The sequence below is a fragment of the Ptychodera flava genome, unplaced genomic scaffold (genome assembly GCF_041260155.1).
Source record: "Ptychodera flava strain L36383 unplaced genomic scaffold, AS_Pfla_20210202 Scaffold_64__1_contigs__length_706160_pilon, whole genome shotgun sequence".
NCBI lineage: Eukaryota > Metazoa > Hemichordata > Enteropneusta > Ptychoderidae > Ptychodera > Ptychodera flava.
Window position 1 is genome coordinate 257,796 of NW_027248386.1, and position 72,089 is coordinate 329,884.

At 37.3% G+C, this 72,089-nt stretch overlaps 3 protein-coding genes across 4 annotated transcripts; 2 read left to right on the forward strand and 1 right to left on the reverse strand.

Annotated features, from left to right (window-relative positions):
* Positions 1–11,126: 11,126 nt before the first annotated feature.
* Positions 11,127–54,494, forward strand: LOC139128685 (uncharacterized). The gene is made up of 3 exons (XM_070694421.1): positions 11,127–11,278; positions 12,681–12,779; positions 54,255–54,494. The coding sequence occupies exons 1-3, from the start codon at positions 11,249–11,251 to the stop codon at positions 54,405–54,407; spliced, it is 282 nt and encodes a 93-aa protein (XP_070550522.1). The 5' UTR covers positions 11,127–11,248; the 3' UTR covers positions 54,408–54,494.
* On the forward strand, positions 14,868–31,405 carry LOC139128669 (uncharacterized). The gene is made up of 6 exons (XM_070694406.1): positions 14,868–15,152; positions 20,852–20,909; positions 22,634–22,773; positions 23,167–23,279; positions 29,524–29,675; positions 29,990–31,405. Exons 1-6 carry the CDS (start codon positions 14,868–14,870, stop codon positions 30,193–30,195), a joined length of 954 nt encoding a protein of 317 aa, XP_070550507.1. The 3' UTR covers positions 30,196–31,405.
* LOC139128671 (G2/M phase-specific E3 ubiquitin-protein ligase-like) lies at positions 31,259–36,275 on the reverse strand. Of its 2 annotated transcripts, XM_070694407.1 has the most exons (4): positions 36,004–36,275; positions 35,364–35,518; positions 33,594–33,832; positions 31,259–32,883 (listed from the first exon to the last, which is right to left on the reverse strand). In XM_070694407.1, the coding sequence occupies exons 2-4, from the start codon at positions 35,489–35,491 to the stop codon at positions 32,636–32,638; spliced, it is 615 nt and encodes a 204-aa protein (XP_070550508.1). In that variant the 5' UTR covers positions 35,492–35,518; positions 36,004–36,275; the 3' UTR covers positions 31,259–32,635. The 2 variants fall into 2 exon arrangements, with proteins under 2 accessions (XP_070550508.1, XP_070550509.1); XM_070694408.1 differs by lacking the exon at positions 36,004–36,275 and having other exon boundaries at positions 35,364–35,519.
* Positions 54,495–72,089: the final 17,595 nt, after the last annotated feature.

Genomic DNA, 72,089 nt, shown 5'->3' on the forward strand with positions numbered 1-72,089 from the left:
ACGCAACACTATAAGTGTCATCAATTACATGTATGCCTTAGCGTATTGATACACCTTCAGGCCAACACAGTAGGACAAAGGCAGCAAAATAACGTAATTGTTTACTGTAATCTCAATCCGACACCCCATGTCCGACACATGTCGCTCAAAACAAGATGTATATCAGGTCATGCTGTGAGGACGATTTCGTGAAATTCTTACCGGAAATAAACAAACCTGCTTGAAACTAGTACTGAAATTCAGGAGAGACAAACAAGTTGACTAATGCCCTCCCGGGTCGACTTTAATTCGAAAAACTGTCTTCCAGCCCACGAATATTCCTTTGTCCAGACTACCGACCACGTATTCCTCGTTGGAACTCCCATTATCGCCCAGTCTTCCTTTTCGAAACAAGATATAAATTATCTTCTGCCAAAGTCAAACAAACAAACATACATACAACGGGATTACCCGTCCTAGCTACCCTATATTCCAAATTGTAAGCAAAACACAGAATTGTGTACGCAGTGAACAAATCAAATGACCAAAAACATTAAAATTAATAATTTAATTTCTTTAATTCATTCTAAATACCTAGTCTCACAACAAGTTTGAATAAGGACAGCGATATCACAACAATTCACAAAAGCACAATTGCATTGATGGTATCGGGAATCAGAATAAGCACAAGGAACTAACACAGTGACTAACGATATTGTTTTATACGTAGCTCTAGACGTCAGTCAGAAAATAATATATTGGTGAATTAAAATGTGACAACATGCCAATTCCTGTTACTATGTCGACCACCAAGAGAATAACAGTGCAATTACAAGGTTACAAAAACGGTAAACGATACATCATTGCGCTCATGTCTTCATCAAATGAGCTAAATTTATCAATTTTTAGCACTCTTTTCTAAGCTGACTTTCAAGTGAATGCGTTAACCCCCAGGGTACAGGCTCGAGAATTTAAACCAGTTGCTCAAATAATTTAATTTTTGATTTCATGGGAAAAGTTAAGCTCGGCTGAGGCTAGTAGAGCAAGTTTTCTACCACTGTTATTAGCTTGGTTGGCCTAGTTAGCCTGTTTAAGCTTTGAAGACCGTTGAGGGCGCATCATAGTGTGGAATCAGATTTGTTTGCCGAACAATGGATGGTGAGAGTTTAATATCCTGATTCTTTGCTGTTTTATGATTTTCTTGTCCTCTCTCTGTACGCCCGAATACCACATAGCGTTTGCTTTTCGAGATCATATCAGATTTTAAAGATTTCCCGTAAATCCAAAATGCAGAGGGCAAGAAATCATATCAATGTCGAATAAATTACTGAAGTCAATGAACCAAAAAGTTTAAATTTCCAAGTAACCCGGTGAGAAGACTTTAGAATCCTAAACAACCTGATGTTTTATGGTGTTGTTGGTAAAACCGTGATCAGAAATTTCCTCACTTTAGCTGGTAATCAAAGCGAACACGTAAGTTAGTGTGATCTTCAGTTACCTACATCATAATAACCAACGGCAGAATATCCTTTGACGCAAAATAATTATAAGCTATGAGGTCAATCATGTATTATCTATGTGCAATTCTTATTGTTTTTCCCGATGTTATGATGACTATTGTGTGCAGAATGACATTCAATCTTTCACAATAGTTTGTATTATTCAGACAACATGGCAAGAATAGGACAGGCATCTGCAATGAAATCAAAGCAGTGTGACATTTCATCTGCCAAAGATAAAAAGACACTTAAATTATCCTAGCTGCAATAATTGTAGCCCTGGTTGGTGGGGATTGGGCTTCTGTCGTGCGGCTCGCGCCTTGCCCCAACCAGGGCTACAATTTCTCCCTATACCTGCTAGTGTAAAAGCTGCAGTGCGGATCTACACTGCATGGTCAAGGCACACACGGGGCCGCATTATTAGAGAATCTCGCCTTACCGTGTGCAAATTTCACTATAATCCTGCTCCCGGATAATGTTAGAGCCCTTGTAACTCCTATCGATGGTCAACTTTACTCCTTGCAGCTGAAAAATGACAGTTTAATGACTCAGGCGCGAAGTCAATTCGAACTGGACCGCCGTCGTTGAACTCTGTACCCAGCCGACTTGTACCATTACATTTTAGGGGTGGCCGACAGGTGTGAGGGAGCTGAATGAGCATGCTTACGGGTAGCCCTTCACTGCCTCCGGAGCCAAAGCCGGACACTCTTGCCATACTCGTAGACTAGTTTATGGGATTGAAAGGGGTGGGTAATTTTCATGACAATATATAACTCTTGGTGAATAAAGAGAGATACTTTTGCCGAAGTTCAACTACGCATTTTAATTAGTTCAATAAATCCTGTGCTCTATCTTCCCAACTTTCTCAAATAAGTTACGTACTAGTTCAATAAATCCTACACGGGAACGGGTCATTTGAAGCAGTTAGAACTTTGTGTCCATGTACATTGTTCAGAGGCGTGTGCCTAAGTTAAACTCCATATAACTAGTTCAACTTTCACAACTATTAAAGTTCAACCATCCACCTCCATGTACAACTACATTTACAAGATGCCGCTGTTGTTCAATGTGGAAAGAGTGGTTCCAAGCAAAATCTGTTCGACTAAAAAAGTCACAATGTGTGAAGTGGGGTGCCAAAACGGCATTCTTGTCCATGACGGCGTGACTTTGAACATTTTTTTTTGAAATCGGATATTTTCCATCTAGTATCAAAGTTTGACATATCGACGATTTCGGGATTACTGTGAATCGCCGATCGACACTGGACTCAGCACTCTGCGTCTGTGAAATCGCCTATACTTACAGAATATTTATCGGCAATTTCCGGACTCTAGACGATACTACAATGACTAGCCTTGTGCCACGGCACGCCGGGTCTGTGAAATCGCCGATATTTATTTATAGTTACTTATAGTGCAGCTTTGCCAAATACTTTGCTATTTGTATACAACACGTAGGTATTTTACTGTTTTTGTAGGGTCGTAGCATTTCTTAACTCATTACACAAACGCGGATTACATTCCAGGTTAATTTTCTCACAGGACATTTATGTAGTCTCGCTTCGAACCATAGTGAACTTTACAGTAGTGTGCATGATGAACTCAGTATGGAAATAGCCTAATATAGGAACGACTTCCTCCAATCTGATTAAAATCAGAAGTAGAGTACGGCGACGTCTTCTTATGCGTACGCGGTATTCTCTCGCTGTCGCGTAGTGAGAGGCGACAGCGACTCGGAGAGAATACCGCGTACGCATGAGAAGACGTCGCCGTACTCTACACCTGATTTTAATCAGATGGACTTCCTCCATCCGTTTGCTCATGACTACTTCAATAATGCAGTGTTTATCAATTTAAAATTTCGGCATTTTCTTGTCTGTCAACATACATCTTAATGATGAAGTAGGCCGGGTTGTATGAGGATTTCTTTACATCATTTTCACATCTGTGCTTTTTCATGGATACATCTTTCTTTTGTAACAAATTCCTTGTAATCAGCATGTTTTACATACATGCTTTGATATTGACCTCAGCAGTTTTTGAATAAATCTGATAAAATTTGAAGCACCGAAGTAGTAGTAGTCACAGTAGTAGTAGTATCTATTTAAAGCTTCCCATTTTTACACAAAGTTGAGAATGTTCCAGACTAATTAAACTCATGTCATGATGAGTGTGGGGGGAAAATGACATACATACATAACATGATCCGAAGTGGACAAAAATGGACTCCTGAGATACACCGCACCAATCGACAAAACATGAGCGTGTACACCTAAATAGCTAACATTGACTTCTTCCTGTAAGGCCAAAAAAAAAAATATTTTGTTTCTCATCCTAGGCATCTTGCAAAAATGGTGCGGTGACGCGTTTTTTTTTTTTTGCTGCTACTTTTTTTTTATTCAACATCAACAACAACGCGCTTTCAACATGAGAACATAGGAATGCATGCAGAGATAAATGCACAGCAATTTTTAACATATCAACAGTGCTGCTTTTTGACTATTAGTGCAGAATGCAGTTTTGATAGCTTTCAATGACATAGTGTACAGTTCTGAATGGAGTGTTACAGCACTGTGTGATGTTCAATGTTCTGTCTAGTTCAGTTTTGTATATCATAAAATATTTGTGTTGCTTTGGTATGATCTGAACGGTTTAATTTGTTCTTTTTTTTTTATATTTTTTTTTTCTTCCCTCTGAGAGTAACAAAAAAAAAGGTTGGCGCGGCGGGCCTACTTGACGCGCGCGGGGATGAGAAACAAACTATTTATTTTTTTTGGCCTAAGGTCTGATCGAACCACTTCAGTGACAAATCAGAAAACATGTACACAGAAAGTTCGCTCAGCAAAATGTTATGATCAACGATGAAAAAATCTTTAAGTATATCTAAAAACAATTATCTTCATCTATATTCTGTAAAAGTATAGACCCTGGTCAGTTAACTTGACTAAAGCAATGTGACAAGAGTGATGTTGTCTGATGATTGTGAGTTGTGACAAAAAGATTAAATGCATAAAACTGTAAAACTAATATAAACATGTTTTTCTAGTATTTTAGATAGAACTGGTAGAAGGGAGATAGGCCTATAGTTGTTAACATCACTTTTAGAGCCTCCCTTATGAATCGGAACTATTTCAGCACATTTGAAACAGTCGGAAATGTACCACTATAAGCTTCAAGATTAAAAAGAGTTCGCGAATATTTGTCAGACATTTCACCACTTTACAGCTCTGGCCAAGCGCTAGTCTGGCTCGAACTTCGCTACTAGATGATACTAGAGTTTGTTAATTAGGCGGGTAAATATCCGATATATATCGAAGATTTTATAGCCTTAGAGATCTATATCGTATAGTATATTAGCCGTAAATATCGATTGGATATTTATAATTATATCGCGGTGTCCTCTTGTTGTCAGAGCATCTGTATAAAATGGCAAAGACGAGACGACAGACTTTGCATTGCGTGAATATCTCTTTCACTTCTTCAGAAATAAAGATGGCAAGTTCTTCAATGGTCACTGGTCTCTCTTTGCTTTCAGCGATAGTGGTATTCTAGCAGTAATTGAAAAGGAGCAAACAGTCCTATGACCTTTTTCAATCCTCCGAAAAGATAGCGTTAAAATAACAACAACTATACTGCCACTAGCGCGCTACTGTACTGCTAGTGCCACCGTTTTCATTAGTCCCTCACACCTGTCGGCCACCCCTAAAATGTAATGGTACAAGTCGGCTGGGTACAGAGTTCAACGACGGCGGTCCAGTTCGAATTGACTTCGCGCCTGAGTCATTAAACTGTCATTTTTCAGCCGCAAGGAGTAAAGTTGACCATCGATAGGAGTTACAAGGGCTCTAACATTATCCGGGAGCAGGATTATAGTGAAATTTGCACACGGTAAGGCGAGATTCTCTAATAATGCGGCCCCGTGTGTGCCTTGACCATGCAGTGTAGATCCGCACTGCAGCTTTTACACTAGCAGGTATAGGGAGAAATTGTAGCCCTGGTTGGGGCAAGGCGCGAGCCGCACGACAGAAGCCCAATCCCCACCAACCAAGGGCTACAATTATTGCAGCTAAAATTATCCTCACAAATGGATTTGCGTTACAAAGTCTAATGCCTACATTCTCGGACAACAGTTTTACAGCTATGTGTGAAATACAAATATGAATATCTCATTTATCATGTCTCTGACTTCAGAAAATGAAATACAAAGAAAATACAAGTATTTCAATTAGAGACTAAACCTATTTAATGAAATGAGGCACTAATTTTTGACTATAAGGCCACTGTAGGTTTTACAAATGATTCTCATAGTAGTCATAAGTGACTGATTTAATAATATCACCATCGTTAACCCTGAGTCAAATAAGTGTGTACAGTATATTACTCTGCTTACACTAAATAGTGACGGAAGCGCCTGGCAACGCGCAACGTCGTGCACAGGCAAACTTGGAATGAATAGTCTAAAATATTGTTATTTTCATAATTATTAAAAATAATAAATCGTAATTACAAAACATCTATATCACTAAAATAGAGTCAGTACATCATCCGGGTTGAGCTTCCTTCCTGCGGAGCAATAGTCGATAATATCGCTGTAGGTGTATGAGTTGTGTATGACATGGGCAGCCGGCCGGGGCGTCCAGTATACTATGCGTATATAAAAGAAGATTCATAGTTCCATTTTTCAATTTTGAAAATTATGAAAATAATATCATATTTTAAACTATTCATTTCCAGTTAGCCTGTGCGTCGTGTTGTAATTTGGCTGACGCGCGTACAACACGACGCACACCCAACTTGAAATGAATTGTCTCAAATATATGTATATTATGTTATTGGGCTGACGCGCGTCTACTCTCTTTAATATAGTGGTAAAATACCGTGTTTTTGTTTCTCATTTATAAACAGAACACACAACCAGCATGTGTCAGCCTTATCTGAAGGAGCGGGGCGTTTTCATTCAAACATTTTTAAGCATCAATGTGTCGCCATATAAATCTTCAACTTGTGACAAGTACTGATAATTTTTGTTTGACACCCTTTGTGCTGTCTGATTAATCAACGTTTAGCTCATTTGTTTACCCCGACCTGTTAGTGTTACAGACTGGATGAAGGGCAATACTTGTCAGGGTAGAACATGCACTCAACAGCTGTTCGGTCGCTCTGCCCAGCTATTTTCCAATATGTCTTACTTCTTGCAACCCCGCAGTCACGTCGATATGCACCATCACAGTGCCTGTGTAGTCTCTTTGCGAATCACCTATATGCGAATCGACTAGCCAAGCCTCTGTATGCGCTATGAAGATCTGACAATCGCTAGTTGCACCAACACGTATTCGTTAGACAAAGCATAAATAAAAACGAATGGTAATGAACTGTTTCAAATGTGTCCGTGTATCACCAAGCAACATCTGAACCTTCTGGCGCTGGTTTAGTGTTGATTTGTTTTCTTGTGACAGGAATCTGGCGCCACATTCCGGTGGCATTACATAATATTTGACAGTAGTAAAGTACATGAAGTCATATAGTCTCCATGGTGATTTCTAAGATGATCGTTTGCTGTTTGTTTACATGAAGTATACAGAAGTACAGAGAGAGGTAGATTATAAGTTCGTACGCCAGTGCTGCATAGTATTGAGGTCGAGGGGCAGCTTGTCTCTGCGACCGCGATATGGAAGGGTGAATGATTTAACACAAGGCAGTCACATAAATTTGTTTTTATAGCGGTCAATATAAAAATGCCCTGCGGACCAGTATTGAGTGACTCTCTATCATGTGGCGAGAGGCTTACAGATGGAGAATGTGTCAGTATTTTCTGATTGGGAGAGGTTTTGCGGTGAGTTGGGGAATTGTAAGTATGGGAACGGATCATTTTTTTCCAAATCGTGTCAGGAGAGTAGCCGCCAAACGCGTTTGCACACCGGCCATATATATATATATATATATATATATATATATATATATATATATAATATATATATATATATATATATATATATATATATATATATATATATATATATATATATATATATATATATATTATATGGTGATATTCTTCATCTGCAGATATTCTTCATCTGCAGATATTCTGGTATATATATATATATATATATATATATATATATATATATATATATATATATATATATATATATATATATATATATATATATATATATTGGGTGATATTTAACATCTGCAGATATTCTGGTCCTGCGTACAAGTACGTTCGATTACAAAGCAGCGGCTTGTCAGGCTTTTTTCACTGAAAGGGAGTATAATTAGTATTTCCGTAATCAACCGTGATCAAATGTGGCAGCGATTTTTATACTTTTTGCTATTTTTTATTGTTCTTTTCTTTTCATATTTTAGACCATAGAGACATATTGCATTTTGTGAAGGCACAGGGCCGCTAAATCTTCAACAGCTACTGGATATACGAGAAACGTCACCAGAAACACATTCAAGCCAAACACCTAGGAATCCCATTGCATCTTTACTCCAGAAGCACCCATTCACGATTTTCAACACGTAAAAGCTGCGATCAATCTACGATTAAAGCATATGATAGCTTTCAGTCTTATGCACTTGGTCGCCTCGCTGTGTTTGTAAATGTTTACCTCATGCCTTGGAGCATGAACATTATAAAACTGTAAATCATCGGTTGTTCCTGACCTAGTCTATTCAAATAATGTCATAAACAGTTCTGTGTATCGGCTTAACGTGTCATCATCGATTTTGACTTAAGGTCACATTTGGACTGATTCCTGCTTAGCAGCAAGGTATTTTGTGGCTTGCATTGAGGTTATCAAAGCGCGTACTATCGCCACATGTATGACTAAGTAAATACCGGCTCTGCTATTTTTAGACTGTGTCAATGTTTTGTTGAATACCTTGCTGGGGTAAGCCTTCTGCAGATTGACCTTTCTATGAAAGCAGAATATAGTGTGCTCTTCTCAGTTACATTAATTGTCAAGGTCAGAAACTGACATTGACTTGGTTCAAGTGGTTCATCGTTTAAAATATTTTAAAAGTAATTTCAGAAAGGTTTGAACGCATTGATCAGTGGGTAATGGATTGGCGTATGCTTGGAGTGAACGCGATTCATGGTATGCTTCTGCAGGATCACCACCACATCGCAGCCAGTGAAAAAGTCGAGATTACTCTATTACATCGCATACTCTAGATTAGTAATTATTCAGGAGGTCATAGTCGTATTCCGTGAAACTTTCGGACACAATATATATATATATATATATATATATATATATATATATATATATATATATATATATATATATATATATATATATATATATATATATATATATATATATATATATATATAATCACGCTCCAATGAGCGAGCTGAAATAATCTACCCCCCCCCTGCTGAAGAAATTTACCAGTCCCTTGTCTGAATGAGTTCGGCGTTTCTACTGCGTCAGTTTTAATTAAGCATCATTATGTCGCTTCGACAATTTTCAACAGGTGACAAGTACTTATCAGCTTAAGTTTAATTTGTATCACTCTCCAATTAATCATCCAGGAGCTAGTTTTTGTACTCAGCCCTGTTTGTCTTTACACAGTAAATCATCATGTTTTCTGTCATAGTCAATTTAAATAAAGTCATAAGCAGTCATGTTTATCAGCTTCACGTCTTGTTGTTATCTATTTGGGACAATGCCGACTTTTTAGCCGCAAAGGTATTTTATAGCTTGCATTAAATCTTATCAAAGGGCGAACACGGATGGTTAAATAAACAAGCTCAGGGTTCTGTTAATCGTAAATGTTCTCATTTAGTACCTGGCTTAGGGTAAGACCACTGCAGATTGACTTTTCTATGACATATCGGAATTTTCTATGCTCTATGTTCTGACTCATCCATGGCATCAATTGTCAAGGTCAAAGAGATTATTAGCTTGCTTCAAATTGAAGGTTGTGTAAAATTAAGTCATCTCAACACGTATAAATGTTACTTGTAGTTAAAAATGTTTTGACTGAGATTCCTCAACGTGGTCGTGTCCACGCGTTTATCGAGGTGAACACTCCGTGTGTAGTGGATTTGCGCGTGCGTAGAGTAAACGCGACTTCGAGTGTCTGCCGTATCACCATCACTTCGGGGTCAGGAAAGTAGGTCGAGATAACCCTTCAACATCGCTTGCTCTAAATCAGTAATTATTCAGGAGGTCGTGGTCGTATTCCATGTAATTTACGGATACAAAATGTAAGACACAAAAAGTCAATCTTTGGTCATGTAGGTAGTTTACACAAGTATAGTTTTATCAAGGTGAGCTATAAACGATAATATAGAAACAGTATACATACCTGTGAGTCAGACATGTTTTATTCGTATTTAGAAAATGTACAATAAATACGTTACGACGCTGCACTTACTTCGGGTTTTTCTAATGTTCTCACAAATTATTAATTCTTATTTGATATTTCAAATTCAGCATGTGCGATATGCACAGTTCTTGGAGATGAACCGGATATACATACGGCTAATATGTCCACGTTACATTCATATATGCCGTAGAGCTACTCGATTTGTGCGATGGGCAGCCCTTTGGTGGAGAGCGTTTTTATGATGGCGAGATTTTTACTTTAGCCGATTTTGTTGATGTAACTCATAACTTTCGTAAGGAATGATGAGTTTATTTTTCACAATATAGAAAAAAAACTACATACTCTACCCTATTTTTCACACATCTGACGTAGCACTGAGCTTAAAAGTAAATATCCCTTTAAAACAGTTTCTGCATCTAAACATTTAAGTAGCTCGCTTTCAAAGTGTACCACAACCTTCTAATGAAGTGGAATGACCTAACAGCAGAATAGTATCAACAACTGATACGACTATCATGTCACCCCTTACTAACCAACTTTCTATGAGTACTGATGGGGTCAAGAAAGGTCAACAGTTGATTTCGTCGCTTAATGCCAAAGATCGCTAGGAAAACAGTCACAATCAAAGCATGTATTATGATATGGGCGATGTGGTACGAAGTTTTGTTGATATCGCGTCACCTGTATAGTTATGCCTATGTGACACTGCCAATATCGGTCAAGGGCACAAATCCAGTTGATGTGTCAGACCATTATACTTAAATGCCGTCATCGATCAGGTGACCTCAAGGTAGGTGTATAATGTCACTACATCACAACTAAACACAAATATGTCCTACTGTAACCTCTCAGACATTGGTAAAGTGTTATCAAATTAACCACAGTCTATATTTTTGCGTTGCCACGGTTCATTGTTGATCATTAGAGTACCTAGATATCTCACTGTAACAGATCGCCCGGTACTTGTGTCACTTCCACCATAAGAATATTACAAACTGATCTCAACTTCTGTATCCATATTAAAAATCACAATACTTGTCTGTAAACGTTGAAGTTTATCATAGAGTGGTGATTTTTGTCTTTCAAAGAGATATATTCATAGCAAAACACTATATCGGTTTTCGGAATTATTTCTATTGTTCAATGTTTCCTGCCGTGAAGATAACTTATATAAAGGAACCGTTTGCAATAACAAACACTGACAAGGTAAGAGAGATATCAATATACACCCGTTTATGTTTATTGCTGTTTGTATTGAAATAGGGAGACAAGAAGTTAATGATTTACCCGTAATATGCGTATGTTCGGTCACGAGACCTAATGAGTGACGCCATATTTGTTTCGACAGACTGCCAGGACGTCGAGAAGGTACAGGCCAATAACGAAGTTTGCTGATCTCCTGGCATTGTCTATGGCATCAGCATGGCTGCCAGCGATCGTAAGAATCCCCAGGTTAGCAGACTTAAAAATTGTTTCGCACGATTTTACGTCTGTAGTATGTAACATGTAAAGAGTTCATTCAACTGTGCTACGTTACTCTAGTTTTGACGGGTATGCAATGTTACTCGGTAAAACTTATCACATTATACAATGAATCTGTCAGACTGGAAAGCTCAGCTGTATCTATTTCACGTGTATGACTAAATCTTATTTGCATGGCTTTCTAAAAACCCATAGAACGAAAAACAACTTTGTCTAGTGCATTACAAGGTACATGCACGCTCTTTTCTAACAAGAATGATCATCGCTATCCTGGATGTAAAAAGGTCACAGTTCGTGGTGGAAATTTTCAGCGTTTTTAGATAATGGCGTTCACGCATGCATTTAATCACGATCGTTTAATAACAATGTTTCAGTATGGTAACAAAAGGTAAGAAACGTTATTAACCATAGTCCTCGCGGATCGGTATTCTCATAGAATTTAACCCTTTGTACCCTGACCCCTGGTGATTTATGATGTCATACGGACATTTTTTCCAGCCTGGGTCAAAGGGTTAAAATACGTTTAACGCTACTCTACAAAAATACTACTTGGTATAGAGCTGCAAAAGTTGTACCCTTTACCTATCTCCATCTTGACACGTGTCAATAAAATAATGTAAGCAATGACAATATGGTACTTTGAATTCAAAGTGTTGCCCATTTCTTGGTTCATTACTTAGTATCATCTTAATAATCGTTATCGTCAATTTACAGAACGCCGACAAGAAATCTAGAAACAAAGGCAGAGCTTGTGTTTTTCATTGTCCATTCTTATGGTTTAACGAGCTTCATGTCAAAGCTCAAGTCGTTGACATTGTTGTACAGTCAGTATTTCTGTCAATACTTCTGAAATCAAGAAATATACCAATTCAAATATTTTATACTAACAATAGATCACACTATATGAAACAAATTATGAACATTAATCTATGGTGCATTTTCCTTGTTAAGGCTCTAATTGTTATTAGTTGAGTTATTAGATGAGTTCAATTAATGTTCAAAATCACAAGGAAGTGATCAAATGACCATCTTGTGTCAGCTTTGCTGTCCTTCGTACTGCTGTCCTTGGCAATCAATGAAAAAATAAATAAAAAAACGAAGATGGGTATAAGACACATATAAGTGCCTAGTATTGCGCATCAGACAATTTTCTGCATATCCGCCAATGTACGTGCTGTAAGATGATATTATACAACTCACTAAATTGTATAAATGTAAACAAGCCCTGGGCTTGGTACTAAAATCCTTTTAAATCCATTTTTTATCATCCTTCATGCAGTTTCTGAATCTGAGCTTAGCAGTGTATAACTAATTATTTACCATCACAGGAATCTGAGTATAGCAGGGTATAACTTATTGTTTACTATTACAGGATCTCATTGATGCAGCACAGCGAGGTGATGTTGAGAGGGCTAAGTCTTTGATAGATGATGGATGTGATGTCAATGGTAGAGGTTATTTTTGGGGTTCGGTGAGTATTATGAACATCTGTTTCATGTTGTAAATATGTACAAAACTAATTCAGTGAAATCCCCACACAAAGTATATAAGAAATGTTTTGGTATGTCAAGGTCGATATCTCTCAAAACCAATCGCTAAAATAAAAAATTAAGTAAGTTAAGTGCAGCACGGAAGGGTCAAAATTTCACTGAATCTCGTGTATCACGATATCTGTAACCGATCGTGGTCGGCTACTCGGTTGCTCGAAGGCTGACCCAGCAAGTCATGACGAGTTATATTTATTTTCGGGACAATTTTTTGCTTAAAACGTTAGTTTACCTCCGACTGGAATTAACCACGGTCTGGCTTCATAGATATCTCCGTTATTGGAGAAATCAAAGTCCAACCTTTGTCGAAATCTTACGATTCATTGCCCATTCGATGAACCAATCTTGGACCCCCGTATCCTCTCCGGCCTAAAGCTTTTAGAAGATCGGGTGATAACGCTCACTTGCCAGTAAGGTGCGGAATTTTGTTTTATTGTTTTTAGAAGGTTTAGCGAGAAATTTAGAAGGCTAATAGGTATGCTTGTCATGGCAACGCTGTCAATCAATTACCATTGCGGTCATCACAAATTATAACAATGTAAATATAAACATTCACATACATTCACATGTGGTAGGAATTAGTTCAACCATAGAATTTTAATTGTTAAATTTTTGAAGTTCATGGTTTCACTGCCTGCTCTCCAACTGCAAGATGTGAAGAAACAATTGTACTTTGCATGTAAATTTTTGCATAAATTCATTTAATTAACGAAAGAGATGAATAAAAAAAGTATGACAAGATACCTTAGAGTCATACCATGTATGCATGCAAGAACTATGAATGGTCATGCATGCACTCCACTAAAAATAGATACCCTCTGATCTGAATGAGACTGCTGCCCACTCCATGTTGCAAATATCTCGGTGTCTTCGATGTCATACGTGTTAACACCATGCTATTCCTCGATATTCAAGTAAAAATTGCAGAATAGATGAAATTTCCAACAAATGACACCCAAAATAGCGTCACATGCATGTATTTCAATGTTGTGTCGATCGCGATCGCAATGTGCGATGGTACATGTAGATGATAGCTGTATGTGTAGGCTAGATTAGAAGACTATTTGATGAAAGGCGTGCCACAGTAAGTGAGGCTACCCACAATCCCCCTTGATTTGTTCACTCAGACATTTTTTGCTAAAGGCTTTTTCAATTTTATCAGTTTCTTAACAATTTTTAACTTACAATTTAAGTTCAGGATTATTTGTTAAAACTATGTTCCAAAATTATTGATTATGTTTGAAATTCAAGAGTAAATTGAATGAGAAGTCGATGTTTAGAGGTGTTAAAAATTGCACAATTTTTAAGATAAAGTTTTCAGCAACTAAGATGGTCTCATCATACCACCTGTCAGGTGGACTGAGTTGTTCTGTGTACAGAAGAAATTTGCTTCAGTTCAGTGAGTGATCTCCGTGTGTACAGATCATGGAGACTTGTGGGTAGTCTCACTTACTGTGCGTGCGTGAATATTAGGAAGGTGTACAAAACCATAAGTTTTGATGAAAGAAAACAATAAATAATGATAAAATAATGTAGAATTTAAGTTCAAGTGACTGAACTACACGTAAAACCAAACGTTATTGCAATATTTTAATATACGGCCCCTAATGGAAGAGTCATTTTGATGTCATATCCGTCATAGCTGCAACGCAAAGCCAGTCCAGATAGCTAGTACGCCACATTATGGCGACACGAAGGAGATGGACGTCCGTTTTGTGGAGTGGCCGTGATTCACATAAGTCATTTCATCTATCAAAGCATGGTCGAAATAAATTTGTTTATTCAAAGAATTTCATTGATGACTACAACGAATTTTAAAGGTCTTTGTTTATGAATGCTGCAAAGACGTACACTCACACATGCCACGTTCTCTATTTCGTTTGATACTGATTGATTTTCCAACTCGCCTAATTTACGCTAGTCCCCGTCGGGCGAAAGGGCGCAACAAACGAAATCAAACGAAGTTACTCAATGAGGTACGTCAGTCAACCAAAGAAATAAAAGAAGAGTTGATGCTTGAGATAGCTGACCTCCGTTCAAGGGTCGAGAAGATAGAACAAAAATTTGATGCAGCGGCAAATAGTGAGAGTGACGAGCAGAACTTTGACATAAATCGTTTAGTTATCGTTGTAAACCTGGTTGCAGAAGAAGAAGAAGATCTACCCGTAAAAGTCACCCACATGGTTCACAATGTCCTCAATCTTCCAGACGCACAGGTGTTAAAGTGTCGTAGAATGCTTTCCCGCAATGACAAACCAGGTGTGGTAAAAGTGGAATTTGAAACACGAAATCAGAAGGTAAATGTATTGAGAGCAAAAACTTTGCTCAAAGACAACGAAGTTTACCATTCATATATCATTCATGCAGATCTCATGCCGAACGCCTTATAGAGCTGAACTTTCGATCAATTTTGAAGGATTTACCAAACGGTGAGCAGTATAGAGTGACAGGTAGTGGCCGAATTGTTAGGCAAGAGAATAGAAATCAGCACGTTGAATGAGGAGTGAACCAGCCCGCCGGACCTTCAGTGACGTGTTAACATTGGAATATCAATGGATGGACGACGAAAAATAGAGACTTGATAAAGCAAGTTATTTTACGTAAGAATTGCGATGTTTTTTGTCTAAGTGAAACTCACCTTAAACAAGGTGAGAGTATTGAGATTGAAGGATATAGATGGTTTGGTTTTAACAGAGAATTGGCTCACAAAAGAGCCATACGTGCTTCAGGTGGAGTTGGTATATTGGTCAAACATGACACTGTCCGTAGATATAACATATCAGTCTGTGATAAATCTTATGACGGTATATTGGGATTGAAATTTGTTGATAAAATAACAGAGTATAGTTTTATCGTCTTTACGTGTTATTTACCCCCCGAAAATTCTCTTTGGGGAAGAGATGCCGTTGGTTTCTTTTCTCACTTACTTTGTCAACTGTATGTAGAAAATGATGTTGACAATATTATCGTTTGCGGGGATTTAAACGCACGGATTGGTGCTTTAGACGATTGTATACCAGAAATTGATAATATTCCTAAAAGAACTAACATAGACAGTGTAGTTAACAAACACGGTGAGACACTTATTGAGTTTCTTAAAGATTCTCAGATGTCAGTATTGAATGGAAGAATTATCCTCTTCAAGACAACTTTACATCAATTTCCCATAGTAGTCCGGCAGCCAAATCCACTTTTTGTCCTGAACCTTGTGTTAGGGTCTTAAGTTTTTTTTTTAAACCGGATTTTGCTAGTCAAGATAACCAAAGTGAAAAAATAGTTACTGGATCTCTGTCAGTATTGAGCAATTTTAGATAATTAGCATAGACAAAATGGCCGCCAAATTATCACAAATTACCATTGGAAGCAGTAGAAGTAGGCTTTATATTGTTAAAGTTGCTAGTAAAGCACATTTCTATTAGTGCTTCAACTAAAAAAAGGTTAGTAATCATAGATGAATAAATTTAAATACTAATTTGCATAAATTAACACAAAATTATCACAAATTACCATTTGAAGCAGTAAAAGTAGGCTTTACACTTTAAAGTTGCTAGTAAAAGCACATTTCTATTAGTGCTTCAACTGAAAAAGGGACGTAATTATAGATGAATAAATTTAAATACTAATTTGCATAAATTAACACATAAACCATATTTTATAGGAAAGCTTGAACTGTACCGAAGTAGATTATAAACAATGCTACAATGAATGCTAAATGAATTGGTGCGGCAAAGGGGAAGGCAGCTCCACACACCGTACTATTTTTGCGGATATTCAGTGTTTTCCTATATTACTCGTAATATGTTTAATATTTTCGTCTTCTATAATTTTGGACACAGTGTTGGGACACTATGGCGAAACAAAAAGTCTACAACGAGGTAAAAGTAGGCTCCGTCTTTCATACAGCTCTCTCAACATTATACACGTGCCCGAACACAAATATAACCGGTCCAATAACTGGCAAACGAAAATACCACAACAGTCTTACAAGGAATACAATCTCTCACAGAAAACGACCGAATACAACAAGCAAAGAAGCTCCTCGGACGTTTCGAAGAAGAAGTCAAATAACAACTTACACATAAACTCAAAATATAAGTTGTCACGTACAAAACACTACTTCCCCAAACCAAACCAAAGGGCTCTTTTTCAGGGTCACCGAATTTTTCAGCCAAAGAACTACCATTGAAATACGGTGGCCAGGCCGCCATCATATTCAAAATACACACAGAGAAAATTTAACAGATTGAGGAAATCTTCTCTGATAATGGAAGCAAAAGAAAAGAATTAATTAAAGAAACAAACAAAAAATATGACGCAAACAGGCGTACCAAATACAAATCCCTAAGAACTCTAAATATATTAAAATATCTCTCGGAATATGAACAGCACGATTGGAACTAATGTGGGATAATTGGATTTTCATATTTTGTGAATTTCTCAAAAGTGTTCGGTGCCATATAGCTGAACGTTGCAGTATCGCAAATTACTCATAAAAACAAGCGTGTAATATAAAAAGAAAAGCAGATTAGATTACATTTGAAGATTAAATCGACATTACGTCACCATCCAATCATACCAAATTAGTTACAATTGTGTTAAACTATTAACTCCTGAAATAACATTGAATAGAGGCTTATCCCTGGAAAATTCCGAAATTCATTTAAATACAACCAAATCTAACATAACATAGGCAGAAAAAATGCCATTAAAACACTATCAAATTGAACCATAACATTTCCATAAAACCATTAGATAAAGACTGGCAAACCGGAATAGCAATATCATTGAAGAAAGCACAGACTTTTAAGCCAAAAGAGATTACGATACAAAAGTGCATGTAAATGACAGCGACAACACAACAAGAAAACTACAAGGACATGTACTAAAATAAACAAATAGACAAATGATACGTTCAATATTATGATCCCTTGAATACACATAATATGCACACTAACGCAGTATTCACTCCAAAAATTCAAAAAGTCACCAGCATCAGCAAAATTCATTTGTCGTCACGGTCCAAATTATTTATGGCTGCTCTAGCCCAACACACAAAATATCGGAATACATAAGATAGACTATTTCTTAAAACTGATTGTACAAAACCAGCCAATGTACATTATAGACGCAACGGACTTTACCAACAAACTAAGCAAGATAACAATACAACATAATGCATTACTAGTTACTTGATGTAATCTCGATGTACACAAATACTCAACAAACTGAAGCAAACTGTCACAAACGCACTTGATTCAGTATCAACTATCAATTACAGCTATAAAATATAAAGAAAGATCGAAGCGTTCCACTAAAGAATGACTAACTACGGTGGCCCAAAACTACCTGTTCTCCGCATTCAAAGTCTGCGTCGCATTCAAATGTTTTTCTTATATTATGTCTCCGCATTCAAAGTCTGCGTCGCATTCAATTTTTTTTCTCTCACATATGTCTCCGCATTCAAAGTCTGCGTCGCATTCAATTTTTTTTCTCTTACATAAGCTTATGTCTCCGCATTCAAAGTCTGCGTCGCATTCAATGTTTTTTCTCTCACATATGTCTCCGCATTCAAAGTCTGCATCGCATTCAATTGTTTTTCTCTCACATATGTCTCCGCATTCAAAGTCTGCGTCGCATTCATATTCTTTTCTCTCACATATGTCTCCGCATTCAAAGTCTGCGTCGCATTCAATGTTTTTTCTCTCACATATGTCTCCGCATTCAAAGTCAGCGTCGCATTCATATTTTTTTCTCTCACATATGTCTCCGCATTCAAAGTCAGCGTCGCATTCATATTTTTTTCTCTCACATATGTCTCCGCATTCAAAGTCAGCGTCGCATTCATATTTTTTTCTCTCACATATGTCTCCGCATTCAAAGTCTGCGTCGCATTCAATTGTTTTTCTCTCACATATGTCTCCGCTTTCAAAGTCTGCGTCGCATTCAATTTTTTTCTCTCACATATGTCTCCGCATTCAAAGTCTGCGTCGCATTCATATTTTTTTCTCTCACATATGTCTCCGCATTCAAAGTCTGCGTCGCATTCAATGTTTTTTCTCAACAATGCTGACTATAGGTGGCGTTTTCCGCGCATGCGTTCTACCCACTTTGTCGGCAACACGGAAGTGCGAGAGTTATCATCGAGTGTGTCCTTAGGCAGTGATATCGTAAATGTCTGTACTTTATGGTCACTACCCTTGCTCAAGTCTAACTGTACAAGGTGGCTAAAAGGTTAGTAAAGTTGTAAATGTGGATTAGCTGTAACTTTAAATGATTTTACATAGTATTTTGTTCTATCATGGAGGTATGTCGCCAGTTGTATCTCCTTCTCTCTCAATACATCCATGGTTCTATCAACTGCCGTTTCTCGTATTTTAACTCCCACATGTATTAATGGCCAAAAAGAATAAGAAATTGTACTTTTAGTACCAGTAGTTAAAAAAATTCGTGAAACGTATTCGTGAAACGTTTAGAAAGTTTATGTATTAAGGTTAATGAATTTTGAAGCCCATAATTTCAATGTTAATTAACCTTAAAATGAAGTTTGCCTACATGTACGCGATATAGAGCAATCATACACTGTGACGTGGAAGAGACCTGTAACGGGATTCTGTATTAAAAAATTGTTGATCTAAAAATACGACAGATTCACCTCTAATAGAAGATTAGTGAGTGCTTTTCTTATTCACAAAGAATGTTATGTTGAAAGTCTGACACTGTTTGCTATTGAGAATGGCAATTAGAATTTGACAATACTACAGCTGTTAATTCAGCCATAGATAGTAGGGGGGGTCTTCCCCCTCTAGCTACTGTCTATGATTGAGCTCAGTTTGCTTCATCAACAGAAGACTTTATAAACCAGATTAAGAGGTTATGGGGAAAGAATTCAGAGATATTTTGATATATTTTTAAATAATTGTCAAAGCTACAGGGATTGTTCCTTTTATCGGTTATTATGTAAAATTTATACACGTGTCAAAACTGATTATGCCTTTAATATAGCACAGTTGTAAACCAATGGAGTCCCCTGCAATTGATAATGTTTCAGTGCAATGAAATAAGTACATACTTAAAGATTCTTAACATATTCTCATGGACCTTGCAGTTGTGCAAGTTGGTGTGAGAATCAGTGATGTCAGACCCAGTATTTCTTAAGGAATTTGAAAATGGTGAGTACCCTTTACCCCAAACCTGGGTTCCGATTAAAATCGAATGTAGTGATGCGCTTGGTATTTTCACTGTCAGCGATGTGGTCTTTTACTTCTGCGTTTCCTCACCTGACACTCCATCTGTACTTGTGGCTTTAATTTTTCCTCATTTTTAAAAGTAAACTACTCAGCCAATCACATTGCCGCCTATTCACCGTTCTTAGCAAAATGCCGTAAATGCCATGTTTGCAGATCGTAATACTCTTACCTAAATAAACAAGCATCACACTACATCTGATTTTAATCAGATTGGGACCTTGCATGCCTACAGTAAGTATTCAGAATGTTGATTGAGTTGAGCTTCCTTTCATAACTCGGGTTCCTATGTTTATGCATCAACTGCATTCCAGGATGAAATGAAAGTAAAATCAGATCACCCTTAGAGTGTCAGAACTGTGCGCTGGACCAATGTTTTTCTGTGTTTTTCTCAATTTATTGCTAAAACTAGTTTTCAAGTGTATGTTGGTGTATCATTTCAAATGTGACAGAAAAAAAGTTATATTTGAGTAGATTTAGTTGATGATGAAATTGTTACGGAGGAACTTAAACTCATTTTCTTTTTTGTACCTAGATGCTGAGGCAATAAAGGCTTTATGGCAGGGTGGCTACTCAACTGCAACAATTTTACAGCTGCTAGAGCTACACTATGGTGTTATATTAAGGTAATTGTGATGAACTTTAGAGCTTGTCAACATAATTCGACTGCCATGTCTTCTGATCATAAAAGTACAGGCTGTTTTATGATGTAGGTTCATATGTCAAATTGTTTTCTTGCAATACCATTTCAGTATAAAGGAGTGTGTATCATGTACAAAGACAGGAGAGTTGCCCAAAACCAAAGGGCAGGTAAAGAACATTGCGTATAGTATAGTTGTGAAATTACTGCACTATATTTGATTGACCTTGTTAGAGATATTAAACAGATAACTTACATGAAATTTAACGAATTCAGCATTGAAAATCAGAGTTACCACACTGAATTCTGTGAAACTTGCCGTATAGCAGTTGTTTTCATACAAAGTAAACTGTATGAAGACACCCAGCCTTATAATAAACTGCTAATTTGCATATTTAATAAATTGTTGCAATTAGCGATGTGGTTTTGAAATTATTGCACCATATTTGATGAAACATTACATATTAACAGACCTGCTCAAACCATAGACAGTAGAGGGGAGGAAGACCGTCAGTAGAGGGGAGGAAGACCGTCTATGGTCAAACTAAGGCAGTAAGGGGGCTAGCTGCCTTTCTGTTATGCATGTTGCTAAAGTTGACCTCCAGTACCTAAAGTTTCAGACCTTAATTACTTTTGTCATTCTTGTTTTTCTGGTTTAAATATTTCTTCTTGTTTTTCTGGTTGTACTGTGCAGAAATCATTGTCATAACATCAACGTAGAATTTTCCTGCACTGAACAGATAGAAACAACATTTATTTTTGATCTTTGGTACCCATACTGGAATGTAACAATTCTGATCAAATTTGAGCGACACCGTATAATTGCGATATTTTTCTGATACATGGTTGTCTATGGGAAGCGTGATGACCATAGTGTTATAAAACAATATTTACTGCACCAATTATCATGAAACTTACCATGCAAGCTAGTATCTGAAAAACAATGTAGTTCATGAAGCACCATACCAAATAAATGGTAATTTGCATATTTTATGAACATTTCTAATTAGTGACATACCAGTAGTTTTAAAACTACTGCACCAGATTTGATGGAAATGTGTACAGATATTTATCTGACAGACATCTGCCTGTAGATTGAGACATTGGGTGTTAACTAACAGCTAATTTGCATATTTAATCAATTAAACAAATTAGTCTCTTCACAGTTTCTAATCAACAAATTGCTTATTTGTATTTTTGATCAAACACGGGAGCATTTTCAGTTCATATCTGGTCACATCTCGACTTAAAGCCACACTTTTCAATCCCAGGTTCTCGCATTAGTGGAGTTCTCCTCCCAGTCAAACACTTGGCCAGTACGATGTTTGATTTCTATAACATTAATTACACAAACTGATCTCAATCTTTTGTCACATTTTGCTAATCCTGCAAACAGAGCTTATATAACCGTTTGATTGATGGTCGGTTCAAATTGCCAATGGTTATTTATTCCCCAGCACCACACTCGAATTTCCTTAAAAAACGTCTTAGAGTCACGTTAGAATTTGAATATAACCACAGGGTTCGATCGGCAGCAGCTTCGTGCTGACCGCTTGGCAGTCTGTCAGTGTTTTTGCGGTCGGAAAAAACTAAAAAGTGGCATTTTCTGGAGCCTGTGCCCTCATGCTGCCTGTTTGGTGTCCACTTACACAATGAACGCCGCCATAGCTTGGCGCCCTTTTAAAGGGAGGCTCCGCCTTTAAGCCGCAAACCTGCCCATTTAGCCTGGGGGTTTAAGCCAACATTTACAGACAAGAATGTTACTCTTGAAAAGGGGAATGGACAGAACAAAGGCTACAATACAGAGAGTGCCATACTTGAAAATAAACTACATGTACACCCCACCCCCACCCCCTGGTACTTAGTACTTCATCATTATTTCACTTTCTTGCAGGATGTCCACTGCAACTAAGAGGTGATCCAGGCAATGAAAATGGAACAGTTGCAGCCATGCAAGTCTTTTTGCTGCAGTCCGCTTTTGATCAATATGAATGGGAAAGTTCCTTTCTTTATGGCAAATCTACTTCAAATCAGGTAGGTTGCTATTTGGTTGGCAGGTCTTCATGTACAAATTACTATTGGCCAAACCATAGTTTTGTTTTGATGTTTTGCAAGTTCAACATGCTCTCCTTTAAAAAGTTTAATAGTGTTATACCCGTGAAGTTTCATATATAAAAACAATGTAGTGTGTTAAATATCAATAGATTTTTTATCAAATTTAAAGGAGCCGAGAATCTTTACCCTGTCTTTGATTTTTTGCCAATTTGACACCAAATGGCTTATTACTCCTTTATCTTTCTTTTCCCAATAATACTGTTTTTGTGCTGTTTGGAAACAAACTTGTTGGTATAACTTTTAAGTGATATAAGTATCATTTGCACTTATTTCTGGATTGATTTTTTTATGCACTTGCTCTGTATATTTCAGAGAATAGAATGTTTTTGGTCTCAGTTGTTAAAGTCGTGGACGGAGTGGTGGAGGCAATATTTCATCGCAATGGAAAGAGAAGGTCTCTTCACCCTGAGGCATAATTTACATAAGTAAGCATGTATTTTGCTCCCTTATTTCACAAGTGCTCATTCACCCACCCACCCACTATAAAAATAAATACAAGTGCACTCCGTATTACATACATAAATTTACATAAATTTTGGGATCCTTACGGCTATAATCATTACTTTTTACTGAAATACTTCTTCATTTCAAACTTCAACACAGTCACAAATCTGACTATCGACTACTCTCAAGGAACATTTTGGGTCACACATGTAGGCCAGTGTAGCTCACCTCAACTTTTCATACAGAAGTAATAAGTTAGAAAACATGATGATTTCCATTGTTCACTGGTCTACCGATAGGTTATGTTTGTTTAAATGATGTATTAAGGTTCCAAGACAAGTAATAGCCACTTTAAAACTAAGTATTGTTTGACAGACTCAGTGATAGGTACTCCTTTAAATTATATACCATTGGAAAGCCTACATATTTTAAAACCTGGCGGGGCTAATTTTGTTGTCATTTTTTACACAGGAATCACGTGACAGGAAATTTAAACACCCTTCCAAAAATCGGTTTTCCCAACTTCCTGCGTTAATGCTTTAAGATTTCTATCTGAAATTGATGTGATTGCAAGATGTTATATGAATGCAGGCCTTCAATCAATTTTATGACAGAATCCTTATTTTTTTGCGATTAAAATTTATGTCGAAAACCTTTAACTCACTGTAACTTTAAAATGAAAATATGTATGGGAATTCTGAGACACGCTTTTTGAGAACACATATACAGCTGTCTTTGATGCAAATTTCAACAGGCAATATGGCAGTGCTGTCATGGAAAGTAGGGAAAACCAATTTTTGACAGGGTATTTAAATATCCTGTCACATGATCCTTGTGTAAACAATGAAAACAAAATTGCCTTATAGTCCAGTCAAAATAGGGTTAGACCCACCACAATTGCAACAGAATTTTTTTCTTCAGAATGCATTTTAATGAGGTACCCAGAACAACATATTAAAAGTTTACTCGAATCCACCTTGGGGAAATATGTCTAATTTGCATAAATCAAATATGGCTGCCAGCCGTCATACAAAATAACATAATTTGCTATATATCACATGTTAAACAAGCTATTTCAGTGATTGCAAATTCTGACACTAGTAATTTGGCCCAGGGAATTATTTTTTGGAGGTATAATCTTCCTTATAGGTACTTCATTAATTTGCATAATTCCAATATGGCGGCCAACATTCCTACAAAAGACATTTTCGGTCATATACCACGTATTAAACAAACTTTTTTAGTGATTTTAAAGTTAAAAGTATATTTCTTTGGCATGGATAAACGATTTTTGAGATGCTATGATTTGCATAGGTAATTTGTTAATTTGCATAAATCCAATATGGTGGCCAACATTCCTACAAAGGATGTCGGTCATATACCACGCATTAAACAAGCTATTTCAGTGATTTTAAAGTTTTAATATTTTTCTTGGGTATGAAGAAACACTTTTAGTGGCTCAAATTTTACAAAGGCCCTTTGATAATTTGCATAAATTAAATATGGCTGCCAAATTAATGCCATGGCTTAATAGCTTCTGATATAAATAATGGTTTTGGTATATTTTTAGCACTAGGAAAGAAGAAAGTGTTAAGTCCTTGGACATTCATTTTTAAAATTTTTTGATTTTTCTGTATATGACGACTGTTAATGAATGTTAGTCTTTTGAATGATATATTCTCTTTCTTAACATAAGATTGAATTCATCTGTGTGCGGCATTTTCGTAATTTGTAAGGGTGTTTAACACTCTAAAGTGCCAAAACATGTAATCTGTAATGTTTACTGTTAAAAAAAGAAGTGTTCAAAATCTTTAGTTTTTAATTTAGACTGAACTCCCTTCTTATGGATGGGTGCATCTTTATAAGATCCCTTAGATTATAGGCTAGGAGTCATCACACATAACAGGAAAATACAATAAACACAACAAAGCTAAAAAAACAGAAAAAATGATATGACCGAAATAAAAAATGTCGTAACACACAAATTGAAACTTAGCACTATTGCAAACAATGTCAGATTCATAAAAACTTTATGGACACACAAACTCAAAAAATCTGAAAACTGTATGCTTTAGCAAAGACTTACAATTAGTCCAAACAAAGGATCCAACACTATTACACAATACAAAGAAGTACATCTTGAGTCATTTTTCCAAGTGTCATTTTTCCAGATGTACATGTTTGTATCGTGTAACAGTTGGATTCTGTTGGGCCAATGAGTTGTGTGAATTAATTTTAACAATTTTCAATTTTTGGGAGTTTGTGTGTTGATCAAGTTTTTAAAAGTCTGATATTGTTTGCATCAGTGCTAAGTTTTAATTTGTCTGTATTGTGGTATGTGTTATTTTTGGTCACATTATTTTATTTTTGCGTTATCTTTGTTGTGTTTATTGTGTTTTTGCTCTCATATGTGATGACTTCTTGCCTATCGTCTAGGGGATGTACCAAAGATGCACTCGTCCATAAGGAAGGGGTTTAGTCTAAATTAGAAACTAAAGATTTTGTCCACTACTTTTTTAAACAGGAAAACATTAAAGATTACATGTTTTAACACTGTAGAGTATAAAGCACCTATAAAATCACATACAATGTCGTACACAGATGAATCCAATGTTATATTCAGAAAGAGATTATTATTAGATGACTAACAATCATTAACGGTTGTCATATTTAGAAAAATCACAAATAATTGAAATTGCATGACTTTCTTACATCTCAATAGTAAACGCACATCAACATATACGTATTTTAATCCGTTCGGAAGTCATATATGTAAGTCTACCAAATTTGCTTTAACATTCTTTTCAAAATACAATATATTTATGGGGAATTTTAACGAATTCAGGTATCAGAGGCACCTATCAAAATAAACTTTTATTCTTAAATGGATCGTTATTGTAAGTAACTTTACAGTATATTTCCATATTTTTAAAAATAAATTTTCAAGGACTTAAGGTGGAGCTGCACGTTGCCAACACAGTTTTTTTCGAAGGAATATTTCTCATCTAAGATGACAAGAAAATCCTTACAAACTATTTTGTGAAATGTAATATTTCACTTGAAACAAGAGTATATCCTCATTCTAAATGGCATGGTCTGAACGACTGCACTCAAAAAGTGCTTAAAATCATGGTTAGCAAAATAAAATGCCTCTAATTCAAATGTAAGAATTTTATTGCAAAACAAAATAGTTGTTTTGTTATATAGCATTTAAAATCATAATGTGAAAATTTCAGAAAATATGACCAAGCCAGAACAGAGTTATATTCTTTGGAAATCTTGAAATTCGGATAAAAGGAAGCAGGAATTCGGGTGATTTGCATACATTTGCATTCATTAACCCTTCTATATCATGCAACTTACGACTGCTTGCCAAGCTAAAAGGTGAACCTAACCAATTTTTAATCTTGGGTTAACAAATTAATAAAAATTGGAAGAATATTTCAAAAATATATTTTGAGCAAAATACAGTGCGTTAGGTGCAGTGCCCTGTTGACAGTTTTTTTCTTTATATTCCCATTCCATAAACTCTACCATAACCTTATTATATTAGAAGCTATTTGGGCATTAATTTGGCAGCCATATTTAATTTCTGAAAATCATCAAAGTGTCTTTTAAAAACTTTGAACCACAAAAGGTGTTTCTTCATGCTCAAGAAAATAATTAAACTTCAAAATGGCTGAAATAGATTGTTCAATACATATTATGACAGAAAATTTCTTTTGTAGTGGATTTATGCAAATTAACGAAGTGCCAACCCAAATCATTGCACCTCAAAAATCATTTGTCCACGCCAAAGAAATATACTTTTAACTTTGAAATCACAGAAATAGCTTGTTTAAACCCTTTGACTGCTGTAATTTTTTACACCAAAATTTTAATGCAATATTTTACCAGTTTCTGTGAAATTTCTGTACGTTTTTTCATAATTTTTGACTAAATGGATATCATTTTTCAGCAGCTACAGATTTTAATCAAATTTTGGCAAAAAGCAGAAAAAATGACTGTGGTACATTTTATAAAGTTGACAAAAATAGACTTTGGTGCCAAAGGGTTAATACGTGGTATATGACAGAAAATGTCTCTTGTAGGTATGTTGGCCACCATATTGGAATTATGCAAATTAACAAATTACCTATGAAAATCATAGCATCTCGAAAATTGTTTGTCCATGCCAAAGATATGCACTTTTAACTTTGAAATCACAGATATGGCTTGTTTACCCTTTGACTGCTGTAATTTTTTACACCAACATTTTAATGCAGTATTTTACCAGTTTCTGTGAACTTTTCTGTACGGTTTTTTCATAAGTTTGGACCAAATGGATATCATTTTTCAGCAGCTACATATTTTATCAAAATTTTGGCAAAAAGAGAATAATTGACTGTGGTACATATTATAAAGTTGACAAAAATAGACTTTGGCGCTCAAAGGGTTAATACGTGGTATATGACAGAAAATGTATTTTGTAGGTATGTTGGCTACCATATTGGAATTATGCAAATTAACAAATTACCTATGCAAATCATAGCATCTCGAAAATTGTTTGTACATGCCTAAGAAATATACTTTTAACTTTAAAATCACTGAAATAGCTTGTTTAATACGTGGTATATGACCGAAAATGCCTTTTGTAGGAATGTTGGCCGCCATATTGGAATTATGCAAATTATGAGGTGCCTATATGAAACAATATCCCTCCAAAATGATTCCTGAGCCAAATAACTAGTTTCAGACTTTGAAATCACTGAAATAGCGTGTTTAATATGTGATATATAGCCAATTATGTTATTTTGTCTGATGGTTGGCCGCCATATTTGATTTATGCAAATTAGACATATTTCCCCAAGGTGGATTCGAGTAAACTTTTAATATGTTGTTCTGGGTACCTCATTAAAATGCATTCTGAAGAAAAAAATTCTGTTGCAATTTGTGGTGGGTTAGGTGCCAAAATCTCGTAGATTGACTGGACTAAATTGCCTTAGCTGAGTTGCCCAATATCTAGGCTTCCTAATGGTATATATTTTATAGCAGTTTCTATCTCAGTATTTGCCACAGAATTCTTAGTTTGAAAGGGGCTGTTTCTTGTCTTGGAACCTTAAAACTTAAAGCTGACTCGTAGGCTATTTTTGAATAAGGAAATGATTTATGGACCTTACTCAGAAAGATACAAGTCTCAAGAAAAAGACAACAAATAATTTGATCACAAGTTTTAGTTAGGCTAATAGTTGTACAACCCTCTCTCATTGCATGAAAAATAAATGTTATGACAGAAGCCATAAATAATAGAAAACCAAACTTGATAAGTCCCTCTCAATAGCCCTTCAGTGTTACGGAGAGAACACCAAGGCACTTTCTTTAGTGTTTAACGATGTGCATGCGTCTTCACAAACAGTGCCGGCTGTATTATCTTGTCTCTGTATAAGTTTCACAGGCTGCTGAACAATTACTTCACTCCTTGAAGCTGCCAATGCATACTAGTAACAGACTCAGTATACTAAGCGAGTATCTTCATGAAGATACTCGCTTAGTATACTGAGTCTGTTAAGTCCCTGGCGTATCTATTGATAGGAAATTATCAACTTTGGTTTTCTATTATTTATGTCTGCCAATGTAACATCATACAAGAGCAAGATTCATATGGTGGTACAAAATCTGTGGGCATACAGGTCCACACAAACACTTCTACTTATGGAAACCTATAGTAAGGATTGCTCATTGAGACCCAACTTGTGTCATTTTAATCAATTCTGAAATGTATTTGGTGCCATGTCATGGCATCTCTAACTTCTACTCTATATGTGACAAACAACATGCAAACTTGAATAGTGACAAAGATAATTTTCAAAACAGTACAAAGCATGCATATCTATATTCTCCTCCATGACTTTAAAACAAAGAGCTGAGAGGTTCTAAATATTTCAAAATACCAGGACTCTAAAATCCATAAAAAAACATCGTAACAGTAAGATTTTGGTACAACGAAAAAATCCTATGGGGAGCAAGTGCACAACTGTTTTGTTCACTATCCGATCTGATGAGACTATGTTTCAAAATTACAAGTGGGGACTGTTTGATTGACAATGACTCAATGACATGTTACCAAGTGGCATAATTTAAACAACTACTATTACAGTTTATGTTGGTGCAATTCGTCACTTCATTATTTTTTCAGCAAACTTGCTTGTCATTATTTTTTTTTGCATGTTAACTTTTTTGCAATAGGTGCTTAGTCAGATATTGTTATCTTGGAGTTATCCAGGCTGAACTAGATGAAGTCATAAACCAGTGGAATGATCATCCCTTGCGACAACAAAGACAGCTTGAAGTTCCCTGTGGAATACCAAACATTCTATATTACAGCCCAGAGTTAACAGGTAAGTTGACATCCTTTGTAGGATTGTTGTTTCCTTAACAGCCATCATCATATACACGTAAGAGTCTCTGGCACAAATAATTTTGTTGTTATATTTGACATTTTAGTTAAAATTGTATTGAGTAACATTTGTTTGATTTTAAAATGATGATGGTTCTAAAAGGGCACAGATAAAGGAAGCAAGAAATGTTTTCCTTTAACAATGATGCATAAACTTTGGAGATTTCTGGTGATTGTGTGTATCAATTAAGTCATATTAATGATCTTGGTTGTGTCTCGTATTTTGACACTCTATTATATCTATCTTGATTCTAGGTGGGACAGATATGCTACAACCTTTTGGGGAGGACACTAGTAATCTTCATCAATACACAAGTTTTCCCAGTTATATAGGTGATGATAGTTTAGAAGAACTCTTGGATGACATCATGACAAATGAAGGTTTACTTCCGCCACGTACAAGCAGAGAAGCAAAACAGTTATATCAAACTTTAAAAGAGATATGTGAGAATACACTTTAAGAGTGAACTACTTGGATGATCACAAACAAAATGTACAAGTATTTTTTTCTGTACAATAGTTTTATATTTGAACATGATTTGATTTGTGGTAATCTCATGTAACACATGAACATTTCAGCCTATAAACAGTTAGTAAAACTATTCAATCTGTCTTTTAGGTTGACTGACAATTTATTGTTATTCTCCATCTTGTTACACATTTGCCTTACAATTGGGCCGTTTACATTGCTTCACAAATCATTGTCAATGACATAGTACCCATTTGTAAGTAAAATCACTGCAAAATGGTGACTAGCTGGCATATTGGATCATATCACAAAATAATCAGTGTGCATATATGTCAGGGCCCAAAATTAATGGTTGTCCCATGGCACGGGACAACCAAACCTTGCGTGTGGACAACCAATCTCTAGTAAATGGTTGTCCCACGGGCCAACCGTCCGCTCAAACATGTCATGATTACGTACGGCTGAATGGTCAAAGAATGGATGTGTCAGGTTAATAGAGAAATTTTCATCGAATCATCTCGGCATTATGCCTAAATCGATCAAAATTATTGCGAGTTGTCATTTAGACCCCTTTCAAGCTTTTGTTTTCAGCCTACAATGTATGTACATATATCACGATGCGATGCAGATTGTGCCTTTGTTCCATATAAAATAGATTTTTGATACAATGTTTAAAACTGAGCACTGCTTTCTCTCAATTTTTATTGCGTATTCTGCACACGACAGATCAACACGAGTAGACATTGATGCTACTTCGGCTGTTCCTTGTTGATTGACTTAACTTTGAGGAAAAATTCAGTATGCCGTCTATTCAATTACTTTCACAAATAACATTTCGGTGTGAGAAAACGTTCAGCATTATCTGAAGACAGCATCAAAAAACCTAATGATCCTCGAGACAGTGATGATTCTGTCAAGGCAAAGGCAAGTCATATACAAAAATCTCAAGCAACGTGGATGGACGGTAGAATAAAAATGGCTGCAATATAATAGTGAGACTGAGGCGATGTTCTGTACACTATGTGAACACGGGTCTTCCGCATTTTCGAGTGATGTTGGCTGTACATGTTTATGACTAGAATCACTGCGTAAACACGAGCAGTGCCATCCACATCGCAGAGCTATTGAGAAAAAAATAATCAATCGTAGCTCAAATAACCGGTCTATTGTATATGTTGGTAAATAAAGTTGATAAATTGTTACGTGTTGTGAATCTGCTTTGTTAATGCATTAAAATACATGACATATGCTAGTCCAAAGTTAGGTATTTTACATTTAAAAAGATGGACAACCATACATGTCTCCTGGACAACCAGTATCTGAAAATGGTTGTCCAATTGAAAAACTAGAGAAAAAGTTAATTTCGAGCCCTTTATCTGTAACATATGCAATTGTCTTTGTAACAACTGTAAATGAAATAGGATAGTAGAACAAATCAATGTACAAATGTATGAAATCAATGTCTTTGCACATGTATGACATTAGGTCAATGTCTTTGTACTAACTTTGAATGAATTTGGCTTAAACAAGTCTGGCTGTAGATAGGAAAAAAATCATGACAAAATGGGCTCCTGGCAGCCATTGGTTTGAATCATGAATCAAATCAATGTGCTTTTGTATGGCATAGGTGTACATCTTAATGCCAAGTTTGAAAGAAATTGGCATGGGCATGTCTGAGATAACTCTGTGAACGATCAACTTACCAATGCACGCACGGACATGACCCAATGTACCAAGTTTGAAAGAAATCGGTCAAGGCATGACTCCACAAAGAGGGGCTGCTATTACGAGCCCAATATTAGATCGTACACCAAAGTTCCAATATACATAGGGAAACAGCTAGGAATGTTGTTATATGCCTATCTAAGTAATTACCTAACAGTACTGCCAAGTGAACAGATCATGTTCCAACTGTGTATACACTTGGCTTTAATGCTCGTTGTGTTATTCTTTGAGAGTGGAAACATGATCTGCTCACTCAGGGATAGTGCTAGGTGAACCACATAGGCATTTTACAACATTCCTGGCTGTTTCCCTACATGTATTGGAAATTTGGTATACGATCTAATATTGCACCTGCAATAATACATGTAACTCTATGGGGATAGCTTATACATGGGTCTCTATGGGACGTGAAACAAAAAAAATTCTTCTAACCTGGCCAAATGTGGTTGCATCACAAAACAAATACACGTGCACATGTATGCCATAGGGTACTATCCTTGTGCAAAGTTTTTAAGAAATTGACAAAAGCATGTCTAAGATATCTGCGGAACGGATGTACCCACAGACGGCCGCACGAACATGACCCAATCTATAAGTCCCCACGGATGAAGGCTATGCCATTATCCAAGCCAAACTGATGCCCTTGGAGAAACATATAAAACTAGGCCTTGGAAATACATCCCTTTATACCCCAGGTGCAACACATATTAAATTTTTCCAAAACCATGTGACTCCAGCAGCGCCCTATTCATTAATTCTGTTAGTCTTTCAAGTTCAGTGTCTCTTGGCAGCCACAGTCTAAGATCGCATGTAGATGCTGATGGGAATCTAGTTTCGTTGTCGTCACATGTATAGAATGACACGGTTACAGCTTTGGGGAAGCCAAGAACAGGCACCCTGTCTGCGGCAGTGATGAAAACTAGTATATCTTCAAGGGACACAGGGTGTTTTTTTTCTGGAAAGAAAAAAACAAGTTTATCTATGTCAAATCAGATGTTAGGGAGGAAACCTTTTGTTCAAACTAACATCCACAGCTGGTTCACTGTAACCAAATTTTGTTTTCAAAGTAGAAACAGACACTGCCAATGTCAGTTTATACTATAAACTCATTGGCATACCAAATGTGAGCTAAAATTTCTACACAAACATGTACTTCAGTTAAACTACAACTCTTCAGGCTGTGACATGGTGTAACATTCTATGTATAGTTATTTGACAAGGTTAGTGGTATAAGGAATGGACTACATAGATGGTGTAGGCACATCACAAAGTCATAATCATGTATAGCATTTAAGTGTTTTAATCTTCTGCATGAAAGCCAGATAAATATATAGGAACATATCAGCAAATGGAACCTGCTGCTTTGCTCTCAGTTATCGGGTTTTCAAGATTTTTGTCCGTGAAGTCATTGTTCATTTTAAGTAGTGCAGGCTGTTCATTATAGCAGATTTTCTGAACAACCCCCACCTTCCCATGTTTTGATCAACAGACTGATTGCAAGCTGATCTGTTACACTTGTTGATTCAGCAAAGCACTTAGTCATCAAAGGCATTCCCATGTGGTTCCTAATACATTTAACATTATACATTAAAGATGTAGATGGTCATGTCAGTGTATCAACAGCAAGCTATTATCATCTTATGTGTAGCTAAAGTTTTGCCTTACCTTCTACTTCCTGCAAGTAGGTCTCAAAGGCATACACTGTTTCCTCTTCTTTTTCTCGGTTGTTGCTCCCCTCAACACTCCACTCGATTTTATATAGGCTTTTGAAGTGATGTCTGGTCATTACGATATCATGGCTAGTGAACAATGTTGTAAACGGAGTGTGGTTCTCTTTAACTATATCAAATAACTTGCCCACTGCATTCATCCCAGAACAGAATTGGTCCATCCCAATCTTGGCTCTAAATTGAACAAAAATATATCACTATCAATGGTACATTTGTCGTGTGTGTATGTGGTTTTGACAGTGTAGTATTACATGTACCTTACTTTTATCACTCATATTTTTAAGGTGACTTTACTTACAAGCCTATTCATAATCCTTTTATTTTGATTACCTAAGGCTAAGATTTGCAAGCAAAATAGAAGTAACTGTACCACTTTGAATGTATATGGGTTTTGACAATTGTGTCATTTGCATATCAGTTATTCTGCACACCGGTATATCCTATTCAAATTTAAAGACAATCGGGCAAGGGGTTTAAGCGGATGCTTTTAACCAAGAATGAAGACAATTTCAATAAAAATCAGTAAAATTGAAAATTATGGACCAGCACAAAATGAACAAAACTATATGAATTATGTCCATCCCAGGAAGCTGCAAACCAATTTTCATACCCATCAAGTGTTTTACCATTTTAACATTTTTCAGTTCATTTGCATTTTGTTGGTGGAAACAAGTTAATTTAAACAAAATCCCATCTATAGTCTATAATGCAGAAACATGCAGTGGTTCTCAAGTTTTTGCAGTGGACGGACATATATACATGAACGCGCATGCAAACGCACACACACACACACACATAAATACACAGATGCATAGATGCATGCATGCATGCATACACACACATATAGACGCCAACTTACTCTATAAGCTTTTGACAGTTTTGTTATCAATTAATGCTTCATATACTTCACTTTTGGAGATGTACACTTGCAAAACTGAACTAAAGGCTACATGTATATGGCAATCCAGGGTTAAGGTGGTTTCAGAGATAAGACCCCTTGGCGATATAAGCATGTTTGGCTGAAAGTAATCACCAAGTGTCATCAAGAGGTCTACTAATCGCAACCAATGACCCAATCACATAATAATGCCATTTGTATATGATCAGGTTGTACACAAGAGAGCAAATTTTTTTTCCAAGTCAACATCGCCATAGGGATAAACCAAATAAGTTCCATTGCCTCAATGTTTTCATGACATCATTGGCTGAAAGGGTGCAAACACCTTACAGAATTGGCAATTTTCATGATCCCAGAGTGAATCTACATCATGGTATTTTGTGAGGTATGGCATCATATACTTAACTTTTTCCCCTTTTGTAACACACAAAATTCAAAGTTTTTGTTGAAGGATTAGTTACAGTGCACCAATTCAATGGTATGGTTGACTGTTGTACAGTTTTAACTCAAAATAGTAAAAACTTATACTGTACTAACAAAAATGCCAGGATGTACATTTAGGGGTCACACAAGGGTCATGAAAGTGACCTACCGGTTAGTCTGGCTTAGCACAAGTTTTTACCAAAGGAATAGAATGCATTGACTTTTCAAAAACTTTGACATTCCAAGAATGTTCTCTTCAACATGTTGTTCTTGTATTCGTTTATTCATCATTCAAGGCCCAAGTTGTAGTCAAAGTAAAAATATTACTGCATGAAACAGATTGTTAGATTCAGACTTATAAGCATATTATGATACTTATCTTACCTGTACAAAATCAGCTGTTTCAGCAGACTGTTGATAATGATATGTCTGTCATTGTAATCTGATGAATATATTTCAATGTAGCCAATATCTGCTACCCAGTCTCCATGTCTGGTGACAAATCTTCCCATTTTTTCATCTGTGGTGCAGTTGAGTAGCTAAAAAGTTTTAAAATCATTAAAAAAAAACTTTAAATGAATCTGGTGTGAGCAAACTAGCTACCAAGTGTGGATATATTTTTCAAGATTTCAAATGTCTGCATTTATCATTTTTTAGAGTTATAAGGGTTTAACTATTTATTCATTCATATGATTGGTTAGCAAATTTCTTGAACCATCACATTAGCTTTTATGTAATTGCATCCTTGATCTTTAATATATTTACACCCCAGTAACTGTCAGTATTGATTTTTTCACCAGTTTTATTTTATGTGTCAATTGCAAGTTGTAGTTCTCCTGCCCCCAAGCATGTTGAGATACGTAGTATTCCAGAGATGTGACCATATTTAGACAAGTTGTGCAGCTATGAGTCATAATGTAGCCAAATCATAAGAAAACAATAAATCGTGATACACAGATCGACATACAAACAGGTAAAAGTCTTTTATTGATCTGTTCTTCATTACATTTTTTATAAATCTTACCTCTTTGAGTTTACTTTGAGTATCCACATCTGGGATATCATCAATGGTGAGCTTTTCTTCAGTTTATATGTGTAGCCACACATAAACTTGAAGACAGGCTTTGCCAAGCATGATATCCCGGGCCCATTGTTTAGGATAGAAAGTCCTACTAATTGTCCTGCCTTGTAGTACATATTATTTTGTATCAGGTGAATACTGTGCGAAAATACCCTGCTACTCTCACGCCCTTCCAGGACTCCCATATTGCCAGCAACTTCTTCATTAATAACCTGCAAACGGATATCAGTATAATCAGTTACATGTTACATTGAAGGGACAATAGTTGTGACTTATAATTATTCACTATTATTTTTGTTCTGTTCAATAACTACCGGTTATGTTCTAGTAAGTAAGATCTGCTTAAGTGCCAAGCATTCAGCTTGGCAACAGAGCATATATGGCTAAAAAGTGAAAGTTATTATTAATACCTGAATTTCAGTCAAGACTAAAATTCAGTTGTTAACAGTAACATTGTTGGTTCTAAGCTGTGGTGACAAGCGATTAAAGCATATCTAAATGTATGAAGTAGAAAAAGATCATATTTCAGATGTAACTTAACTACTGATGGGTCACATTGTTTTACAATCCCTGTGTAAAGCCTCGAGTTTGCAAATAATCATGATGTAATTCTAAAAAGAAGTTTTGTGAGTGTAGCACCTTACTTGCTTATGTGCTTATGTAGGGAGAAAACAAGCCCCTGCTCTGTCAAATTTGAACAAACCTGACAGTGGTCACCTCAAGGAACAATAAACCTGACAATGGTCACCTCAAGGAACAATAAACCTGACAGTGGTCACCTCAAGGAACAATAAACCTGACAGTGGTCACCTCAAGGAACAACAAACCTGACAATGGTCACCCCAAGGAACAACAAACCTGACAGTGGTCACCTTAAGGAACAATAAACCTGACAGTGGTCACCTCAAGGAACAATAACCTGACAGTGGTCACCTCAAGGAACAATAAACCTGACAGTGGTCACCTCAAGGAACAACAAACCTGACAATGGTCACCCCAAGGAACAACAAACCTGACAGTGGTCACCTCAAGGAAAACAAACCTGACAGTGGTCACCTCAAGGAACAAAAACCTGACAGTGGTCACCTCAAGGAACAACAACCTGACAGTGGTCACCTCAAGGAACAACAAACCTGACAGTGGTCACCTCAAGGAACAACAAACCTGACAGTGGTCACCTCAAGGAACAACAAACCTGACAGTGGTCACCTCAAGGAACAATAACCTGACAATGGTCACCTCAAGGAACAACAAACCTGACAATGGTCACCTCAAGGAACAATAAACCTGACAATGGTCACCTCAAGGAACAATAAACCTGACAGTGGTCACCTCAAGGAACCACAAACCTGACAGTGGTCACCTCAAGGAACAACAAACCTGACAGTGGTCACCTCAAGGAACAACAAACCTGACAATGGTCACCTCAAGAACAATAAACCTGACAATGGTCACCTCAAGGAACAACAAACCTGACAGTGGTCACCTCAAGGAACAACAAACCTGACAGTGGTCACCTCAAGGAACAACAAACCTGACAGTGGTCTCCTCAAGGAACAACAAACCTGACAGTGGTCACCTCAAGGAACAACAAACCTGACAGTGGTCACCTCAAGGAACAACAAACCTGACAGTGGTCACCTCAAGGAACAACAAACCTGACAATGGTCACCTCAAGGAACAACAAACCTGACAGTGGTCACCTCAAGGAACAACAAACCTGACAGTGGTCACCTCAAGGAACAACAAACCTGACAGTGGTCACCTCAAGGAACAATAAACCTGACAGTGGTCACCTCAAGGAACAACAAACCTGACAATGGTCACCTCAAGGAACAACAAACCTGACAGTGGTCACCTCAAGGAACAACAAACCTGACAGTGGTCACCTCAAGGAACAACAAACCTGACAGTGGTCACCTCAAGGAACAACAAACCTGACAGTGGTCACCTCAAGGAACAACAAACCTGACAGTGGTCACCTCAAGGAACAACAAACCTGACAGTGGTCACCTCAAGGAACAACAAACCTGACAGTGGTCACCTCAAGGAACAACAAACCTGACAGTGGTCACCTCAAGGAACAACAAACCTGACAATGGTCACCTCAAGGAACAACAAACCTGACAGTGGTCACCTCAAGGAACAACAAACCTGACAGTGGTCACCTCAAGGAACAACAAACCTGACAGTGGTCACCTCAAGGAACAACAAACCTGACAATGGTCACCTCAAGGAACAATAAACCTGACAATGGTCACCTCAAGGAACAACAAACCTGACAATGGTCACCTCAAGGAACAACAAACCTGACAATGGTCACCTCAAGGAACAATAAACCTGACAATGGTCACCTCAAGGAACAATAAACCTGACAATGGTCACCTCAAGGAACAATAAACCTGACAGTGGTCACCTCAAGGAACAACAACCTGACAGTGGTCACCTCAAGGAACAATAAACCTGACAGTGGTCACCTCAAGGAACAATAAACCTGACAGTGGTCCACCTCAAGGAACAACAAACCTGACAATGGTCACCTCAAGGAACAACAAACCTGACAATGGTCACCTCAAGGAACAATAAACCTGACAATGGTCACCTCAAGAACAATAAACCTGACAATGGTCACCTCAAGGAACAATAAACCTGACAGTGGTCACCTCAAGGAACAATAAACCTGACAATGGTCACCTCAAGGAACAATAAACCTGACAATGGTCACCTCAAGGAACAATAAACCTGACAATGGTCACCTCAAGGAACAATAAACCTGACAGTGGTCACCTCAAGGAACAACAAACCTGACAGTGGTCACCTCAAGGAACAATAAACCTGACAGTGGTCACCTCAAGAACAATAAACCTGACAGTGGTCACCTCAAGGAACAACAAACCTGACAATGGTCACCTCAAGGAACAACAAACCTGACAATGGTCACCTCAAGGAACAACAAACCTAATAATGGTCACCTCAAGGAACAACAAACCTATAATGGTCACCTCAAGGAACAATAAACCTTACAGTGGTCACCTCAAGAAACCTCTATCAAATTTCAAAGGAATCGGACAAGTGGTATAAGAGAAGAAGACTTTTGACCAAAAAATAGGAAACTTACCAAAATTAATTAAACTATATAACGGCCATCTCAGGAACTTGCATACCAAGTTTAAAAGCAATCACACCAGTAGTTTCTGAATTTTTAAATTGTTATCGGTTTCTTTACATGTTTCCCCAAATTTGCATATTTGTGGTGGTTAAAGATTCATTAAAACAAAAAATCACATCTACAGTAACAAATATTGATGTGGAATGTGCAGCGGTTCTCAAGTTTTTGAAGTTGACGGCCATACATACATACATATTACATATATCAAATACCGTACATATAGATGTCACCAACTTCAGCTAATACTATAAACTCACATTGTAATACCAAATGTGAGCTCTAAAAAGTAGGTCAGTGTGTTGTATGTGAAATGTGAGGCATTATCACAAACAAATGCTGATCTTAAAACAATGAAACCTTGACTTTAACTTTTTGAAAGGGGTCAGGGTAACAATGGTGCTGAAGTTACCCTCTAACAGATCTCAGAACAATTGCATTAACCTTACCCATCTAAATGCCATGTCTGGTTTGGTCCCTGTAGAGAACAAAATTATCAGTACATGATAACCTAAAACTTTGGGATGTTGTTCTTGCGCACTAAGCGATGACCTGTAGCTTTGGGTTAAAAGTAGGTAGGCCTAGTTAACAACAGCAAGTTTGAGCAAAACTGTCAGTGTTAAAATTGAAATGATTTTTTTAAGTGACAAAGGTGACAGGATGATGAATACATAGCATCACAGATCACACTTTTCAAAGAATTTGTATGGCAGCTACAAGATACAGTATTGACAATTATAAAACACACTTTCTCATGTGTGTGACACTTACTGCACTTCTATACACGCCCCGCTTGAAACGTTTCTTTGATCTTGCCTCCACACCATCAGGGTCCAAAGTTTTCAATGTTTCAGCAACTGTTTGTCTAAAAGTTGAACATTAAAATACCGTCAATGACACAGACGGTGTATCTAGCATTGAATTATTGACCAAAAATATTAATAGCGAAAAATATATATTGATGTTGTCGACATATTAGGCAAATAGCCGATTGCTAACCAACACAAAAAAGAGGGGTGAATTTCACATTTTTCCACTTCTAATGAAATCCAGCTAAAAACAGAAATTTTGTTATAAGTTAGTATAATTACAAGCAAGGTCCTTCATAACATTATGAAAAAGGAAGTGTCAGTAAACTTCTTGGCCTTGGGCCTAGACAGTTACCTTGAGACATTCAGGCAGTATTTTCTCTTCAAACGACGGCACACATACTCCGATAGCCTAACTTGGCACCAGAGCTATTAAGTTCAATCTGAACAGGTAGAAAAATAAAGAAAGGTCAAGAGAACAGGAATCGCACATATAATGATAATTCATATAGAATAGAAATCAAGGTGTGAGCAAATCCACTATCTTGAACTAACAGACTAGTAGTTTTATGCTCTTATAAGACAGACAGTCGAACAAATTACTTACCTTTCACATAAAAAACCTGAACAGGTTGGCCAAAATTGTTTTGTCAGACTGCTGAAAATAGTATATCTTACCCATAATGTCAATTTAATAAGTTCATGTAATGAAAGGTATTGTGAATTGTGCAATGACAAATATATTGTTAGCACACAAACAATCACACCTATATGACAGGCCCTACAAAGGCCCTGTGGTACATGTCTGTGTCAGCAAAGATGTCCCATTCCTGTGACATGGGCTGGTGTACAGGTCTGTGGCCGGTGCTGTTAAGGTATCGCTGTACACAGTGCTATGGGCACTGTGTGTATCTTTACATTTGTGACAGGGTCTTAAATTTCTGCCTGTCCCATCACTGTACATACAGGACTGTCTACAAATCTGTGAATACAGACCTGTGACATGGTCCTATTTTTTTTTCAATGTACACACACAATAGCCCACTTCTATGACCCCTGTGTGATCCTTACATCCTGGTATTATTGGTGGTATGAGTAAGCCATATTTAGTTCAAACTCTGCAACAGTCAGCCATACCATTCAATTTGGGCACTCTAATTCATCCTACAACAAAAATTGAATTTTCTCTTTGACAAAAACGAGAAAATTTGAATTATGTATATGCCCATACCAACAAAAATGCTAGGAAGTAAGGTCACTCAGGGGTCATTAAAGTAGCCCATTATGCCTGTATTCATCTCACATCAAAATTGACTCATATTCCTGAAAATATGCAGCCCCTGAAATATTGCAAATCATCAGGCACTGGACACAGTCATGTAAATACATCCATGTTTCAGTGATGTGTTCACAGCACTGGATACAGTCATGAATTTTCACACTGTATTCATTTCTGTATTTTCCTGTAATCATTTATACTTTGCGAAGTTGACAAAAAACTGTAGCATATGAACAAAACTAAAAGTAAACTTCACAGTTACAGCTGAGGGAGCTGTAAAAATTCTACTTACCTGTATAGCGTTATGAACCTCATGGTAACTAGCCCTTGATGTTCTGTTCAACTTCAACTTTTTCAGCCTATAGCATAGCTGGCGGCGGCTGTATATTTGGTGAACAAAAAATGAAAGTACATTTATTTGATGTTACTTACTTCCAATATTTCCATATTTACAATTCCACAATTGTTGTTTCTTTAGTCTGGCAATTTAATTGAAATATGATTTCGCTGGTAACTGTTACATTTATCACCAAACCTCAATACAGAGCTTATGTTTGTTACAGCACAAGGACTTATTCAGGGACAATAAATGCTAATATGAGCAAAAATAATTGTCTTAGTGTCTACCATTTTTTTTCTGCCTTCCTCTTACCCATACATATGTACGCCTGTGTGCCTGCGATAACATGAAGGACAGTAATTAAAGGGACAGTAGCTGTAACTTTTGAGGATTTTTCCCTATTTTTTGTTTTGGTATATAAATAGCAGTTTCTTGTTCTACTCCCCAAAGTATGCTGAAACCCCAGAATTAAGCTTTACAACACGGCCTGTACATGTATACCGGTTGACTGCTTTGACAAGTGAATTTTAGTCCAGACTTAAATTAATTTGTGAACAATAATATTGTACTTTACACATATACACGCTGTCTTGAAAAGCTAATACCATGTGTTTCAACATTAGGGAGTAAAACAAGAAACTGTAGGTGACATACAAAACCAAATCTGTGCAAAAATCCTAAAAAGTTACAGCTATTGTCTCTTTAAATGCATTATACCAGATAAATCGGAGGTTTAACTGGGATTTGAACGTGGAACTCATAAACATAAGAACTTAAAATGATAAATGCTGCATATGTTTGAACAGTTCACTATTCATTGTGCTAAAAGCAGAAGGCAGTAGTAACTGTATTTTTAATGTAAACTGCACGATAGTGTTACCTATGCAATGAACTGTTTATTAGAATCATACTGCCACATTTCTCACGATACAGTCAGATGTCAGACTGTAAGATCAATATCTGTACCATGTTTCATCAAATATGGTGCAATAATTTCAAAACCACATCGCTAATTGCAACAATTTATTAAATATGCAAATTAGCAGTTTATTATAAGGCTGGGTGTCTTCATACAGTTTACTTTGTATGAAAACAACTGCTATAAGGCAAGTTTCACAGAATTCAGTGTGGTAACTCTGATTTTCAATGCTGAATTCGTTAAATTTCATGTAAGTTATCTGTTTAATATCTCTAACAAGGTCAATCAAATATAGTGCAGTAATTTCACAACTATACTATACGCAATGTTCTTTACCTGCCCTTTGGTTTTGGGCAACTCTCCTGTCTTTGTACATGATACACACTCCTTTATACTGAAATGGTATTGCAAGAAAACAATTTGACATATGAACCTACATCATAAAACAGCCTGTACTTTTATGATCAGGACATGGCAGTCGAATTATGTTGACAAGCTCTAAAGTTCATCACAATTACCTTAATATAACACCATAGTGTAGCTCTAGCAGCTGTAAAATTGTTGCAGTTGAGTAGCCACCCTGCCATAAAGCCTTTATTGCCTCAGCATCTAGGTACAAAAAAGAAAATGAGTTCCTCCGTAACAATTTCATCATCAACTAAATCTACTCAAATATAACTTTTTTTCTGTCACATTTGAAATGATACACCAACATACACTTGAAAACTAGTTTTAGCAATAAATTGAGAAAACACAGAAAAACATTGGTCCAGCGCACAGTTTCTGACACTCTAAGGGTGATCTGATTTTACTTTCATTTCATCCTGGAATGCAGTTGATGCATAAACATAGGACCCGAGTTATGAAAGGAAGCTCAACTCAATCAACATTCTGAATACTTACTGTAGGCATGCAAGGTCCCAATCTGATTAAAATCAGATGTAGTGTGATGCTTGTTTATTTAGGTAAGAGTATTACGATCCGCAAACATGGCATTTACGGCATTTTGCTAAGAACGGTGAATGGGCGGCAATGTGATTGGCTGAGTAGTTTACTTTTAAAAATGAGGAAAAATTAAAGCCACAAGTACAGATGGAGTGTCAGGTGAGGAAACGCAGAAGTAAAAGACCACATCGCTGACAGTGAAAATACCAAGCGCATCACTACATTCGATTTTAATCGGAACCTAGGTTTGGGGTAAAGGGTACTCACCATTTTCAAATTCCTTAAGAAATACTGGGTCTGACATCACTGATTCTCACACCAACTTGCACAACTGCAAGGTCCATGAGAATATGTTAAGAATCTTTAAGTATGTACTTATTTCATTGCACTGAAACATTATCAATTGCAGGGGACTCCATTGGTTTACAACTTGTGCTATATTAAAGGCATAATCAGTTTTGACACGTGTATAAATTTTTACATAATAACCGATAAAAGGAACAATCCCTGTAGCTTTGACAATTATTTAAAAATATATCAAAATATCTCTGAATTCTTTCCCCATAACCTCTTAATCTGGTTTATAAAGTCTTCTGTTGATGAAGCAAACTGAGCTCAATCATAGACAGTAGCTAGAGGGGAAGACCCCCCCCCCCCTACTATCTATGGCTGAATTAACAGCTGTAGTATTGTCAAATTCTAATTGCCATTCTCAATAGCAAACAGTGTCAGACTTTCAACATAACATTCTTTGTGAATAAGAAAAGCACTCACTAATCTTCTATTAGAGGTGAATCTGTCGTATTTTTAGATCAACAATTTTTTAATACAGAATCCCGTTACAGGTCTCTTCCACGTCACAGTGTATGATTGCTCTATATCGCGTACATGTAGGCAAACTTCATTTTAAGGTTAATTAACATTGAAATTATGGGCTTCAAAATTCATTAACCTTAATACATAAACTTTCTAAACGTTTCACGAATACGTTTCACGAATTTTTTTAACTACTGGTACTAAAAGTACAATTTCTTATTCTTTTTGGCCATTAATACATGTGGGAGTTAAAATACGAGAAACGGCAGTTGATAGAACCATGGATGTATTGAGAGAGAAGGAGATACAACTGGCGACATACCTCCATGATAGAACAAAATACTATGTAAAATCATTTAAAGTTACAGCTAATCCACATTTACAACTTTACTAACCTTTTAGCCACCTTGTACAGTTAGACTTGAGCAAGGGTAGTGACCATAAAGTACAGACATTTACGATATCACTGCCTAAGGACACAATCGATGATAACTCTCGCACTTCCGTGTTGCCGACAAAGTGGGTAGAACGCATGCGCGGAAAACGCCACCTATAGTCAGCATTGTTGAGAAAACAATTGAATGCGACGCAGACTTTGAATGCGGAGACATATGTGAGAGAAAAAAATATGAATGCGACGCAGACTTTGAATGCGGAGACATATGTGAGAGAAAAACAATTGAATGCGACGCAGACTTTGAAAGCGGAGACATATGTGAGAGAAAAACAATTGAATGCGACGCAGACCTTGAATGCGGAGACATATGTGAGAGAAAAAAATATGAATGCGACGCTGACTTTGAATGCGGAGACATATGTGAGAGAAAAAATATGAATGCGACGCTGACTTTGAATGCGGAGACATATGTGAGAGAAAAAACATTGAATGCGACGCAGACTTTGAATGCGGAGACATATGTGAGAGAAAAGAATATGAATGCGACGCAGACTTTGAATGCGGAGACATATGTGAGAGAAAACAATTGAATGCGATGCAGACTTTGAATGCGGAGACATATGTGAGAGAAAAACATTGAATGCGACGCAGACTTTGAATGCGGAGACATAAGCTTATGTAAGAGAAAAACAATTGAATGCGACGCAGACTTGAATGCGGAGACATATGTGAGAGAAAAAAAATTGAATGCGACGCAGACTTTGAATGCGGAGACATAATATAAGAAAACATTTGAATGCGACGCAGACTTTGAATGCGGAGAACGGTAGTTTTGGGCCACCGTAACTACAATATTTCTGCAACATAACACGGTTGAATTTAACAGAAACGTCAACCAACAGATTTGTGGCTGTAGCCTGGGTTGACCAGTTTCGCCGGAAATCGCTGATACAACATTCTACAACCTTGAAACTGAGGTCATTAAACTACACAGAAGCAGACTTTCCTCTTGGAAACGATTCAGAGATGATGTTTTCATGATCTATATGGGAACAGAAACTGAGCTGAATGTGAATTTATGGCTAACATCAATAAGTTACTCTGAACTTTCAAATTTACAATAGAGTATTCTACTCAAAGTGTCATTTATGATTTACAAAGTCAACGATACAATAAAGGGAGAATTCTCGACACAAAACTCACACCAAAATAACGGACCATTTCAATATCTAGACAGAAACTCGTGCGACCCAAAAGGTATTTTTACTGGTTTAATTAAGGTAAATTGCTGAGATATGCCCGTGTAACAGCATATAATAATAACCAAGACTTTGACAAGAAAGTTAAATTTTCAACAAAAAACAAAAACAAAACAAAAACAAGGTTATAAGACCACAGAAATCGCACAGTCAGAAAAAGGAGTTGGGCACACAAAGTGCGAATCGTACCTCAAACTAGGGAAAATCAAGAATAACAAAACTAATTTACATACGTAACCAAATACAGTCCACAAATTAGAACAAACGATATAAAAGCACTAACAATGAAATGGAAAATAATTGAAAGCGATGAACGTCTTCAGTTTTTGTTCCCTGAAAAACCAATAATAGCATACAAGAAAAACAAAACTTTAAAGATGAATTACTTGTAGTAGAGCCAAAATCAACGCAAAAGATCAACGAAAAAGAGAAAAAACAAACAAATAAACACATAAGTAAAGAACAAGAGAGTTCAACAATATCCAAAGCAAAACAGGCCATACACACACAATACAAATATACAATCTCACACTGGATTGGATTCAGATCCAAATATATCAATAATAGTTTCGTTACTAAATGATCAATGTACTTCTAGAGGTCATACACGAACGAAATAGGATAAGAAGAAGAACTCACATTTAAGAGTTTCGAAATGCACGTTAAAATGGATCACAAATGATTTTTGACACTACAGACCGAACGACGAATCGTCATAGTACATCCAAAAATAAATTAAACCCCCCAAAAATACACATATTAAGAGTAACATACGAAAAAACTGAACATCCCCAAAAATAGTATGGTGTGTTGAGCCGCCTTCCTCTTTTTACCAGTAGAGAACCCGAGTAACTTTGGAAATATCTTCTAAGTCATTGTACTCCGAACCCATAGTCTTTTTTTGATACACAAAGTGTGACTAATCATGGATTCAATGTGACGTCAGCAGATTCCATATCAACCTCGAAAGTAGCGTAAATCACAACGTTTTTTTTTCTTAAATGTACATAAAATGCATTGATAGTCGAGCTAGGAAAATGTTCCCACCTTACTTAATCATTGTTTCGGTTAGAAAATCACGACTCAGGTTGGTTTTAGCCAAGGCATAAAGATCACTAACTTACTTAGAAACATAACAGAGGCTCTTGGCAGAGTGAAACACAATTACCAGAACACTGTCGGCATCAGTTTATGTCTTTTACAAGTAAACAGACAAGTACTCTACAATGGGCGAAAACTAAACTAGTCGGCTGCTTACATGTCTGTTTATCAACATTAAATTTGCAACAGAAAAAGAAGTTTATGTACGTGCAACTATTAAAACAGTGATGTAGCTACTGTATTAAAATAACTGCACAAAGTACAGTAAATGATCATAATGTAGAGTAACGCTTAACAAAGAATTGTTTACAGCTGGCCGCCATCTTGAAATTATGCAAATTAGCATGACATTCAAATAATATATGCCAACATTTATGTTCCAGTTTGCCGTAAGCAACTGCTTGGTGATTAAACGAGAAAAACAAAATTAAAGTATGTACAAAGCCATTTGAGTCTTCTTTCTCATACAAAGTGCAATAAGCTGGCAGCCATTTTGATTATGCAAATTTTCTCAAATTGCTCAATGCCGACATAGGGCCAGTAGTTATACTTCTTTTTGTGGTGGTCTTGGCAAACGAAATCCACCAAGAAAAAACTTAAAACCACAAAGCAAGGTTTACCCCACTAGCAGCTGGCTGCCAGACATGTTTACAGCTAGCCGCCATCTTGAAATTATGCAAATTAGCATGTCATTCAAATAATATATGCCAATATTTATGTTCCAGTTTGCCGTCAGCAACTGCTTGGGGATTAAACGAGAAAAACAAAGTTACAGTATGTATAAAGCCATTTGAGTCTTCTTTCTCATACAAAGTGCAATAAGCTGGCGGCCATTTTGATTATGCTAATTTTCTCAAATTGCTCAATGCTGACAGAGGGCCAGTAATTATATTTCTTTTGTGGTGGTCTTGAAAAACGAAATCCACCAAGAACAAAAACTTAAGACCACAAAGCAAGGTTTACCCCACTGGCTGCCGGACTATAGAGGAAAATCTGTCGTAGATTATATGCTTGTACTATGTGATAATGTACACTTGTGTCATGAATTTTCTGTGGATTCTGTCACTGCATTAATTGATACGTATGATTTACACTGCTTTCTTGGTGATTGTGCGTTACCATATCACTCAGTTTGACACTCAAAATGGGGACAAGAGAGCTTGAGCATGATGGAAAAAATTCAATGAATCCCGTAGTTAGGGGTGAAAAGACAAGGCGATATAAGGTTTCAAATATACCAAATGGATTTCTAGACGGGGAATTATCCAGAAATGCTATTATAGAATTAATAGATCAATTGAGTCATCTTGGAATAACTAATTGAGTGTAGATATTATATATGATAAATTTTGTGACAGCATTTATTCTGAAATGGATGCTACGCTAGAGTACAGGGATGTCCCAGTGTGTTCAAAGAAATTCAAAGTACATAAGCCATTCTGGAATACAGAACTGACTGCCCTCTGGAGGGACATGAGAGAAAAAGAGAAACAATTTATGAGATGTCCAGGTACTAAATTACAGAAATTGGTATTTAAACAAAATTTTAGGAATGCCCAACATACATTTGACAAATTTTACAGAAAGCTGAAGAGGTCATACCAAAGACAGGTTATGATGGATATTGAAAATTTAAACACACAGAATCCAACTGAGTTTTGGAGTCACATTAATAAATTGGGTCCTAGAGCAAAAAAATGATATTCCATGGGAGGTTTACGCAGAAAACAATAACGTCACAACATATGTTGATTCAGTTTTAAATAAATGGAAATCTGACTTTGAAGATCTCTATAGCCTTTCTGTCACGGGAGACACTGGATTCGATGAGGACTTCTACCAACATATTTTGAGTTGTAAAAATCAGTTAGAATGGCAGTTAGACAGTAATCATGTTAACCCCCTATTGAATTGTGATATTTCACTTCAAGAGGTAATGAATCTAATAAATAAGTCAAAACTCAATAAAGCAGTTGGCGTTGACAAACTTCCTTATGAGATCTTCAAAAACCCTACTGCAATTAAATTGCTTCACAAGTTATTTCAACTTTATTTTCATTTTGGAAACATACCTAGTATCTGGAGAAAAGCTATAATCAAACCAATACCCCAAAATGCATTGAATGATCCCCAAGTTCCCTTAAATTATCGAGGAGTAAGCCTTTTGCCTACTGTGAGTAAATTGTATTCTGAGATTGTAAATAATAGACTTTTTTACTATTTAGATGCAGAAAATATTTTAGTCAATGAGCAAAATGGTTTTAGAAAAGGTTGGTCCTGTATCGAGTATATATATCTTATGACAAGTATTATCAGAAATAGGAGGGTGTCAGGTTTGTCCACATTTGCAGCTTTTGTATATATGAAAAAAAGCATCTGATTGGGTAAATATAGATATGTTTTTCTTTAAGTTACTTGTACATGGTGTTTCACGCGAATTGTACAAGGCAATTAAGAGTTTCTATGAGAACCCATTTTCTTGTGTTAATGTAAATGGTTTACTTTCCCCTTGGTTTTCAACAGATTTTGGTGTTAGAAAGGGAGATGTACTATCTCCTACACTCTTTTCTATTAATCTGGATGATTTTGCTAAAGAGGTAAATAACCTCCATATTGGAGTTCCAGTTGGTGACCGAGAGGTTGCAATTCTGCTGTACGCAGATGATAAGTCATTCTTGCTGAAAATGAAGAAAATCTCAAAAAGGCTGTTGAGTGTTTAGAAAATTGGTGTAAAAATGGCGTATGGTAGTAAACGAAAACAAAACACAAGTTGTTCATTTTAGAAATAAAAATGTCAGGCTGTCAAATTTTATTTTTAAATATGAAGGACGGAATTTAGAAACAGTGTCTCAGTATAAATATCTAGGTCTGGTTTTCAATGAGTTTTTAGACTACGAAGTAACGGCAAAAATCTTATGCAATTCAGCAGGAAGGGCTTTAGGAGCTGTCATTTCTAAAATCCATAGATTTCCATTACAATACTTTTTCTACCTTGTATAATTCCCTGTTGTTCCAATTTTGGACTACTGTACGGGGATATGGGGATTTGGTCAGTTTAAAAACTGTGACACAATACAAGATCGAGCATTGAGATATTTCATGGGTGTACATAAATATGCACCAAAGTTGGCTTTAAATGGAGATATGGGTTGGGATAACCCAAGTTTTCGTCGAAAGCTTGATATGTTACGTTTCTGGAATAGACTGTTGAAAGCACCAGACAACAGAATAACGAAATCAGTTTTTCTGTGGGATTATGCTTTGGTCTAACGATATAAAAGTGTTTTCTCAGAAATTGGCTTTCAAAATAAATTTGTGAACCGAGAAGTGATAAAATTAGAAGAAGCTCGTGAATTGTTAAGAATTTTTTATGCTAGAAAATGGGAACTAGATGTGCAACAAAGTCAAAATTAAGGACGTATTGTATTTTTAAAAGGAATACGGAAAAGAAATGTATTTGACAGGTTGTATGTCTCGTGCGAAGCGGTTTTCTCATGGCCCAGTTTAGGACGGGCATACTCCCACTTAAAATAGAAACTGGGAGATTCAGTAATCTTGCAGTTGAACAGAGGTTATGCGAATTCTGTCCTCTTCATGTTGAAGATGATTTCATTTTTTGTTTCAATGTACTCTGTATAAAGATTACCGTAAGTCATTTTTAGACAAGATTTGACTGATATGCCAGATTTAATGACTTAAGCAACGATAACAAGTTATGTATACTTATGACAAAATTCTGTAATGATGTAGCAGACTACATTTATAGGGCATTTTCGTGAAGGAAAAGCACACTTTACAAATAATGTATCCTTTTTTGTCTTCAATGTGGTATTCAACGTGTCTTATAAGCCCAGCTGGCTGGATGTGGCAATAGAAAACATTCCATTGTAATTTATTTAAATGGTGAATAAGTCCACATAGGACACTTAAATAAATAAAATACAACAACAACAACAACAACTTGCCCTACGGTGAAATGCTATATCCTTGAGCTCGGGGCTAATTGACTTGGGCAGCTCCTATACATCTATGATTTGCTCACCCCAGGTTGAGGTGTGATACCGACAAAAAAGAGAACATTCTCTCCAGCACAGAAAATTTCAAGGGCCTGCCTTCATGCACTTCGCTTGCTCTATGCGAGTGACACAGACCTCAAAACTGCCAATAAATTTCTCGGTGAATCTGATTGGTAGCAACAAAATTCTGTTGCCAAACAGAAATGTTACAGACCGCGTCTAGTTGTACGGGGGCGTAGAGAGCGCCCTCGAGTGACTGATCTTCAAGTCTAGGGCTATACTAATGTCATCGGATAAGTATGCGCCTGTTATAACCATATATATCTGACAGATTTTGAGAAAATAATTGATTTCCAACAAGTTCATGGGAGCAAACATCTCTGGGATAGCGGTATATGTAAGTCATCCCTCCTCTAAGGCTAATAGGGTTCCCTTGTTTCCCATTTTCTGAGCAATGTACAGATAAAAATCATGCCTATACGAACACAGATAATCCGAAGTCTCATACAACGCTTTAGAGTATTGAATATAGACTGGACTCGCCTACGCTTTTGTTAGGACTAGGTAGAATTTTGCTCCTAACCCTTGTCCTTGTACTTTACTTATTGTTCAATGTCCACAGAATTTTGGCAAGTCTTCATGACAATTGAGGTACAAACGAAACGAAACGAAAATACAGTAATTCCACCATTACTGACATAGGCTCCGCGGCTCTTACTATTTATAGACAATATAAATATCCTTTGCGAAATAAGCCCATTATGAGGCGATATCGGACAGCAGGATTGGTCATCTAAATGTTTTTGTAACGCTGACCGTCGAAATTGAAATGGAGCAAAAACGTCGGTGGCATTGAGTCCCCTAGCTCAAGTTCCACGTTCTCGATCTTCTGTGATACAATTATATTTATTACGTTTCACTTTGTATATTTGCACACCCGTATGCTCATAGTGGCGAGAATTCGATAATTGTAAATGATGTAGCGACTAAATGATGTATGAATTACATTTCCGATAATCATCGACTCAGGGTGTACTGATAGTTGTCTGATCAGTCGTGACACATACTATGATTCCTTAGCATAAAAAGTGATCAACCGCAACATACACGTATGAGTACGATTTATAATTTTGCCTTAGCAGGGTCTAATATCATGGCTAGAGTCTATTTGTTTTCACGAGCAAGTCTGTATGGATAATGATTTTACAATGTCACCGTTGACAGTATCACTATACAGTATCGCGTGAATATGCATGGGACCAGTTGTTTGCTGTAAAATTAACGATTTCATAATTATAAGAAATTTTGAATCGTTTTATTTTAAATTTGATTCTTATTTTACAGTACTTTTGTATTTATTAAAAAATTAAAATAAGAATGGTCAAATACTCAATGTTTACTCAGACGATGACAAATATCGTAAATATCGATAAATTGAATTATTTATCTGAGCAGGACCTTCTGAGAAACATGACACGTCTTGAAACCCGGTAAAGAATGACTTAAAGTTTCAAGTACAGGTCTAAAGTACAAAATATGTTGCGATGAAGAGATGTGAATTTTAATTCTTTTCATTTAAGCTCACGGAACAGTTTCACATACATTTGATTGACTGATTAGTGGTAAAGTCAGAATGTCATTCGAAGTCAATTTCATTCCCAACAGTTCGTCCAAACATCAAGTTTGTAGATTTTTTACTTATTTTCAATTTTCGAATCGTACATTCTGTTTCTACTCTATGACAGACAAGATAACGCTTTCTTTCGTAAAGTCGACTTCACATACATAAGTTGGGAAATACTATGTCTCAATTCTCATGCACGTATGTCTGTCTAAAACTATGATGCTTGAACGACCTGCAATTTTGAGAGAGTAAGTGGTTGACCGTCAATATTGTTAAAATTAAAATGTACTTTATCAACATGAATTTCAGTGCAATTGTTATCCTATAGAGACATATAGAACAGAATAGCACACCAGAATAGAGCAACACGCATGAAACAAGGAGTAGCATATCATGAGGAATTTTCAAACAAAGAAGAATATTCAGCTTACAATCCGACATGAAGATTTCCTAAGCCATTGTACCTAAAGGCTAGCAATCTGCCATTGTTAATGCTACGGTTTCGACCAAACGAATTGAGCTTTAAGCTAACCTTGACTTTGCAAATCAAAACTTTGAATTGTCTTTAATTCTGCTTTCTACTGGTGCTTGCAACGATATACAAGGATTTTGTTCCTGCAACAATATTTTCTAATACTGATTATCGCTATCTAAAGGTGTTATGAAAGATGTAATGGTTGTATCATCAATCCAAATGGATTATATATCCATGTCATCAACGTCAACTTGGTATAATCGATGCAGTAGATTATCTTTAAGTTGATTCTGTATTGTTACCAGGGGGGCAGAGCAAGAGTTTTGATAAATCAATCTGCCACCCAACGGCCAACTTTGCTCATCGACTCAGAGCTACAATCGTTCGCAACCTGAGAAAATCTGTATATGTGAAAATGATTCGACAATGACAGTTCACGAGCGGCTGAAATGGTCACGTACAATTAGCAATATTAAAGAGAGTCGATTAACGTGCCGACAATTTACGTGTTTCGATTTCAAATTTTCTGAATGTCCATTACTCGATCGGACACTTTCATGTTAATTAGTGCTTTGTAAAATGATTTGGTCAGCATTTTGAACATGCCGACCAAGTATAACAGATACACGGACAAAAAGACACAATAAATAATGATTAAGCGACTTTTTCGATACCTACCAACCTAAAGGCTTACAAAGTATAGATATTAATACATATATGACCGATGTACTCAAGACGACTTTAAAGTGCGTCGTCATTATGGACCATCCAAAGCTCATTGTTTTGTTTATTCGTACATTTTCTTGTAAATGACAACTATGAGTCAATTGCTTACGTTTCTAGTTTTTATTTCTTATTTGATTTGTCACCTTAAATATCAATATGCAAGCTGTGTGTTTTGTTAATTTCCCATCACAATGAAAGCATACTCCTTGATTACTGTGACATTGAATTTCACTATTTCTGTCAGTTTATACCTGTTACCATGCCGACATGATTTAGTTCTTATTGGTGAATTGCAATTTTAACATTGTTTACATTTTTGTAGAGCAATTCAACAGCATTGCATGCGGCTTCTGGAGTAGGTCATGCAGACGTCGCTGAAGTGCTGATTAAACATGGTGCAGATGTCAATGCTAAGAATGAGGTAAGTAAATGTGACTCGGTTTCCGATGTTGATATCGGAATCACAATGCTGTAACAATTTCACGTATCTCTCTTCTACTTAAACCTTACAGTCACTAAATCGTATGATGCTGTGACATTTTATTGTGTCCTGGTCATACAATCCCGCTGCAATACTTTAAAATGTAAGAGAGCAAATTATGCTAAGATGGCCGACGTCTGTTCGCAAAGAAAGTGACCAACCGTTCATATGACGTTCGACTTTATTCAAATAATTTAATCATTTTGCACGATGACCGATAATAGTACATCATTAGTTCAAATTTGTATTTGGTCCTGTCGGCTGGTTAGCAATTTAATTCATTTATTCTACAACCATAGCGTTCGCTTCGAAAAAAAATATTCCGTAAAAGATTTAAGTGTCGGTTATCTTCAACGCTTGTCTTCATGGACGGCATGATATGAGAGAGAGAGAGAGAGAGAGAGAGAGAGAGAGAGAGAGAGAGAGAGAGAGAGAGAGAGAGAGAGAGAGAGAGTGTTTTAATAGTAACTTGATATTTTGATGTACCGGCATTCATACTTAACAGAAAACAACTTTAATGAATGAAAAATAAAAATACGAAACTGATCAAAATCGCACATACACTGACAGTGTGCAACGTGGTATTCTGATGCACTGTAACCATAGAGGTAACGTCTCTCGCTCCATGCTGTAGATAACACTGTAACAGTGGTAGAAATTCATACCGGTAATCATTAAATGTGCCTCTAGAATTTAATGGTATTTCTGTTAGCACGCGAAGCAAAGATTTCCCTTGCTCGTCAAAGGAAGTCTGCAACCTGTCGTCCTTCCATTGTAAAGGAGCATCAGATCATCGGCATGATCGTCACCTAGTCGATTACGTTGTGCTGTGAGTACGCCGTTTTGGCAACTGAATCACCGTTCACAGGGCATGGATGAAACCAGAATCACAAGAGCTATCCAGGCTAACAATCGGAACATTGGAAACAGCTCTCCATCTTCGTTTATCAGAATACGACAAGATTCACTGAAATTGGGTCGTCCATGGGCACGCAAAGTCAGTTTCATTTTAGTAAACTAGGCTTGCAAATCGGGCCCATGTATCGGAGGCTACCATTGGCACGCCATCTTCAACGCGAGTAGCACCAAAATGGGCAATCAGTATCGCCAGAGACTCTGTGCCATAATCACGGATCTCAACATCACGATCTGCATATTTGCTGGCATTTAGAACTTTATCGAGGCACGTCAGTCTGCACGATGACTGGGCTTTTCCGGTACCATTGCATGACGGGTAATATAGGCAAGAATGGCGTCTTTCAGTGGCGTCATTGAAAGTAAACAAAAGCAAGCAATATCGCCAAAATAAAGACGCGGTTTTCTCATAAACTAAGGTATATTTTCACTGTTTTTGAGATGGTAAGTGTCGGCTATAGGTCTGAAGAATATTGTCGACAAATGTTTTGGCAATACACATATTTTAAAATATAATTTTATCAATTTTCAATTGTGTAGCTAAAAGTACTCGATTTTGAACGAACTAAACTTTCAGAACTTGTAATTTTTAGTCTAAAGAGACAATCGCCAAACTATGCCGATTAAACGTGCCCCATTGTCAATGAAACGTAAAATAAAGTCAGCTGGGTCATTAGACACGCGATCGTTGGCAGAAATGGAGCGAATTCACGTGTGTGAATATAGGGCAAAACATAAAACTTTGTCAATTTTGTGGCATAATCCTGGCGTTGAGCACGACGCTACTTGAAAAAGGCTGCAAGTGTCACTTTTGGCATAGCTTCCACAATACGGTAAACGGTGCTAAAGTCCCGCCCGCTCGGCTGGTGACCTCACTGCATGAAGAAATGGAGGGTACATTTTCTATGGGGTTGACAGGACCTCTCTTTGAAACTTTGTAATTTTTGGTCTAAAAATCTTGTAGACAATTCAGTATGAAAAATAAGGCCTTTAGGTATTACTAATTGTTTAAAAAATTATTCATCGTTTGTGTGGTTCATTAAAATGTGTTCTCAGTTAACTTTTGAGCGAAACAATGAAAAACCCTAAAATTTTCAAGCCGATTATGTTCCACCTCAGGTACCATCAGACTAATGCAAACCTTTCCATCGGCAATGGTTTACTCCTGGCAACATACAGCTTCATATTACTCATCGGGGGCTTGCCCCCTCGTCGGTAATTGCTCTGATTGACACGATTTCGAGTAACTTGCAGTGAAAACCATTGATTGACACATGTCAAATCCCAGTCCTAAGGGCGCAAAGCGCGGTACTGGCCAATCCCTTACCACTTTCTTGAATGCAGCTTAGCTGATTATTATTGCCCTCAAAGTATGACTCATCAGCTATGCCTTAATAAGGTAAAATAGGAGTAGATAATCAAGAAAACACAGGCTAACAACGTGGCGGGAAAATCGCATATGCTGTAAACAAATGCTCATGAATAGTATCACATGACATCTCAAAGCTGCGCCTATTGGTTTAGAGGCTAGCCATAATGAGGTCATGCATAATGAGCTATCGTGTTCGTGGGTGCTCATTCATAGCTTCATCGGCGAGCCACTCAAAATGCACAAATCTTGCACAATACGGAATAACTCGTCGGCGTATGAGCACATTTTCTGTATCAATGTAATGTAGTAGAGGTTGCTAATTACAACAGCATTCAGAGGTAAACTTGTGGTAGCCCGTATTTGTTGAAAAAAATCCCAACAACTAAAATTTCTGTCGAGCTCACAACTGGTCTGCGATCGCAGGCAGTGTTGCAAGTGTTCGATCAAAGGGTCATACTGCTGCCCGTCACTGCCCTACAGGCAATTTACCTTCCAATATCTGTAATCAGTCGATATCTCTGTACCTGAGCCCATTACACTCTGTAAAAGCAAACAAAATAATAGTCCCAGCCGTCGTTTTCCCAGCGAGTGTCAACGATCATCTGTGGTATGTCCATGCAACGATGATCGTATCCGGTATCCACACACTCAGTGACACTGCCCGTAATGAAATTATATGGATGACAGCTTTGAGACAGGATTCAGTAATTGTGAGTAAAAACAGACGCATATTTTGTAGCTTTCTATAAATGTGGTAGTACTCTTTGGGGGCTGGTACACATCAGCAGGGGCTAAACAGCAGATCTTTGGTGTTTTAGACATCGAATCTTGACAGTACGGCAGTCGACGGGTAGTTGGACCGGTCGGGATGTTCATGTGATCGCTACATTTAGACCTTTCAATGTAGGTTCGTTCCAACAAAGCCATTTTTGTACGGTTTGTACCTATCTTTATTTCTACTCTAGAACATTAGCTTTAAATTTGATCTGTAACTTTAAGGACCGTGTGAGTTTCTTGTTATAATGTTTTGATGTTGTAGCATCGACAGCGGTCAACTCTCGTCGAAGTGTCAACCATTTATGCGGAGGGTGGGAAATTGAACTGTCATAGAACACGTGCATACTGAGGTTGTCAACGTCTTCAAATCATCAACAAAATAATTAAGTGAATAAATTACAAACGATATCAAATTATTGTAAAATATCTTCATATGATAACAAATATTAATTGTTATTTATACCTTAGCGATTGAACCCACCCATTAAAGAAAATGGTTTCTAACATAATGTCTTACATGCCAATCACCCTACAATACCCAATCAAATCGCTGGTACCGGCCACAACTCAAAAGCAGGGTTATCGTGCTGACTGATTTACTCGGAAATCCTGCTTGCAGTCGTTCGATGAGATATGTTATGAAGTCACACCTGACATTTGCATAACCTTCGATATGATTGGCAGCTACATGAGTTAGAGAATGACCACGATATACATTGTTTTCAATTTCTCTCGTCAGCTTGCTCTCATGTTCGCCTAGACTGTCTGGTTCTAATAATAGCTGTAGAGACGCGATAGTTGATTGGACCATCGGTTCGATAGTAGCCAAGTTGACATCTTCTCGTTGGAATACAAGATTGCAACGGTCCATGATTGGCAGTACGTCCATCAGCAAATGCGTGATGGCCAAGAACGAGTATTGTTTGATCTGCTTTAAGAGACCGCTAGCAACTGCGTTGTCACGTTGTGCTGCTTCTTCGTCGAATTCCATGACAAGCGCTGGCCAGTTGTCGTAAATTCTTTTGACGGCTCGGCCGAAAGACAGCCATCGCACTGAGCAAGGCTCTTTTAAACATGGGACATCTTCGCTTTCGAGAATTTTCTTTAGTTCTCGTAATCTCTGGTATCTTATGGCAGAATATGGGGGCCCGTTCTGGTCAAAATTATGTTTTATTAATTTTAGTATGTTAGAATTAATTTTATGTAGACTGGAATTAATTTACTAGCACCTCGAATTAATTGTATGTTTCTTTTAATTAATTTTATATGCTTTAATTAATTTTGTGTAGTCATGCCGAATTAATTTTATGTGTTCCAATTAATTATTTCTGCTTATCTTTGCTGTAATTAATTTTATGTAGTCTAGAATTAATTTTGCTAACATTTCAAATTATTTATATGTTTTTTATGTGCCGGAATTAATTTTATGTAGTCTAGATTTAATATATTAATTCCTTCAATTGATTTGGGGTTCAAAATGTTTTCACGTGCTGCAATTAATTTAATGTGTGCCAGAATTAATTCTACTAGTGTCTTGAATTAATTTTGTGTTCGGTCGAAGTAATTATGTGTTTGAGCCAATTATTATATGTGTTCGCTCGAATTAATTATATGTGTTTCGCTCGAATTAATTTTATGTGTTTGCTCGAATTAATTATATGTGTTTGCTCGAATTATTTTCGGCCGATCCCACAGTCCTTTGCGCACGCTTTCTTAAATCAATATGGCGGCTCCCGACCGGAGTGGTACTATTCAGGCGCTCGAACCGTGATCTGTGAAAATGGAAATCAATAAACTGATCACAAAAACTTTTGTAGTGTCTCCTGTCTGAGGGATCGTGTATGTGATTGCCCATAGAGCGAAGCCCGACCAATTTTGTGTTTACGTCAGACGCGAACGTTCACCCTTTCTATCGGGCTTTGCAAATCATCGTGTAGGCCTACTGTAGTGTAGTGTAGTGCAGTGTGTACCGTAAGCGTACGTAGCATTCCAAAGAAATCTGCCGAACAGATATCTACGAATATGAAAACCAATAAAGAACTTACATGTAACAGTGACCACCAGGAAATGTCTCCAAGCTTGATTACTGTCAAATGTCCCTAATTACAAATATAGCATTCGGCAGTTTCACCTCTATCTGACAGGCTTCGCTAGGCGAAGCCGGCCTGTTAGTTTTCTCCTCCGGTATTCAGGCCGGCTTCGCCTAGCGAAGCCTGTCAGATAGAGGTGAAACTGCCGAATGCTATATTTGTAATTAGGGACATTTGACAGTAATCAAGCTTGGAGACATTTCCTGGTGGTCATTGTTAAGTTCTTTATTGGTTTTCATATTCGTAGATATCTGTTCGGCAGATTTCTTTTCGAATGCTGCGTACGCTTACGGTACACACTGCACTGCACTTAGCCTAGAATCCTATTCGTCCGCTTGCCTCCGTACCTCCGAGGGAGTGGGTCGGAGGTACGGAGGCAAGCGGACGAATAGGATTCTAGGCTACACTGCACTACACTACAGTACACGATGATTGGCAAAGCCCGATAGAAAGGGTGAACGTTCGCGTCTGACGTAAACACAAAATTGGTCGGGCTTCGCTCTATGGGCAATCACATACACGATCCCTCAGACAGGAGACACTACAAAGTTTTTGTGATCAGTTTATTGATTTCCATTTTCACAGATCACGGTTCGAGCGCCTGAATAATACCACTCCGGTCGGGAGCCGCCATATTGATTTAAGAAAGCGTGCGCAAAGGACTGTGGGATCGGCCGAAAATAATTCGAGCAAACACATATAATTAATTCGAGCAAACACATAAAATTAATTCGAGCGAACACATATAATTAATTCGAGCGAACACATATAATTAATTCGCTCAAACACATAATTACTTCGACCGAACACAAAATTAATTCAGGACACTAGTAGAAATTAATTCTGGCACACATCAAATTAATTGCAGCACGTGAAAACATTTTGAACCCCAAATCAATATATTAAATCTAGACTACATAAAATTAATTCCGGCACATAAAAAACATATAAATAATTTGAAATGTTAGCAAAATTAATTCTAGACTACATAAAATTAATTACGGCAAAAATAAGCAGAAATAATTAATTGGAACACATAAAATTAATTCGGCATGACTACACAAAATTAATTAAAGCATATAAAAATTAATTAAAAGAAACATACAATTAATTCGAGGTGCTAGTAAATTAATTCCAGTCTACATAAAATTAATTCTAACATACTAAAATTAATAAAACATAATTTTGACCAGAACGGGCCCCCATAGCAGAACACTTGAAAAAGTTGACAATGTTATTCACGGTCTTTTTATACTTCAACACGATTGGAACTAAATTGGGATAATTGGATTGGCACAATTTCTCAAAAATTTAAGAATTTGTTAAATATTACACCATATTTACTAACCATCTTTACAATTTTATTCAAAATTTGCGATGTTGTGCTTATGTTATGAGTAAGAATCATTGCAGTCACTTCCATCATCAAAAAGTCTGTAAATGTAAGCAGTTTAGACGTTAACGGCAAGAATATCACAAACCCCATCGGTATAGCTAGAGCTTTTAATGAATTCTTCTCAACAGTAGGAAGAAATTTAGCAAGTAAATTCACCACAAGTCGTCATCACAGACCCTTTGTTTCCTCCAACCGTATGCATACCACATTTAAATTCAATCCCACCTGTGCTGAGGTCGTTGAAAATTGCTGCATAAATTATCTGTCAAGAAAGCTTTTGGTTTTGACGGTATGTCACCCAAATTGCTGAAAGCCGCTGCACCTGTGATCTCTTGGCCGTTAGCTACTATATTCAACTACTCACTCCAAACGGGTGATCTACCCAATGATTGGAAAATTGCAAAGGTCTGTCCTGTGTATAAGGATGGGTCAGTACTAGATACTTCAAACTATAGACCTATATCATTGCTGTCTATCTGCCTTAAAGTATTTGAGAAAATTGTCCACCAACAACTGTATTTCTACTTAACTTCAAATAATTTTCTTAGTGTACATCAATCGGGGTTCCGCCCATCTCATTCCACTGCTACTGCTCTTGTAGATGTCACTGACTACATTTTAGAAAATACGCACAAGGGTTTGTACACGGGTGTCGTCTTTCTAGATCTAAAGAAAGCATTCGACACCGTTGATGTTTCACTTCTTTTAGATAAGCTTTCAGCTATTGGACTGCAGGACAATGAGTATACCTGGTTTAAAACTACTTATTCAACAGAAAGCAATGTGTCTCTGTAAATGGTGTGACATCTGATCTTCTCCCAGTAGACTACGGGGTTCCTCAAGGATCCGTCCTTGGCCCCTTATTATTTATCATTTACATCAATGACCTTCATGGTCAGGTTAGCAACTCAAAAGTGGTTCTGTATGCAGATGACACTGCCCTGTTTTACGCTTCAAAGGATACTAAAGAAATTGAAACTAAACTGCAAGAAGATATGATGTCAATCAATGATTGGTTAAGCGAAAACAAGTTGACACTGAATGTTAAGAAAACAAAGTGTATGATGTTTGGACCGCGTAGAAAACTGCGCGGCGACTCAACTAATTTAAATATCAAAGTTAGTAATGAATCTTTGGAACAAGTTGATACTTTCAAATATTTGGGTTTGTGGTTCGACAAACTTCTCACCTGGGACTCACATATTGCCAAAATAAGTGCAAAAATTTCACAGAGGCTTGGTATAATCGTAGAATCAGGTCTGCTTTACCGCAGAAAACTGCCAAAATGTTAGTTACATCTATGGTTTTGCCAATTTTTGATTATGGGGATGTCGTTTGGTCAAACTGTACTAGTAAGTTACTGTCTAAACTCCAAATATTACATAATAGAGCTGGTAAATTAATACTAAATTGCCACCCTTACACCCCGTCATGTCAAGTAAGGCAAACTTTAAACTGGTATTCGCTACTAGAAAGACAGAATTTTCATATTTGCTCATTGATGTTTAAATTTACCATGGTATAGCTCCACACTATTTGTTAGAATGCTTCACACGAGTCTCCAATACACATAAATACAATACACGTTTCAGTAATGCTAGCACTGTTTACATTAAACCAGCTCATAATAATTATGCAACACGTAAGTTTACTCATAGAGGTGGAAAGCTATGGAATTCATTACCTGATCACGTAAAGCAGGCAAATACTTTTAATCACTTCAAATCACTGTATAAAGATCATTATGTATAGTTACTGTATAGTATGTGATTTTTTGTCACAGTTCTGTAATTTATTGTCCTTGTGATTCTTTGTATATTTATTGAATGTTTGCTGTTTTTTTTTATACTGAGTGAGGGCCTCAATGGAAAGAAGCTGATCAACTAGTTTGCGAGGCTTATTGAGATACCTGAATAAAGATATTTAATAAAAAAAAATGACTGCATCTAATGCAATATTGTTCAAAACTTATGAACAATATTTATATTTGAATGAAAATATGCGAACTTGTCTATGCTTTCTTTGGTACTGAAATACTAGTTTTAATCTCGATTTGTTACTTTTCCCAACCAAAATGAAGTTTTTCGATGGATTTACGGTTTAGTTAGTCAGGGTCATTTCAAAAGTTCCCTGACTAGATTTAGTGTTTTTTAAGCCCCAAATTGACGAAAAAGTAAGGGACATTTTAAAGTGCCCCGACTCAAAGTCATTAATTACACAAATTTTATGCATTTTGTCTCGTTTTTTTATGACATTTACACAAAAATACCACCTTTTCATAGAAATGAATACGGTTTAATGGATATACAATAATTGACGTGTTTTTGTTATTTTGTTCGATGGAAACAATATTTTACTTTTTACAGTATTCTATCATTTTGTAAAATTTAAGCTGTAAAAATTTCGATTTCATCAAACTTTCATCAAAATTACTCTCATCCAATTATCCCAATTTAGTTCCAATCGTGTTCTTCGTAAAACTTCCTTGACACCGCGACTAGCAATGGCTGCTGCAAGTGCCAACCGGTGTGCGGCACAATTGACACGGATAAGATATCTGTTCTGATGTTTTAATCGTGCGCCGACACTGTTATGTCTACCCGTCATAACGGGAGCCCATCTGAGCCGAGACCCATGACTTTCAATATTTCAATTCCATGATCACCGATTAATGATAAAATTTTGTCAGCTACTGTTAGGGCTGTACCATTTTTTATCACATGAACTGGCCCGAATTCCCACCTGTGTGACGTAGAACAGGACGGATAAGAAATCCGAATTACCCCTGTTGTACGTCATCAACCGGAACTTTTTTCTTTCATGGTACCGTTCATACATGCAGGCGTCGCGACACGAACAGATTTGTTGTGATCGATGCCGTGCTAGCTCGAACGTTATTTTTACAAAAAGGTGACCTGATAAATCCAGACATGGAAACATAGAAGGCATATTTGTCCAACGAAATTTCAAGTCGCTAAAACAATAGCTTTTCCCGAGAATCGAATGGCGATACCGACGATCGTTATTTTAATGGCTCAGTAACGTCTCGGCTCCAGTCGAGTCGTGTGGACGTCGTACCTGGCGATCCCGGTTGGCGATAAAACCGAAACCTACACCTCAAACTGAATAAATGAGTATAGTATAATCTTCGGGAAAGCGACATAGGAGGCACAAGCCTTAAGTCATTCGACTTACAACGATCAATTTCCTTAATCACACAAAAACTCCGTAAAGTCTCGCTCGGAATCAAACTTGCAGCGCGGCATAATGCTGTAGCGAAGACATGATAAGCTGTCGAGCTGTGTGCAGCGCTGTGGAATCCCATGTTCTTCGAAAGTTGACTCAGACAACACTCAAAACAGAGTTTCCGTCAACAAAATTAGGACGAGATATGTGTCAATGCAAACATCAAAGTTCGTAAGACGAAAACATTGATGACCGAGATCGGGATTGACGAGTTGCCGGACGAGTTGCGGCAGAGACCGGTGACGGCAACGTTGTTGGCACAGACATGCAATGAGTGTGTCATCGAACGGAATCTTTCGCGCTCGCAAAGGTCGTAAACTTGTGTGATATTTTGAAAGCCACGGCACCTCTGAGAATGAGAATTACTTTTTCGATCGTGTTGTCTCATTTACTTCATAACTATAATTGTAAATATTCTAAGTAACTCTGAATACTATGATTATCCGTCGCTAGCACGGTGAAAGCTATGTCCGCCGATGGCCAACTTGCCTTGGCATCGGTACAGCGCGAGACAATGATTGACACGTTCACGTGACCGAATCCGTACGTCTGGTTGGTGGAGATACCCTTTAGTGTAGCAAATTTCAGCTTGATGGGATTTATGAATGAAAGTATCTCCTGGGTGACGGGCCGCTTTACTCTTTAAATGAAAGTAATCCGCGTAAGTAAAACACAAATCGCGACGAAATTCATGCAATTTGTTACGATAATTTTGATCCATCTACGTCAAAAGAAAAATAAGAAGACTGTTCATGTGATAAATATATAATCCCATGGTATTTTTCTCTGTTTGACGTCATCGTATACGAGTGTTTTTCGCGGAGCGTACAACTTCTCGCCTTCGGCTCGAAGTTGTACGGCTCCGCGAAAAACACTCGTATACGATGACGTCAAACAGAGAAAAATACCATGGGATTATATATAAAAACAGTGTTGTTCCAAATAAATATTGTACGGGGTTTTCCATCATCAACGATTTCCAGAAACATGATCAGCTTCATATGAATGGTGACATTGACTATTTCGTCAACGAGTATGCCAACAAACGGCGAATCAGATATTTTCTGAGAAATTTCTTCTCGTACTGTGTCAGCTAATGCTCTCTGAATGGCTTTAACACTAAAATTGGTGCGTGTAAGTCTCTGTTTTCAAGTATTCGCATCCGTTTTCACGTTGCAGTTCAATCAACGACACGAATTTTCGGTCTTGTACCTCCCTTTTGGGGACCGAGCACAATTAACGGCAAGGGGGTGGGAGAGAAAATGGGGGGGGGGGGCGCACGAAAAAATGAGTGTTTTTGAGTTGGGCCATGACAATTCCAGGGAAGGTAAGGGGTGGCCCACCAATTTTTTTTACACCATGACAGACAGACAGACAGAATATTTTCAGCATTTTTGTTCCTTGTTGAAGCTGGAGTTCCTTGTTATACTTCTTGTAGCATGATGAAATACCAAGTCTTAAACCTCATAATACAGTTGTTTTGTGTAAAATGAGCAATGTTATTATTGAAAATTGATTCATTTGTCAACAATAATAATGTTTGGTAATGATACAGAGGCTAGGTCTACCTAGATGGCAGCAGTTACAGGTTATTTTATCATGATATAGGAAGAACTAGAATATTGTAGTGGACACACAGGAAACAACACAATACTGAAAAGTAGCTGTAGGTGTTACAAGTAGTAAAGCTCGAACATGTGTTATTTTGTTTGTTTATTATTTCTATATTAATTTGCTTATTATTTATTTCAAGAATGCAAGAATGTTGTTTTCACTAAAGCATATATTAAAAGTTTTAAGGATTATATATATATATATATATATATATATATATATATATATATATATATATTATATATATATATATATATATATATGTGTGTGTGTGTGTGTGTGTGTGTGTGTGTGTGTGTGTGTGTGTGTGTGTGTGTGTGTGTGTGTGTGTGTGTGTGTGTTCAACTTTGTACCTATGTAATCTTTCTTTTTGGGGGAGGGGGGAGGCACAAAAAATTGTTGCCGGTGATGGTGGGCCACTAAAATTTTGGCTGGTGTTAATGGGGGATGTAAAAAATATATGCATCACATATTTTCTCTTCTGCCCCCTCCCCTGCCGTTAATTGTGCTCGTTCCCTTAGCCATGTAATAGACTGTACGAAGGACTGCTCGCTGTTTTTCCTTAGTTTCGGAAGGTCATTTACTAGAAAAAATCACGCATTAAATCCTGCGATGATCGCGCCACAGCAGCCTCACGGTGACCATCAGTCTTCGCCGATTTTTGTGAATCTAGAGACCCACCAGTAAACGCGTTCCTCTTATTTTCTTTCTCACACAGCATACAGAAGAGCAAAATTCGTTTTTTTGTCATTTTCGATTGCCTGAACTTGTGAGCGAAGCCAAGGATACTCGATGCTCCAACTGCTTTGAAACTCAGTGTGACATTCTCCCGTGTCGGGTTGCTTGCGCTTCCGCTTCACTGCTGTCAACGTTGAACTTGATGTCACTGAGGACACGGTAGCGGTGCACGTGGTAGACTCTCTGAAGTAGTCGTCGCTGGCATGTCAGCCCTTTTAGTGCTTGAACTTGTACAAGATTCATCTTGCGATGCCTCCCACATTTTTTTTTGCTCGAAGCACTAAAATTAAAATATAGCAATGAGGATAGCTTTGACATGATCTATGACCTATGGTGGCAACAGTTACAGGTAGCTGAGCTGCCTCTCAGCATGCACGCTGTTGTTTCAGTGATATGATAAGTGTTGTTGTTTGCCCGGAGGAAAATACATGTGAAAATCGCTCGAATTGATTCGCTCAAAATTTTACAATTTCAGGCACCACACACGTGAGTAGTCAGTTGTTGACGGGTCGCAATCTCACAAAGCAAAAATCGCTCAGCGTGTTGCAATTTCACACAGTTCTCTGTATATTATTAGCTCTGATGCAATCTTGGTTGGAGGGACTATGGACAAAATGCCGTTTCGTCATCAAAATAGCGATGATTATTGGCGTCAGTATTTTGCGTAGTCAAACGCATTGCCATCAGAAAAATGGGTGCGTAAAATTTCTTCTGCATATAATACGCACTTTTTGCGGAACCGCGAACTCTGAATTTGTAAGGATTTCTTCATGGATAACATTTTCTTCTATGTTTAACAGTGAGTAATTCGACATTTTTCTTTTTCCTGCTTTTCGACAATTTTTCGGCGAATTGATCCGACGCGCAATTTCTTTTTTATTGATCGAGCCCACCGACAAGACGATTTCGATGTCGCTCAAAACTAAATGTCACACATTTAATCCATTTGAATCAATCACTTTTAGTAAAACAAACTACATAATTAGTTGTGGAGTTAGTAGAGTCTACGATATCTACCGCTACCAGGTAAAATTCAGTTGAAACGTTGGGTATGTCCAGTGCGGCTATGCATCATTGTATTTACTTTGCGCAAGCTAATTTTTAACATGTAGGCCGTAGTACGGACGCTTGTCATCTCGCTGTCACAGGTGTCGAATCTAGTAGACATATACATGTATTTGGAATTAATAAACTATAAACCGGGCATTCATGATAGCGTGATGGCAAACGCCTGTGACTCGGGCTACAGTGAGCGAGAATCAAGAACCTCGTACGGCACAAATGAAAAGCGAGCCCGAACAAAATGCACATCCACTTAGTTTTGTGAGTGGTCAATCGTACCCGGAAATGCATGAAGACAGAAAAAATCGTGCTCCACCGGTGCTCCAATAACCGACAAGAACAGTTGACCTATCGTTGCAAAGCTTACAAACTCTCCGTACTACAGATGGTAAAGTTAAATTAAAATTTGGTCAACAATATATGATGCTATATTTGGCGAGAAATAAGTTACTTTAAATATACTAGGGTCAAATCCTTATTTATAGAAACGTAACTTGACAAGGGAAGCCATCCAACGAAGTAATTTTCGATGTCAGTCGCCTTCTCGACCGTATCGAGTCGTGATGTGCGCAAATCTAAAAATTGCCGAGTGCTAAAATTTGCCCTGGATGGAATGTAGCTGAAGTGATCCGAACTCGCTGCAATCTACAAGCCTAAATTTAGATGACATTGGAGACTGAGGTTCACTGGTCGGCCACTACTATGCTTTATTTACCCATGACCTGGACTGGTTCTCGTCACAGCTCCTATTTGCAGTCGAGCGGAATTCCCTCTGGTCTCATACTGATGTGCGCCCTCAACGACGTAATCAGTCACTGCTGATCACCGCTTAAAACGCTTCCAGAGGTTGCATTTTTTCTATTATTTTTATGTTTAGATTGAATTTGAAAGGCGGAAATAGATGTTTCCGTAATATAACCTGAGTCTCAACCTGGTTTTGTAAATATGACATGTCTTTAATTACCTGGGCGCTACCAAAATACCATTGCAGAACTATACTTAATTAGTAAAGATGGAGATATTAAAGTTATTCTTTATGATAATTCAAAAAAAATATTTAACGAAAAAGTTATAAAAAATTAACAATTCATCTCTATACTCAAATCAACATGCTTCCGTTTTCTTCGTGACAGATAGATATCCCTATTTACAATGACAAAAGAGAATGTAGTCGTGTTGATTTACAATATACAATCTAGGCTTTGGTAGGACGATACGATCAACTACGTGTTACTAAAGCATAGCTTCGTGGACATCTTTCACTCAGAATTTTCTGCGGTTTTCTGCTTTAATTGTTCATTCCACCCTTGCATATGATGAAGGAGACTGCACGTCTTTGAAAGCTTATGCTACAGTAAATTTTAGTTGACAATAGCGTCACGGTGCTACCAAACCCAAGATTAGATGAACCATAGACCCTAAAGCTCCAGGGTCTATGTAATGAACAATGAGTAATTTTATGTGTTTTGGAAATGATGGCGTTTTCTCATGCCAGACATCTGACCTGTATTAACCTGCGTGACCATAGGGTAAACAATGAATGCAAAATGTATAAATAGCAACATTGTCGGGAATTTTTTTAAAACTTGCAACCATTGTCAAGACAGCAAAGCGAAAATATATACATTGAAAACAAATCTCAACGCAATACGCCAATGAGAATTCAATGACATTATCATACACTAAACCAGACTACAAAAATACAAACTTGATACATGCCATTCCGACACATTTCAGACAAGAAAACGCGTTGACCCACTCTTCATTTTTGTGTGTTTTTCATTGTGACATATGTAGTAATATGGGAACCGAATGGCGAGACAAAGTAAGCGCTCTGTACTCGGAGCATTTGCACTCGCAGTTGCGCTGTATTGATTCTTCGGCCGTGCCACACTTGCTAAGCGCTCGTGCGAGGACGGCCGCGGCAGACTTAAGCAAACCAGAGTGCAAGTACCCTTAATACGGTTCGCTCGCATTGTCTCACCATGGGGTTCAGCCCAATCTCCGTACAGAGATTGTGGCGCCGTGGAAAATTATAACCTAGCTGGGGAGTCTCAGCAGTAGCCACACTAATCTCTGCCACAGGCGACGGTTTTCACCAACTTTTTGGGTATTGCGCGTTTTCCATGATATACATTTTCTGTCTTTTATATATATAATACTTCGAACCAAAAAAAATTAGATAAATGAATAGTACACTAGTTTCAATATCGATCCTCGATTCCGTGAACACTTGCAAAACATAGACCTTGCTCTAGGTTACAGGGATGTAAATTGATGATTCAAAATGTATGCCCCAACGGCTGTCAGCTTGCAGACGCGATTGCCAAAGTTTTAACAGATTATTTATTATTGGACACCGTGGTGCGAAGCACCAAAGGTGTCCTATGTCGCCACAATGTCTGTGTGTGTGTCCGTCTGTACGTCCGTCCGTCTGTCCGTCCGTCCGTCTGTCTGTCCGTCCGTAGACAGATTTTGTTCCACTCATAACTTAAAGCCCCAGTATTTTCAACTTTTAACAATTTTTTCATATTTTTGATTAAAATGACATCCTCAGTATGTGAAAGTAGACCATAATTAATACTGAATCGCATGGTTTGCATGCCCAGCCCGCCTCACGATTAACAGTAAAAGGAGTGAAAAATGACTTCTTGTCCGGACCAGAAGTCAGCTTTGTTGACACACGAAACGAAACGTAATCACACCACCGCGCATGCTCAACCACATCTACGCAAGTTTTACTGTGGCGTCCATAGAAACCATACGCTCTTCGAAAAGGTCTGGTCCATCGAAACTGGAGACTCAGCTAAAAACGCGCGAAAGTTGGGTGAAATACCGGAAAGATATAAATATGTAAGTGTTTACAGATTGTTCCGACTATAATGAGCCGTGCAAACAAACGTCTTGAACAGCTAAACTAACGACGGAGGCAGTCGATTGTAAACTTCATGCAAGGCACTGCACGTTGGGACCGATGGTACGGAGATCAAGTTTGCTGAATGAATTAAGAGAGAAAAACATATATGAATAAAAAATCAACACTTCACCATTGTAATCATTGAACTAGTCGTTTCTTCCATTATGGAGTAGTGAAAATTTTGTTGAAAATAAATGACGGGACTGATTCTGCTCCGTCTACTCAAACGAAGTTTTTGTGTACGGCCAGGCTACGCTGCAGGCAACACAGCCTATCAACTTCGCATATCGTTGCCGTACGGCGTAATTGAACACGCTCAGAAAGGAAAAATTATATCTTGAATGCGGTACAAAAGTCTTACTTATTAAATTTAAAAGTATTTCAAAATAATTATGAACGTAAACGGGTATCTAATCCTCACAAGGACTACAGTAGTACAACAAGTATCGGCTAGCTGCGATGCGATGGAAGTTCGAACACAAGAGAGATCCCGGCCTCACTGCAAAGTCGTCCCCTGCGCACCCAGCCCGACAGCAAACTAACCTCTTGGTTTGATTCTGTTGTTTATATTTTTGTATAAAATTCATGATACATATCTGACTTTCACAACTGTACAATTTGCTCAGGCTGTAGTCTACAGACGATCGGAGGGAGCTAAGGCAGGCCCCAAATTTGCATGGACAATGCCCGGACAATTATAGACGCAGCTCCATGAGAAAGTCACTAACATAAACCTAAATGAAGTGATCAATGCAAAACGTTTAAACATCGCTGGTTCTGAAAATTTATGATCAACGGTTCTGACCTACGGAATTTACACTGCGACGTTGTTTTTTGTGTGTTTGGCCAGCTACTAGATCTGTAAGGCTGTACTACATGGAGGTAGTAGACGTTACAAGTGCAGCGGGGGCCGGGCCGGGATTGGTGTGGGGCCCGCAGCAAGGTAAAATTGACAGCGTCCATTGCAGAATGCCCGCGTGTTATCCTTTCTCGTTTGGGAGGAAATTTACCGCCGTATTCAGAATGCGTTTTTACCAGTGTAAAAGCTCAGTAACTGATGCATCAAGAGCCAAGAGTCTGTAAATTTCCTAGCAGTAGCTCCATTGTTTTTTTCTAAATCTTCGCTGAGATACAGCAGTGCGTATACTGGTCCCGATCGTTCTGACTCAGGCGTTCACAGCTGTTTAGGGAGCCGTCATTATTACGATCTGGGGGTCGGAGGAATTACATTAGAAACTCTGAAATTTTGAGTCGCACCCCAGCCAACCATGATGACTTTGAGTAACCCCCTCTCTAACAGAAAGTTTGGCTTACCTGAGCCCATGTAATAATATGTAGATATAAAAGCTCACCTAATAAGCAGTCTCCGACCATATAGTATTGTTAAATTTGGATGGGTAGCATGTCATTATGGTATGGTTAAATGTCCAAATGGTTGTTGAACTCAAGTCAAATAAAATATACATTTCTATGATAATATAAAGGATGAATTCACAACAGTTCAGTTTTGTGCTAGATCCTGTGTACTTATAGTGATATCTGTCGAGAA

Excerpts from the sequence above, each read along its gene's own strand:
- LOC139128685 (XM_070694421.1), top strand. The coding sequence starts at position 11,249 with ATGGCTGCCAGCGATCGTAAGAATCCCCAG. Across the intron at positions 11,279-12,680 it reads GCGATCGTAAGAATCCCCAG|GATCTCATTGATGCAGCACA; the intron begins GTTAGCAGACTT and ends TTACTATTACAG. Across the intron at positions 12,780-54,254 it reads GAGGTTATTTTTGGGGTTCG|AGCAATTCAACAGCATTGCA; the intron begins GTGAGTATTATG and ends ACATTTTTGTAG.
- LOC139128671 (XM_070694407.1), bottom strand. The coding sequence starts at position 35,491 with ATGGGAAGATTTGTCACCAGACATGGAGACTGGGTAGCAGATATTGGC. Across the intron at positions 33,833-35,363 it reads AAACAGCTGATTTTGTACAG|AGCCAAGATTGGGATGGACC; the intron begins GTAAGATAAGTA and ends TGTTCAATTTAG. Across the intron at positions 32,884-33,593 it reads CTACTTGCAGGAAGTAGAAG|AAAAAAAACACCCTGTGTCC; the intron begins GTAAGGCAAAAC and ends TTTTCTTTCCAG.
- LOC139128669 (XM_070694406.1), top strand. The coding sequence starts at position 14,868 with ATGCTTGAGATAGCTGACCTCCGTTCAAGGGTCGAGAAGATAGAACAA. Across the intron at positions 20,910-22,633 it reads TGCCCAAAACCAAAGGGCAG|GATGTCCACTGCAACTAAGA; the intron begins GTAAAGAACATT and ends ACTTTCTTGCAG. Across the intron at positions 22,774-23,166 it reads GCAAATCTACTTCAAATCAG|AGAATAGAATGTTTTTGGTC; the intron begins GTAGGTTGCTAT and ends TGTATATTTCAG.